The sequence below is a fragment of the Ipomoea triloba genome, chromosome 6 (assembly GCF_003576645.1).
Source record: "Ipomoea triloba cultivar NCNSP0323 chromosome 6, ASM357664v1".
In the NCBI taxonomy this organism is placed as follows: Eukaryota; Viridiplantae; Streptophyta; class Magnoliopsida; order Solanales; family Convolvulaceae; genus Ipomoea; species Ipomoea triloba.
The window spans coordinates 13,862,418-13,934,506 of NC_044921.1; the positions used below are offsets into that span (position 1 = coordinate 13,862,418).

General features: G+C 37.4%; 5 protein-coding genes and 1 non-coding gene across 6 annotated transcripts; 2 read left to right on the forward strand and 4 right to left on the reverse strand.

Moving 5' to 3' along the window:
- Positions 1 to 9,631: 9,631 nt before the first annotated feature.
- LOC116023506 (delta(7)-sterol-C5(6)-desaturase-like) lies at positions 9,632 to 10,968 on the forward strand. Its single transcript, XM_031264509.1, has 2 exons — positions 9,632 to 9,950; positions 10,676 to 10,968. Exons 1-2 carry the CDS (start codon positions 9,632 to 9,634, stop codon positions 10,966 to 10,968), a joined length of 612 nt encoding a protein of 203 aa, XP_031120369.1.
- Positions 10,969 to 14,850: 3,882 nt separating this feature from the next.
- LOC116022100 (pentatricopeptide repeat-containing protein At4g21065-like) lies at positions 14,851 to 16,829 on the forward strand. Its single transcript, XM_031262662.1, has one exon. The coding sequence runs from the start codon at positions 14,881 to 14,883 to the stop codon at positions 16,672 to 16,674; it is 1,794 nt and encodes a 597-aa protein (XP_031118522.1). The 5' UTR covers positions 14,851 to 14,880; the 3' UTR covers positions 16,675 to 16,829.
- Positions 16,830 to 20,837: 4,008 nt separating this feature from the next.
- Positions 20,838 to 26,522, reverse strand: LOC116022542 (DEAD-box ATP-dependent RNA helicase 56). The gene is made up of 12 exons (XM_031263286.1): positions 26,362 to 26,522; positions 26,084 to 26,210; positions 25,588 to 25,688; positions 24,503 to 24,675; positions 24,167 to 24,398; positions 23,959 to 24,077; positions 23,328 to 23,384; positions 23,059 to 23,243; positions 22,655 to 22,799; positions 22,488 to 22,571; positions 22,341 to 22,404; positions 20,838 to 21,428 (listed from the first exon to the last, which is right to left on the reverse strand). Exons 2-12 carry the CDS (start codon positions 26,197 to 26,199, stop codon positions 21,418 to 21,420), a joined length of 1,287 nt encoding a protein of 428 aa, XP_031119146.1. The 5' UTR covers positions 26,200 to 26,210; positions 26,362 to 26,522; the 3' UTR covers positions 20,838 to 21,417.
- Positions 26,523 to 51,348: 24,826 nt separating this feature from the next.
- LOC116023507 lies at positions 51,349 to 53,259 on the reverse strand. Its single transcript, XM_031264513.1, has one exon. It carries the CDS (start codon positions 53,257 to 53,259, stop codon positions 51,349 to 51,351), a length of 1,911 nt encoding a protein of 636 aa, XP_031120373.1.
- Positions 53,260 to 61,007: 7,748 nt separating this feature from the next.
- TRNAR-CCU lies at positions 61,008 to 61,080 on the reverse strand. The gene has a single exon. It is a non-coding gene; the product is annotated as a tRNA-Arg (tRNA).
- A 1,322-nt stretch (positions 61,081 to 62,402) lies between these two features.
- LOC116021634 (SPX domain-containing protein 1-like) lies at positions 62,403 to 65,199 on the reverse strand. The gene is made up of 3 exons (XM_031262088.1): positions 64,715 to 65,199; positions 63,547 to 63,673; positions 62,403 to 63,049 (listed from the first exon to the last, which is right to left on the reverse strand). The coding sequence occupies exons 1-3, from the start codon at positions 65,012 to 65,014 to the stop codon at positions 62,664 to 62,666; spliced, it is 813 nt and encodes a 270-aa protein (XP_031117948.1). The 5' UTR covers positions 65,015 to 65,199; the 3' UTR covers positions 62,403 to 62,663.
- Positions 65,200 to 72,089: the final 6,890 nt, after the last annotated feature.

Below are 72,089 nucleotides of genomic sequence, written 5' to 3' on the forward strand. Positions count from 1 at the left end.
GGGGGGATTGACTTCTCACGGTTCTTATTCCCCGGTTATGCATCTGATGCAGTTCCATGGGCCGACAGTATTTTGACAATGTTAGTAGCCGCACCACCAATCTCCTCCGGTTGTGCCACCACCCTAGTTGATGGTCCTGTTGCATTCGCAGCAACAGAAGAAACGATTCTAGTGGCGCAATTAGCTTCACTATACTCTCCGGATAATGGGTTGTGTTTGCCGGGAGGAATCTCCAGCCGCCAGAGGCTGATCAACATTCTGAGTAGTACCAGGGGTCCCGACAACGAAACGTGACCATCGCCAGCGTCACAACATCGATTAGAAACCTGGAGCACCGACAATTTCCCCTGTTGCGATAACGGGGATACTTCCGTCGAATTCAATTTTGGTCTCGAACACTGTTGCTTTGACGATCGGTCATGGAAAAGTTGATCTTGAGATGGTTGGGAAGGGTGAAGACATTGCCCGCGGTCTAAGCTTGAAGCAGTTTCGACGATTGCTTTTGGAATTCTCACTTTCGCTTTTAGCTCTCGCATTCGCATTCCGTTAAAGTTTCATACTGAATGCATGAAGAATGACTTATTTATTTATTTATTTATTTATTTTCCTCATTTTTTATTCCGTTGTTCATAAATAGAGGAGAAGAATAGGTAATGAGTTTTTTGTATTAAAAACAAAAAGGTAATGAGTTTTTTTTTTCTTTTTTAAAATAAGGTAATGTGTTTTATGATTACTAAATGATTTGAATTCAGTAGTAGGATATTTAAAGTAGGCAAATAAATATGGTAATGAGTGTCAAATTGATAGTTTAATACAAAAGTCTCTAACCAGACATAATCTTATTATTGATTTATTTATTATTTTTAATGATTTAATATTATATTTACATATTTAATTTAATTTAGACAATTTATATTAAAGATTTATTTGTATGTGATTATTATATTTAGGAGTGGAAATAGGCTAGGCTGAGCCGAGCTTTAGAAATTTAGGCCTGGGCCAACTATGAAAATCTAAAACTTGAGCCTGGGCCTGGGCCTATATGTAGGCTTTTTTTTAGGCTCAAGCCTGAGCCTACAGTTGACCTAGCGTGACCTAAAGCCTTTTTAAAAGTCTATTTAAAGAATAGGCTTTTAAAAAGGCTTCAAAATATATCATAAATAGGTTTTGAGCCTATTTAGATAGGTTTTGAGCCTATTTAAGACCTCCATTTTTAAGCCTTTTAAAGTATACCTGTAAAAGATTTATAAAAAATACCTAAGTTCAATTGTATTATTATTTGTTATCTTATATAATATCACAAATAATAAACAATCAACTCACATAATTAAGTTGTGATATTTCATTATATATATATATATATATATATATATATATATATATATATATATATATATATGCCAGGCATGTAGTATAGGCCTGAGAGCTTAGTATATATAGGCCTGACCTGTTTAGTTAAATAGGTTCATTATTGCATGAACTATGGTCCACACAGCTGTGTGGACCAAAAATAAAAAGGACATTATTTTTGTACTGAAGGTACATTATTTTTGTACTGTAAGTACATTATTTGACAGTAATATCATGTACATTCAGTACAAAAATAATGTACCCTAAAATAATGTATCTATAGTACAAAAACAATGTACCTTCAGTTCAAAAATAATGTACTTTTTATTTTTGGTCCACACAGCTGTGTGGACCATAGTTCATGCAATAATGATTGCTACTAAACGAGCTAACCTAACCAGGCTTTAATTAGGCCTGGCCTAATATGATAAAAAATAATTTTTAAATCCAATAAAAAAATGCAACACTGTAATTTACTATTAAAGGACAATTTTTTTTTATGGTTATTAAAGGACAATTTAATTCAACCTAATAGTAATAAATTAAAATCAATTTAGGTTTGTTTTTCTTGATTTTTTCTTACAGTGTACGTCTGTACCTAGTCCTTCAGTCCTTGCCAGCTGCCACTTGCGAATCTAATCTACCTTCGACGGACCGGGACTCCACCGATAGCCTTAGTCTTCGCGGCTTCACGACATTCAGCCGGGAGTCGGAGACCTCCAGACGGCAGACCACCGGCGCCTTCGTGGTGGCTGGAAAACCTTCGCTGCATCGCAAATCTGAGGCGGATGCAGGTGAGTTTTGGCAAGAATTTTTTTTTTTTTTTTTTTAAATTTTCGAATCATCGAAGGTGCATTGATAATTTGATATGTATATATTATGTTTTCTCTGGATTTACCTATTTTCGAATCATCGAATGGGTTCTGATATTTTGTTTTCAGTTTTTTTTTTTTTTGCTGGATTTTTTGTGGTTTTGACCTACTCTTATTTTTTCTCGATTACGTTAATTATTATTATTTATTATTATTTCTTCTGACTGTTCAAGATTTCTGGTGGATGGTAAAGTTTTGCCGTTTGTCCACATTACAGCGTCATACTCTAGAAATCAGTGTTATGTGTATAGATTTCGCTAACTGGGTCTGCTTCTTCATCTCCATTTGCATTTCCCAAAGATTTATGTATTCACAGATATACAATTAAATTGCCCATTTTATTTTTCCTTTTACACATGCAACTGTTGTTCAGTCATACAAATGCAAATTGTATGCTTGCTTTTTTCCTTTTAATTATTATGCATTTGATTTTTAAACATATGGATGTTTGGAACTTGGGAAGTTATTGGGGCAATCGTGTTTCTGAAGCAGAATTTTGGGTTTTCATAAGAATATTTAATGGAATACAGTGTAGTGTATTGTGTGTGTGTGTGTGTTATATAGTTTTGATTCATTCATTGATAAATCACATCATAGAATGTTAGATGAAATGTGTTTCTGGATTCACCCAAGAAAAAGAAAAAACAAGAAAGAAACAGAATAGGAAAATTATTAATATTTGAACGTTGTGGATGGTAAGGTTTTACCCTTTGTCCTCAGCTTCAAACTCTAGAAATCAGTGGGTTGCAATTTGCACATTTTGTTTTTGTTTTTTTTTTGTTGTTGTTTATATTTAATTTTGGTAAATTTAGTTCAATTACCAGTATTCTAATTTTGGTTCTTTATTTAGGGTAAATAGAAAATTCTGTTCTTTAAGCTTTCTGTACCTTAATTCCTTAAGCTGTTCTTTAAGGAAAATCTTATGCTGTTTTAAGTGAAAAATATGTTCTTTAAGATTTCTGCTAATAGTTCCCCATTCCTTTTATTCTTCTGCTAAAACTATTGAAAGGGGACCTTGAGCTAAATTATTTCACTCAATTATATGAACAAATGCAGTTCTATCATCCTTGACTCTACAGTAGATTAATTGATGAATATCTGTTGCTAGTTTAATTGATTAATGTTGTTTCCAATTTAATACTTCACAAATTATTATTGTTTGTTTTAGTTTTAATTTGTTTTTTATTTGAACTATTTTGTATTTTAACTATTTTCTACATCTGCCATTGGTGTGCCAGTGGTCCAGGCTGTGAAACCAATCAGAAAATCACAGTACGTCACTGCTAGTGCTGGTTAAAGTACAATATTCTAAACAACCTCATTGCTACTCGATCATTTCTCGTAGCCTCTGAAAGGGTCTTCCTGCCACTTGTTCTCTTTTGTCTACGGTTGCCAGAATCTCATAAAACCCTGTCCTATCTTCACCGCAGTCCGATGGATGTGGAATACTTGAAACTGTTTGTGGAGGAGACATCGTGGTACAACCACTTGGTGCTGGGAGCCTTGTTGCCGGAAAAACTGTGGGGTCCTCTGTCACACTTCTTCCAAAGTTGGCTCCGCAACTACATTGGCGGAACCTTACTCTATTTTGTGTCTGGTTTTCTTTGGTGCTTCTACATCTACTACTTGAAACGTGGCCGTTATGTCCCTAAAGGTATTTCCTTTTATTTTTATATATTTTATTTTCCTCCATCTGATAATCTCAAGGGTTTAAATTCCATAGATAACTGTGTATGTATGTATAGATTGTTGATTTATTCAATTTGATTTCTAGTTTTATTTGGTTCCTTTGATCTTTGTAGAGAGCTTAGTGGAACCTGATTTTCTGGATTCATATTTGTATTATTTGGTATGTTTGATTAAGTGTTGATTGGAATAATTAACAATGTTCAATTGTGAACCTCAATTACTAGCTATCTGAATTTATCCAGCCTTAACTTTTCACCTTTTTGCAACTTTGCAAGACATCTAATTTATGAATTCTTTTATGGGACATTTGGTTGAGATTTGAATAATTATTGTTTGTTTGTGAATTATAATGCTGTCTTTGCTTTTGCGTTTGAACTGAAATACATTCATATAGATGAATTAATATGGCTGATTCATCTGACTCTTAGACAATTATAATGGATATGAAATGCGATCCAGTGTTGAAATTAATTGGCAGTTTAAACAAAGTAATCCAACCAACATCGGTAAGGTTGAAGTTATTAACAATTAATTACCAATTTGCATTTGATATCTTCTATCAACAATCTCACAAGATGTTCTAGATTGTTGAGGTTGCTTTTCTGACAAGCTCAAAACACACTTGATGTTCTGGTTGACATTTGTGAAATCAGAAAAATCTGTGTTTCTTACTTGCATTTTCTACAATGGCATGCTGCCATATATATACATGTTGGAAACCTCTACACTATTGATGTCATTTCATCTTTCTATGCTACACTATTGAAGACATTTCATCTTTCTATACTACTGATGCCATTTCATCTTTCTATGCTACACTATTGAAGCCATTTCATCTTTCAAGGCATAATATAATAATTCTCAACATCCCCCCTCAAGCTGGAGGGTGAATATCAAAAGCTCCAAGCTTGTTACACAAATATTCAACTCTAGGACCTCTTAAAGCTTTGGTGAAGATGTCAGCCAACTGATCATTTGTACCTACAAATGAGGTAACAATTTCCCCGGATGCAATCTTTTCACGAACAAAATGACAATCAATCTCAATGTGTTTTGTTCTCTCATGAAAGACAGGATTAGATGCAATATGCAAAGCTGCTTGATTGTCACACATCAGTTTAATCGGCCCTTTCATGTAGAATTTTAATTCAGATAGGAGATGCTTTAACCAGATTAGTTCACATGTTCCCAAGGCTATTGACCGATATTCTGCCTCTGCACTAGATCGAGCCACCACATTTTGCTTCTTACTTTTCCAAGATATTAGGTTGCCTCCAAGAAAAACACAGTATCCTGATGTTGATTTTCTATCCCAAGGGCATCCAGCCCAATCTGCATCAGTATAACCAATAATCTCTGTATTTCCATGATCCTTGTATAACACTCCGGTCCCGGGAGACTTCTTGATGTATTGTAGAATCCTTATGACAGCATCCCAATGGCTGTCACATGGGGAGGCCAAAAACTGACTCACAATACTCACTGCAAAAGAAATGTCAGGACGGGTGACGGTTAAGTACAACAGTTTTCCAACCAACCTTCGATATCTTCCTGGATCTGAAAAGAGTTTCCCTTGTTCTGGTACAAGCTTAATATTAGGATCCATGGGAGTATCAATTGGTCTACAATCAAGCATACCTGTTTCCTCTAATATGTCTAAAGCATATTTTCGTTGAGATATACAAATCCCTTGCTTTGACTGGGCAACTTCTATCCCTAAGAAGTATTTTAATTTTCCAAGATCTTTTGTTTCAAAGTGTTTGAAAAGATGTTGCTTTAACTGGACCATTCCTTCCGCATCATTTCCTGTGATAACAATATCATCAACATAAACAACAAGATAAATACTTTTACCTTGTTGATGCCGATAGAACACAGAATGATCCACTTTGCTCCGAATTAACCCAAAATCTTGTAGAACTGTGCTAAAGCGTCCAAACCAGGCACGTGGAGACTGTTTCAATCCATAAAGAGAGCGTTTTAGTTTGCAAACCAGGTTAGTCTCCCCCCCTTGAGCAACAAATCCAGGAGGTTGCTCCATATACACTTCCTCTTTGAGATCCCCATGTAAGAATGCATTCTTGATGTCTAACTGGTATAGAGGCCAATGATGTATAGCAGCAATAGAGAGAAAGATCCTGATGGAAGAGATCTTGGCCACAGGTGAGAATGTATCGGTGTAATCAACGCCAAATACTTGAGTGTACCCCTTGGCTACGAGTCGAGCCTTGAGTCTGTCTACCTATCCATCTGGTCCAACTTTGACGTTATAGACCCATCGACAACCAACAACTGTTTTGCCAGGAGGTAATGGAACCAAGTCCCAAGTTCCCGAGGAATGTAAAGCAGCCATTTCATCTACCATAGCTTGTTGCCAACCAGGATGAGAAAGAGCCTCTTTAACCGATTTAGGAACATAAACAGATGATAAACTAGAGATGAAGGCATTATAAACAGGGGAAAAACGGTGATAAGAGACAAAATTATATATAGGATAGGGATTGCGAGTAGACCTGTTACCTACCCGACTAGCAATGGGAGGACTGGAAACTGGAGCAGGAACCGCATCCAAGGGAAGAGACAGCTCAGGAGATGAATCAGCAGGTTCAATGTTTGCAGCAGTAGTGGTTGGTGGCAATGTTGACCGACGATGATAGGTGAACTGGAATGGAGAAATAGTGTGTGTTTGTGATGGATTGGGAGGTAGGACACTAGGAGGTAGTGGCATTTCTATCCCGCCTTCAAACGAGGGAACTGGTAGGACATCAGGAAAAGGATCCACAACCCCTGTAGAGTCAGATGAAAAGAATGGAGTGTTTTCAAAGAAGGTAACATTTGGTGATACATAGAACCGCCGTGTGTCAGGGCAATAACATCTGAAACCTTTTTGAACCCTAGAGTACCCCACAAAAATACATTTCAAAGACTTGGGTGCGATCTTATCACGACCAGGAGTAATATCATGAACAAAACAAGTACAACCAAAAACCTTAAGTGGAAGTTTGTGTAATGGCTCTTGAGGAAACAGTAGGTTGTAAGGTATTTTGCCGTGTAAAACAGATGATGGCATACGGTTAATAAGATAACATGAATGAAGGATAGCATCACCCCAGAAACAAGAAGGGACCTTATAGTGAAGAAGCATAGTCCTAGCAGTTTCCACTAGATGTCTATTCTTCCGTTCAGACACACCATTTTGTTGTGGGGTGTTCGGACAAGAAGACTCATGGAGAATACCCTCCGATTCAAGAAGGGTAGTCAAAGGAGTATTGAAATATTCCTTGGCATTATCACTCCGAAGAATTTTAATAGACACTCCAAACTGATTTTTAATTTCATTATGAAACTTTTGAAAGATGTGAAACAGTTCAGAACGTCGTTGCATTAGGAAAACCCAAGTACAACGAGAAAAGTCATCAATAAAAGTAACAAAATACCTAAAACCTAACACAGATGCGACACGACTAGGACCCCAAATATCACTGTGAACTAAAGAGAAAGGAGATGAAGATACTTTATTGACCCGTTCAGGAAATGAGGTTCTGGAATGTTTTCCATACTGACAAGATTCACACTCTAGTGAAGACAACTTTGAGAGATTTGGTTCAAGTTGTTGCAGTTTCTTCAAACTTGGATGACCTAGACGACAATGAGTAAGGGAAGGAGAAATAGTAGCACTACAGACAGCGGAAGCAGGAGTAGATAAGCGGTATAGTCCTTTTGATTCATACCCCGAGCCAATCGTCTTCCCCGAACGACGGTCCTGTATAATAACAGAATCAGAAGAAAATGTAACTAGGCAATCCAGAGAGTGAGTAAGTTGACGAATGGAAATCAAGTTAAAAGGACATGTAGGTATGTACAGAACTGATGATAAAGGTAAATTAGGAAGAGGCCTTGCTTTACCAACACCATGAGCAGTACATATGGATCCATTACCAAATACAATTGATGGAAGAGACTTAGAATCTGTGAAGTGAGTCAATAAAGAAGAATTACCACAGATATGTTCAGAAGCACTTGAATCAAGGACCCATGATCCAAGAGAGCCAGATTGAGAAACCAAGGCAGTGTGAGTCTCTTTGGTGTGAGCTACAGGAGTGACAACAGCAGCTTGGGCACTAGCTTTAAATCGGGCAAACTCTTCATATTCTGTAAGAGAGATAGTTTTAGAACCTGAATCCTGTTTGAGCTCAGCCACATTTGTAGGGGCAAGCACCGGTCTCCCATGCAGCTTCCAGCATCGATCCCGTGTGTGTCCAGATCGATTGCAGTAATCGCAATATCTAGTGTTTTTCTGCCCACTACGGTCTTTATTTCGGTTGCCCAAATGGTTACCTCGACCTCCTTGGATCACAAGAGCAGATTGGTCTGTGGTGGGTGCAGAAGTCTCACCAGGAAAGGAAGTCACTTGAAGAAGGCGTTTGAACAATTATTGGATCCCTGGTACAACATTATCTCCAAGAATCTGGTTTCGAGTATTCTCAAACTTAGGGCCTAATTTAGATAAAACAAAAACAACAAAAAAATTTTCACGTTGGGCAATCTGTTCCGCAGGTGTCCCTCCAGTTGGTAATAGCTTATTAAACTCAGTTAATAAACTTTGAGTTTTCCCAAGAAAGGCTTCCATACTCATACAATCCTTCTTTAAGTTAACCAAATTATTAACAACTGTGTAACATTGAGAAACATCATTAGTGTATAAGGACTTGGCTTGATTCCATACCTCAACACATGATTTAAAAACTCTGAACAGTTGAATTAACTCAGGTGAAAGGGATTGCCACAAGAGACTACAAAGTTGGGCATCCACTCTTTTCCAAATTGCCTTCTCATTTTCTGGAACCTTTTCTTCCCCCTTTTCCAAATGGTCACTAACACCTTGGCCCATAAACCACATTTCAACAGCATCGGACCACGAATGGTAGTTTTGTGACCCACATAATTTTTCAGAGGTAATAATTGGATTTCCAGATAAATTTGGCAAAAACACTGAGCTAGAAATAACATTCTCAACACTGTCAGAAGTTTCCTTAATACCAGTTGAAGACATGGTTGACAAAAAGGAATATTAGCAGGTGAGTGAGAGAGTACCGTTGACCGGAATATTTTGCCGGAACAGTGCCTTTGACCGGAACAGTACCGTTGACCAGTGTTGACCGGCGTTGACCGGCGACGGCGAAGGATCTGGAAAAACACTGCTAGATACGTCTCCTCGAAACGAACCCAATGGAGAAAACGGAACCTTGATCGGAGATCGGAGGAGAAAGATATGACCGGAAAACAGTCGCTGTTTTTACGCCACTGCCGGAAAATATTTGGAAAAAGAAAAACCAGAAGAAAAACAGCCTAGGAAAGAGGCTCTGATACCATGTGAAATCAGAAAAATCTGTGTTTCTTACTTGCATTTTCTACAATGGCATGCTGCCATATATATACATGTTGGAAACCTCTACACTATTGATGTCATTTCATCTTTCTATGCTACACTATTGAAGACATTTCATCTTTCTATACTACTGATGCCATTTCATCTTTCTATGCTACACTATTGAAGCCATTTCATCTTTCAAGGCATAATATAATAATTCTCAACAACATTGATCAATGGACTTCCTTTCTAACTGTATAAAACATTTCTTTTGATGCTTCGTTTGTTATTTTGGTAGTTGAAATTTCAATGAACTATAAATGCTTGCTTGTTTCTCATTGCACTGGACATGTTTGTTGTAGATGCGATCCCTTCAAATAAAGCTATGCTCTTGCAAATAGGAGTTGCAATGAAGGCTATGCCGTGGTACTCTGCTCTCCCCAGTGTGTCCGAACACATGATCGAAAGCGGATGGACTAGATGTTTTTCAAGTATAAGTGATGTAGGATGGCTTCTCTATGTTGTCTATCTAATTGTTTATCTTGTTATTGTGGAGTTTGGAATCTATTGGATGCACCGAGAGTTGCATGACATAAAACCACTTTACAAGTATCTTCATGCTACACACCATATCTACAACAAGCAAAATACACTTTCTCCCTTTGCCGGTATGTTCCACCATCTACTCATTTAAATTCTTTATTTATTTGTTGGCAGTACCTACTTAGTAGTTACTCCAATGTGTGCTTTGCTCATATCGTTTTATTCCTCTCTTTTTTAAATATATATGTTTTGGCTTGAATTAATACTCAATTTAGTCCTCGACTATAATGGTTTTTCTCGATTTAGTCCTAAATATTTTCTTGTGCTTAATTGGGTCTTGGACTTTGATGGTTTTACCTAATTGAGTCCTCTGTTAAGATAGCTTGGTAATTTCCCCTCCATCAATACCCATTTTAGTCCCCGATTAGGTATATAGTATATAGTCCTCAACTATATAGAGGTTTTTCTTGATTTAATCCTTGATTCTAACAGTTGAAGACTCAATTAGGTAAAACCATCAAAGTCCAAAACCTAATTAAGCACAAAAAGATGTTTAGGACTAAATCGAGAAAAATCACTATAGTCGATGACTAAATTAGGTATTAACTCGTTTTGGCTTTAATGGAATTCCAGTCACTAGAAATGGTGTTTTTGACATAGATTCCAAGAATTTGCTTGGGTGGTGTTGAGTTCTCTGAATTCCTAATAATTTTGCAAATGAATGAAATTTAGTTTAGATAGTCTCTTAACTTCAGTTTTGTTATTTGAATTTGCACGACTTCTTGCATCTCCAACACTCATTTAATTTGAGACTTGTTAATGTAGTGATTTCTCTTGCTACTTGTTCTAGGTTTGGCATTCCACCCGTTGGATGGGATACTGCAAGCAGTGCCACACGTAATCGCTCTTTTCCTGGTACCAATACACTTCAGGACACATATAGCCCTATTGTTCATGGAAGCCGTATGGACTGCAAATATTCATGACTGCATAGACGGTAAAATATGGCCCGTCATGGGGGCTGCCTTTCACACCATTCATCATACCACTTATCGTCATAATTATGGCCACTACACAATATGGATGGACTGGATGTTCGGAACCCTTCGTGATCCCAAGGAAGATGAGCTCAAGAAGATGTAGTGTGCATGGCTGCAATTATGGCTGGTTTAGTCTCTCGTGTGTGTTCTATATGATTGATTTATATTTGTTGCTGCGCTAGAACAAATTTTTTTTTTTAACTCTTTTTGCCATTGGACTTGAAAATTAACAAAAATTTGCTCATTATCATAACTGTCACTATGTTGTTATAGCTAAGTTGTTCATGCTCTGTTTGTTATTAACAGTGTTTTTAAATAAAATTGTTATTGATGTTGTTGCTGCTGTTGTTATTCTTGGTGCTAAATGCTACTTAAAGTTGGCAAATGAATATATTTGAATAGAATAACTAAGTTAATGTTATGTTTGATAGAACTTATTTTAAAGTTATATCTTATTTCAGCTTACAAATAAGTTGGTAAAACTTATTTTAAAATTTATAGTTTATTTTAGTTTACAAATAAGTTATAAGTTCTCTTTGGTAAAACATTAAAACATAAGAAGTTTAAAATAATAGTTTATTTTAAAATGCTATTTTTAAATAATGCTTTAAAATAAGCTAATATTTACTAAACAATATTTACTAAATTTTAAAGGTCGGCCAAACATAGTTCAAGTATATGTATATTATCTTAGGCTACCTTTATCTATGTAAGTGTATTTCACTTTCAAAAGTAGGGCTCATATCCACATCATCAAATTTAAAATTACTTCACTATTTTTTTCTGCATCTATGCAATACTTTCTCACTTTAAAAAAATGGCCTAAACGCAATGGAGTAGTTCAAGTGACAAGTGAGCTCTCTTTGTGGGGAAGAATTTTGGGAGAACTTTAAAAAAATGGCCTAAACGCAATGGAGTAGTTCAAGTGACAAGTGAGCTCTCTTTGTGGGGAAGAATTTTGGGAGAACCTGGGTTAAATTCCCACTGATTTACCAAAAAAAAAACTTTAAAAAATACTCTCACCTTCACATCACAATTATATATTCATATATTTCCTAATAAATAAATATATATATATTCCAATAAAATATTTAAAAAGCTGTTTTATTTAGCAAGCTTTCAACCTACCGTGGCAATAAACAAAACAAAAAGATACGAAGTAATTTTTTTGTTGCTACCTCACCTAGCAAGTGATAAACTTGTTGGCTTGAGGTTAGACTTATCGAAATAAAATTCAGGTCATTTTCTAGTTTGATGATGGTAACTTAAGTACAATCAATGATGCATATATCATGTCAAGTCTTTGGTACAATGCAACAACTTCAAACCTGGTGACCTGCATCCATAAAAGTGGAGTTCTTTTACGGTTTTTGAGAAGTTTTTGTAAATGTGATTAGGAAAGAGAAAATGAGAGGAGTGGAAAAAAAAAATCTTATTTTTAAAAAAAATAATTAAAGGCTTTGTCAGGCGCGCCTGACGCACCCAGCAGACGCGTGCAATACACGCGCCCGCTGGGCGCACAGGTGATTGCCACGCATGCGCGGCGCGAATATCTTTGGATTCCGCGCGTATATATTACTGTTCCAATAACCATCTTACAGATGATCCCAATTCTTCTCTCTCTTGCCTTCTCTAACCTCCAACCTCACATTTCACTATTCCAAAAACCTTAAAAAAACTCATATAGTAGATGTTGTGCAATCAATGATGCATATATCATGTCAAGTGTTTAGTACAATGCAATAACTCTAAACCTCGTGACTTAAGTGCAATCAATGATGCATATATCATGTCAAGTCTTTGGTACAAAACCTAGTAGGAATGATTTTGGCTCAACATGTATATACAAATAAATATAGGTCTTACACATTTATTCAATTTAGCACATGTAGTTTCCAATATAATATGGAGTACTAACTATTACCCCCCTAGCCTTTTGGTTCACTGGAAAATATTTGAAAGAAATGGAATTCAAATTCTATGGAAAAAAATTTACCAGGAAAACAGATTTCACTGTTTGGTGGGTGGAAAAGAAATTACTGGGAATATGAATTTCATTGTTTGGTTGGGTTTGGAATGGTAAGGAATTATGAATAAAGACCAATATGCCCTTTGTAATAATGATTTGGCCATATATTTTTTTGAAAACATATATTTGGCTATATATAGTTATATACATGTGTAATTAATAAATTTTTGAGGATAAAATAGTCCAAAAATACTTTCTTCCCACCTTCCTTGGAAAACAAAATACCTAACTCTACTTAGGAATTTGTTTTCCTTCTTCTTTGAGAAGTCAAATTCCATGGAAACCATTTTCCATCCAACCAAACAACATAATCTTTCATTTTCCTCAACTTTTTGGAAACCATTTTCCATGGAATTGATTTTCAATCCAACAAAACATGCCATTATTGGTTTTTTTTTTTTTTAAACAATTGTAATGTGTTTCTTAAGGTTATTTATTTGAATCCATTTGATTTTTAAAATGTTGTATACATTTTGACCTTGTTAAACAACTTATTTTATGTCGAAAAATTTTTACAACTACTACTAAGAATGTGCTCATTCATGTGACGATGGCACAAGTTGTGAAACCAATTGGAAAATCATAGAACACTATTAGTGCTTGTGGGCTTGTTTGGTGATCAGCGGTTAGCGTTAGCGGTTATCGAATAGCGGATTATATTTCTGAGTTTGACTAGCGGAATGTATTAGCGGTTTGTAAAAAAATGTCTGGTAAAATTATCTGTTTAAAGCGGTTAACATATAAAATCACCAAAATGATATACATATAATAATACTCCGTAGTAGTAGTAGTAGTAGTAGTAGTAGTAGTAGTAATAATAATAATAATAATAATAATAATAATAATAAAACAAAAAAAATAAAAAATAAAAACTAAAAAGACATCGTAAGTTGTTAAAAAAAGGGACCTTGAGCTCCTTTATAAAAGGGAAGGGAGCTCAACGCCCCTTATTCTCCTCTTGCCCATCCCACATCGGATGGGCAAGAGAAGAGAAGCCTCAGGCTTTTAAATAACATAATTTTTATTTTAATAAAAGGGAGGGTGTTTTGGGGAAGAATTATTCTTCCCCAAAACCCAAACGCTATTATATATTAGCAACGTTTGGGATTTCAGCGGTTTGGAGTAAGCCGCTGCTCCAAACCACTGTCGGTCAAACCGTTAAAGATAGTCAAATTAGTCAAAATTTAGAGGATCTACAGTTAATGATTAACACACCCGGTATGTTCTTATACTCAGACGATAGATAAAAATTATAAACTAATATGAGCCCGTCAATACTTAAATATTGAGAAAAATATAATGATATCAGTAAATATTATAAATCTTTAAACGCTGCAAATGTACCAAACATAACGACAAATGTGTTAAATAATGGTAAAAAATTTAAGTACATTTTTAGAAATTTAGGCAATATGCATTAGTAATATTTATAGAAAAAATATATTTTCATTTTTTTTATGTGTGACTGCAATCTAATCTATACATAATATTTGCTCAACATTATTATGCCAACATTCTTGATTAGGATAAGAGTTAAGACTCAAAAAATAACACTTCTTTCCCCTTGTTCTCGCCATAAAATATTGTGATAAATGAGTTGGTAATAACTTCACAACAAAATTTTCTTTAAAAAAAAAAAAAAAAACAAGTCTCTTACTGATTTTGAGATCATATGCAATTTGTTAAGAGTCCGAACATATGAGTTTATAAAACCATAGTTAGACTAGTTAATTGGTTAAATTTAATTTTTTAGTATGATTTGATTAATGTGTATTATAGTCCGGTTGAGTGACCTGGTTCACTTTAGATTCACTATATTAAAAATTTTTAATAATCAAGGATGAAATGTGATTTATGTAATTTTTAATAATCAAGGATGAAATGTGATTTATGTATAATAATGAGCAAAAGTGAAATTTATTCTTGCAGCTAATACCAAATGAAATTTCTTGAATTGCCATGAAATTCTGTTCGTAATTTCTCTCCATGCTTTTCTCAGCGGCAACACCACTGAGAGCTACTACTAGCAAGAGCCGAGCAGCGGAACAGAGCTGCTTAGCTATCCTCCAACTCTGCAATTCTCTCCCCAAACTCTCTCAAGTGCAAACCCAGATTCTCAAGTTAGGCCTGGAATCCAACCCTCTTGTCCTCACCAAGTTCGCTTCAGTTTCCTCTGAGCTCGGCGCCATAAACTACGCTTCAGCCTTCATTTTCGGCCCAGCCACGGAACCTCGCGTCTTTGACGCTTTCCTTTTCAACACCGTGATCAGAGGTTTCGCTCAAACCCGTGATTCTAAGCGCAATGCGGTGTTTCACTACCAGAAAATGTGCAATCTTGGTGTTTTGCCTAATAAGTTTACCTACCCTTTTGTTCTTAAGGCATGTGCTGGGATTGGAGACTTGAGGCTAGGCGAAACGGTGCATGGATTAGTGGTGAAGTTGGGGTTCGGTGATGATAGGAATGTTTTGAACACTCTGGTTCACATGTACTGTTGCTGTAGCGGTGGGGTTGAGTATGGGAGGAAGGTGTTCGATGAAATGCCTAAGTGGGACTCGGTTGGGTGGAGTGTGATGATAGGTGGGTATGCACGGTGGGGTATGTCCACAGAGGCTGTTGGGTTATTTAGGAAGATGCAAATGGCAGGGGTGAGGCCTGATGAGATCACAATGGTCTCTGTCTTATCTGCCTGCAGGGAGCTGGGAGCTCTTGAGCTTGGTAAGTGGCTCGAGGGGTATATCGAGAGGGAAAAAGTTCAGAAAAGTTTGGAGCTTTGCAACGCTCTCGTTGACATGTTTGCAAAGTGTGGGGATGTTGATAAGGCACTGAGTTTGTTTTCCAGTATGGAAGAGAGGAATATCGTTTCCTGGACTTGTGTTATCGATGGTTTAGCAATGCATGGCCGGGGCTTGGAGGCAGTTTCGCTGTTTGAGAAAATGAGAAGAGCTGGAGAAATGCCTGATGAAGTTGCCTTCATTGGTTTGCTCACTGCTTGTAGCCATTCAGGTTTAGTCGAAGAAGGTAGGAAGTATTTTACTTCAATGACAAAGGAATTCGGAATTGTACCCAAAATCGAGCACTATGGATGCATGGTTGATCTCTTCTGTAGGGGTGGACTTGTTAAAGAAGCACTGAGATTTGTGCACAGAATGCCCATTGAGCCAAACGCTGTCATTTGGCGAACCCTAGTCACTGCTTGTCGTGCTCATGGAGAGCTAAAACTCGGAGAAAAGATAACGAAAGAGTTAATAAAAGATGAGCCAATGCACGACTCAAATTACGTGCTTCTTTCCAATATTTACGCGAAAATGTTGAACTGGGAGAAGAAAACCATGGTCCGGGAGGTCATGGTGAAGAAGGGAATGCGAAAGACTCCAGGAAGCACTATGGTCGAGCTCGATAACGAAATTTACGAATTCGTGGCAGGAGATAAAAGTCATGGTCAGTACAAAGAGATATACGAGATGATGGACGAAATGGCAAAACAGATCAAAAAGGCTGGATATGTAGCCACAACATCAGAAGTGTTACTTGATATTGATGAAGAAGATAAGGAGGACACTTTGAATAGGCATAGCGAAAAACTGGCAATCGCTTTTGCACTTATGAACACACCGCCTCATACTTGTATACGCATTGTGAAGAACTTGCGCGTTTGTGAGGATTGCCATTCTGCAACTAAGTTCATCTCTAAGGTTTATAAGCGCGAAATTTTGGTAAGGGACCGGAACCGTTTCCACCATTTCAAAGATGGCATATGTTCCTGCAAAGACTTCTGGTAATACAAGTTTGTAAAATGTAATGTCCTTTAGAATATATAGTAACTTTATTTTGCTTTCTGGTGCTTAAACTTGGGTGGTTTGCATTGTTTACAGATGAAAGACAAATTTTTGACACTAATTTGCAGTCTTCTTTACTTGGTTTAGTGTTCATGGTACCATTGGACTGTTGGTTTCCAAATACACCCTATGTTAAAATATCTTTCCCATTCACATATTCTTTGGATACAAAAGGTAAATTATTATGTAGACCATAAAAAAATTACATTATTTATATAATGAATGTACATTATACAATATAATATACTTTAGTACTCAAATAATGTATTTTCTCTAAATACAAGGTAAATCTTTAATATATCAAAAGTATGTGAATTTATAAATATCAGCATGTTGGCTCAATGTTGATAAATTAATTCTGCGAGTTTTTTGCATTTTTGAAAGGAGAATTTTTTTTCCCGCGAAAAATTGCCGTAAAATCCGCCGGTTTTTGTTTTCCGGCACCGGAAGGACCATTTTTGCAACAAAAACAATAGTCATGGACCAAAATTGCAAAGTTTGAAAGTTATGGACCAATCCTACAAGTGTCATTATAGTCGTGGGACTAAAAATGCAAAAAACTCTTAATTCTGCAGCACATTTGGTAGCTTCACTGATACATACATGAATTACAAAGATTGAGATTGGTTTATGAAGATTGGTCCAGTGTAGTAATTCATGATATGGATACATGAATTGTAAAGATTAGTTACATGAATTATGAAGATTAGTCCACTGCATGAATATTGGACTTGCACTTTTATTCAAGATAATGGGCATGAAATATTCACATATTCGTCCATGATTTTAGCACAAAGTTGATTGGCAGATGTTTGGCTATTTTGTTTCCGCATAAAGGGCATGCAGTACGTGAAGGAATTTTACATGTCTTTATGCTCCTCATTTCCGGGGTTGATTTCCTATAAATTGACACTTTGTAATAGTAATCAAAATGAAGTTTTCGGACAACACAAATAGAGAAATATTCATTCATATCTAGAAGAGAATTTCAAGAAGCTGAACGGAGACAAATTCGAAGTGATACGATTTCAATGATTGAAAATCGAAAATCAGGTTGGTTACGATTTGTGTAATTCGTAGAATTAGCTCAAATTGTAATTCTTTATTTTTCAGGAAGTTACTTACAAGATTAGTGTTTCAAATAGGTGTCAGTCTTAGTTTGTGTAATTTATTGAATCTTGTCAAGTGTAAAAACTTGAGTTGTACTTGACTGAAAAATATTTTGGGCGTAGCCCTGTAGAATAGAAGGAAGTCTTCAACTACGTTATCAAAAGACCTGTGTTCATAATTACTTGTCTCTTATTTTGAAATATTTTCCAAATTTGTTTTTGAGATTGCTTCCTGTGATAAATTAAATCGTTAGTGAACGTACATCCTTGCATTATAAACTAACAATTGGTATTAGAGCAGTGTCGCTCAAAGAAGAACAGAGGATCAAACACAAAAAGTAAAGGGTCTGGGAACAATAAAAAAGCAAATAATGCTGGCACCGACTACAAACAAAAAGGAAATCAATGTTATGAGTGTGGAGGCTACGGGCACATGCAAGCAGATTGTGCTAACAACATAAGAAAGAAGTCATTTACTCTCACTTGGAGTGATATAGATGACTCTAATAAAGATGAACAAGAGGAGCAACAAACTAGCAACTTTGTGGCATTTCACGACAATATATGTAATCTAGATGATATAGAAGCATAATGAGCTAACTTTGAAAAATTCTTCAAGTGTGCAGATAAAGAAGGTGAGCTCAAGGAAGCGTCGGGTCATGATGACGATTCTCAATCAAAAGAAGGATGATCTAGTAAAAGCTTTGTTTTTCTTTTTATTCAAATAACACATTTGACCAAGTTATACAAATCATAAACACTGATATATAAAATTCAAAAATTTTAGCACTAGATGCTTACATCTACACATTAGCTATTAATTCAACATTTATTTGGTCGAATTCAAGCAAGGATAATATCACAAAAACATAATTGATCCAAACCATCTTTTCAATTGCACTATATAATATTTGATGTTGTAATTTATATAATTATATTATCGATCCAAATATTATTAAAATATTATAGTAAATTCAATCTGTGCATCGCACGGGTGAAAATACTAGTTTCTATAAGAAAGGTCATAGGTTCAAACCCCATCCCAATCAAAGTTGGCATATTGTTAAACATATACTACGAATATGTTAGAGACTTAGAGTACATTATTCAAAAGTAAGTACCCCACTTTATTTCTCTTATTAAATTAAATAAATTAGTAGTTACACAAAAAAAATACATATGCATTTCTTTAATTTATAATTCAATGTCTACAATGCATTTATTCTAAAAAAAATATTAATTATCAAAAAAATTAAAAAGAGATACAATTTCAGTAGTTATATTATCTATATTTTCTACAATGCAAAGATTCATTACTTTCAAATTTATTAATTAATTATATTCACTACATTATTCATTGTTTCCTTTTACACTATCTTGTAATTAAGTATCAAAGTTATACTACAAAATAATGTTATATATTTATTTACCAAGTATTATGTTAATAACATGAAAAAAAAAAACAGTTTGAAGTCAATCATATTAACTACTTAGGAGGATTTGTTGACAAAGAAAACATTCAATTAACCCAAAAAATTGATTTAAAACTCATTATTAAAAATGTTAATGTAGGGCGATAGAATATTGTGACACACTTGATGCATTGAAAAGATGTTGAGACTACAACATTGCTGGAATCAATCTTTCAAATTCAAAAAATGAACATATGCATGAACATCTCCTATATAATCTTGCATTAATATACTTTGAAATACTTATTTAAAAATAAACATTGGGCATTATCTCATTCGCGCAATTCGCGTGAAAAACTAGTTTGAATAATAAATATAAAATTTTAATTGTTTTAATATAATGTATAAAAATTCAAAAAGTTTCAAACTAAACTCTCTAAAAAGACATTTTATATAAAGTGTTGCAAAAATCTCGTCTAGACATCGATTAATCAACGCCTAGATGCTAGGCGCCGGCCGGCCGCCTAGCGTATCACTAAAATTGGTGGTCTAGGCGGTCGCCTAAGTGGCGCCTAAGCACCGCCTAGGCCGCCTAATCGGCCGATTAGCAATTGTTCTTTTTTTAAATGGGTTATTTCACTCAAAACTATGTCATTTTGAGCGAAATAACTTTAAATTGTTCAAACTCTATATATTTGTTAGGTTAATATTAAATATTTTAATATTAACTATTAAAGTATTAAATATTTTATAATTATTTGTCTTAAAAATTAAACAAATTTTTAAGAATAAAAATTAAAATAAAAGAATTACACGGACACCTAGGCGCCGATTAATCGCCGCCTAGGCGCCCTAAAATATAATGGATATAATGGGTCTTTGTTATAAAATTGAACCTGCAACACTTAAATATGATTGAATTAATGTTTAATAAAAATTATCTTTACTCCTGGGATAAATTTGAGTCGAATATTCTAAGATTGACATATAATATAATACAGAGTATCAAAATTTTGATAAGTTGCTCTAAAATGAGTGAAAAAAACATTATTCTACTATCTAAAGGTCACAAGTTTAATTTTTGCTAACACCCTTTTAGTCGAGTTTTTAGTATAAGGTTTTTCTAATACAATTTATCTTGACATTCCAATAATTTGTTTCCAATGTTAAAAATGTAATTTTTAACACTAGTGTAATTTTTAATATTATAGAGTGCATTTCTAGACAAGCCATAAAACCTCCAAAAACAAAATCTTAAACCGTAAAACAGTAAACCAAGAAAAAGAAAACTCTAAAAAGTGAGTTCTAAATGTGTCGCACTATCGAACTAGCCAAATGTACGGTATAATGTTGTAAATGTAGCATATAGTATTACAAAATATTACTTGAATAGATCAATTCTTTAACCTGATTAATCAAAAGATCCGACATCTTACCCTTCAAACATTCTCACAAAAATTTTTACCTACTAAGATTTATTTTTACAATAAATGTTTTCATGTGTAAAGAGGGAGAGATTTGATCAAATAAGAATACACCCCCAAGAAAAAATAAAACTAAAAATAAAAAATCACAATCTAACATATCCAAAAACTGGACGGATCCGTCCTAAATTTATAAATGACATTGTACTTTTAATCCTTTCAAAAACCACTCAAAATCTTGCAAAAGCTTCAAATTAGACTCTTATAAAACTAATCCAAAATCTTCCCATATAACAACCCTCATCCTACTGAATGTGTCTGCCATTCGATTACAACAGAAGCTCATGCAAAAGGCAAATATAGAGATCTCAGCAACACCAGTAGTCCAACATCCTGCCTAAATTTAAAAAGCTCTAAGACTCAGTTAGGTCGTTCACTTTGAACCATACATATTACATCACCAATAATCTATTTGGTACTGACCTCGAAAAATTCTATTACCCAAAACATTTAGCTGACATCTAGAAAACTGATAAATATAATGTCAGGTAAAGCTAATCAGGAATATAAACCTAAATCTATGCGATGATGTTGTAGTAGGAAGGTAAATATTACGTCTTCATAAATGGTACAAAACATTCGATAGCATAGATGAAAACACGAGAGCCAGCAACTTCTTCTCTCCTTGCAAACCATTTGCTAGTCACTCGCAATTCTTGAAGGTGACTGCGCCCCTTTTCATTACGATGGCACTGCAAAAATCAGTTTAAAATGAACTTAGAACCACAAAGAAAAAGATTACAATCAGACTAGTGAACTCACTGACAATATAAGGAATTCAAACAGAATCAAGGTACTCAATTGTTTTAACATTCTAGTACCACAAAGAACCAATTGTGAATGACACTATAATGAACTTGTATCTTGATGAAACAAAAAAGGAGCAGGAGGATTTCAACACAATAAATAAGAAAAGTGTTTTGATTTTATTTTTTACATAGGGGTTGGAATCAAACTTATGGCCTCCAACCTAAAGTAGTCTCAGCTTATTATATTCAACCATCTTTGACATACAAATAGTGAAGCACAAAGGTACAGTAGTAAAGCACATATTGCAGAGTATCAGATTCTTTCACAATTGCATCTTGAGGGGTTGGGATCAAACTTATACATTATGACCTCCCACCTAATGCTTATCATGTTTGCCCATCGTTGATATATCAAAGAGTGGAGCGCAAAGTTACAAGGACACACAACTAACAAATACTCACTTTGACCCATTTTACCTGTCATGTTTACTATTCATGGACAAAACCAATTATTTCTTCTTTGCTTATTTTCATTAGTATTTTTAATTATATCTTTTAGTTCAATTTTTTGTGTTCAATAGTAATTTCAATGTAATTTCTAAATATAGAAACTTTATATATTAATACTAAACATTATGAAAAATTAAATTAAAAATAACTTCAGTCAAGCCCCCGTAAATCCGTTAACCGAACCAGACACAAAGCATGCTTATGTGTGTTGAATCCCTGAAATTTAGGCTATATTTTTGTTCATAACTTGTTTTAAATGACAGAAACAAAGCATGAGATATAGTGTTGTTTATAGGGACACAAGAAATTTAGGTAGCCTAAAAAGTGAAGTGTAGGAGAACATACTATAAGTAGAAGTATCAATCTGCTCAGGTAGCTCTTTGATATCAACTTCAAACCTTTCCTGAACCTACACAATCAGTAAGCAGCCATGTATTTCAGAATATTGAAACGTATGGACAGCCTGCATTTAGTAAACTTCAGTCTACAAACCTGATTGAGCACATCTGAATCTGATGATGATGAAACAAAAGTTATAGCAAGACCCTTAGTGCCAAACCTACCAGCTCTACCCACCTACCATGTTATGAAGGTGGTTAGGAAGACCTAGATGCAGAGTAAATAAAAATTCATAACAGCTTTTAGAAGATATGATATACCCTGTGAAGGTAAGTGTCAGCAGAGTCGGGCATGTCATAGTTAATGACAATGTTAACCCGTTCAATATCAATGCCCCTGCCAACCAAATCAGTAGCCACAAGAATTCTCTTGTGCCCTTCCTTGAAACCCTTGTAACGTGTCAGTCTTCAAGAAAAATACAAATTAGTTAATATTTAATAACATGAAATAAACAACTATCCCTCATTCCCTCCCGTCCCCAAATAAAACAAATAAAATTTTGTTTCAACTCTTCTTGGATCATATAGTATCCAAGAAACTTTTTGGGGTTAATTCACAAGTAGTCAAATTACATGAATACGATACAAATGTTAGAAAGTATACATGTATATAGCAGAAGAGATGGTAATATAATGTTAAAAGAGGCTGATGAAGTTTTACTAACCTCTCTTCCTGAGACATGCCAGAGTGGATGCATATTGATGGAAAATTACATTCAACAAGTAACTTGTTTAGCTCAGCAGCCCTATTCACACTTTTGACAAAGATAACAACTTGATTGAAGTCCAGAGCATCAAGCAAGTCATTCAGTTTCCGATTTTTCTCCATTTCAGTCAATTTGATGTAGTGCTGAAAAATACAAGGGTGTCAAGAAAAGCACAACATTAAATCTTTGGGGGAAAAGAAAGTATACAGGATGCAACAGATAAATACCTGAACAAGTCCATGAAGAGTTAATTTGGCCTCATCATCCACATAAATTTCCATTGGCTGAAAAGAATAAACGTCATAGTAAAGCATATTAGGAGCTTCATGAAGCAAATGCAATGAGCAGGAAATGATTGATTGTAACATCCCATGAACAAGGTCCAATCCAACAGTGGGACTACGCCTGGCAGAGACCTTATTATAAGGCCAACTATTTCCATTGTAGCTCATAGTTACCACACAGCTGACAAAGACCCCAGGAATGACGTTCAACATCAAATATCATATTCCACCTAGTGCCACAATTACCCTCACCCAAGCCTCTCCCACAAGCCTCCACACTCATACTCTTACAATCTCCTTTGTTCCATAAAATGAAAAGTGAAAATAAGACTTATGGAGTTATGGGGAAAAAGACAAAGGGCATACAGCTACTGAACAAGTTTAGCAGCAGATACTAACTATTCCAGCTAAGAAGTTAACAGAGCTTTTTTTCTCAAACCACTAAAACCAATCCATGTGGGACAGTGTTGAAGTAAGATTGATAAAATTGACCCAATATAGCCTGCACAAAGCTGAAATTATGGAAAAAATAGTAGACTTCTGAATTCAAGTAGAATTTGCCACAGGACATTACATCTTGCATAAACTTCTTGCAAACAGGACGGATCTCCTTGCTGAGAGTTGCAGAGAACATCATAACCTGCTTGTCGTGAGGAGTCATCTTGAAAATTTCCTGGACATCTCTCCTCATGTCTGAAATAACATGTTACAAAGTTATAACACATCCTTTTAGAAGAATTCTAACACGAAATGAAAGAACAGAAACCAATCTAATGACATACCAAGTGATTCAAGCATCTTATCACATTCATCCAGTATAAAATGCCTCACATTTCTCAAAGAAAGACTATTTTCTCTTGCTAATGCAAGTATCCTTCCAGGTGTTCCAACAACAATGTGAGGGCATTCATTCTTCAGTAGATCCTTGTGAATTTTGATATTGACACCACCATAGAAAACAGCCACCTTAATATCTGGCAAATATGTGCTGAACCTCTCAAATTCATGACAGATCTGGAAAAGAAGCATATAAAATGACAGTTATTTTATTTAGCATTAAATAAAAAAACAAATCTTAACCTTAAGAAGACAATGAAATTAAAACTACAGATACTTGCCTGGTAAGCCAATTCCCTTGTATGACAAAGAACAAGAGCAGCAACTTGACCAGTAACAGGTTCAATCTGTTGCAAGGTTGAGAGGACAAAAACTGCAGTTTTGCCCATTCCAGATTTTGCTTGGCAAATTACATCCATACCGAGAATAGCTTGCGGGATACATTCATGTTGAACTAGTGAACCATATACATTGGAGCCAAGGAGGAAGGGTATCTCAGTTTCAGTTAAAAAAGTTTACCATTGTAGTTCTCCAAAATAGTACTGATAATAACTATTTACCTGAAAAAAAAAAAAAAAGAATTGTGGTAAAGAAGAATTCAATAACTAAAGTACATAAAAGTATTTAAGCAATATGAAATACTCCATAAGTCAATATCAAACATAACCAAACTACAAAAACAATCAAGAAAAGTATATGGAAAGAAAAGAATTTGCAGACCAACATAAGGATAAAACTCACTAAGATATCAGGTAATAATGCATACACAAAAAATTTACTGGAAAATGATCAACAATGTTCCAAATCACAAGTGATTTCTCTCTACCAAACCAAGAACATATCAATAAGAACAAAAATAAAAAAATAAAAACAAAGCAAAGAAAAGGCAGGAGTAGTTCATTGACATTGCCATTTTAAACACCTAGATTTAAAAAAGGGTAAGTGGAATTAAGAACCTTATTTCCCATGGTAACACCTTAAAAACAATTTCCTGATAGATTCACCAATTTAGAAGCATCAAATATGGTATTTTTCAGGACTTTAATAATAATATATTCCAATTAATTTATTGTTTACCAGTGACTTTAAAGAAGCTCTACAGTTTTCATTGCTCAACCACAGAAACTACAACTCTGTGGTAGACTGTACACTATAAGTTGCATATTGAAACTAGAAAGAGAAGGGAACAATTTATGCTGAATAAGACACTCAACACAAGGAAACAGAGGTTACTAACTAAAGGAGGCCAACAAAGAACATTCTGCTTTTAAAATACAACAGTAGGACAATATTATTCTACAATTAACTAATATATAACATAATTCCAAACCAAACACTGAAAATCCTAGATGTTAGTTGGACTTGCCTTCGGAGGGATGCTCAAACCCTGAATCCACAATAGCTCGCAGTAGCTCTGGCTTGAGAAGAAAGTCTCTGAAACCCGAACTGTGAATTCCAACATAACCCCTGGTAATTAAGAAGAAAAGCAAAAGAATAGAGTCAGTACTGTTTTAGTCGGAGCTAAACAACATTAAAAATTTCTTTTATTTCCAAAAAGTAATTGTAGCAGGAACAATTTAACATGACAAGTAAGAAGTTATAGTTTAAAAATCAATTGCATAAAAATTCCAACATTCAAACATCTTCAGTATAAAAATGTTAGAAAGCAAACACACTTTTCCAAGAAGCATGTAAAACCCCAAATAGTATATTGACAGGAAGTAAGAAAAATAGGAATTTTATATAAGTATATAAAGTATTAAAATTACAACCAAAACAAAAAAAACAAAAACAAAAAAAGACTTTATTCAATACAAAAGAACGGCATAAGATAAACAAAGAGATGTTAGAGTGAAGCTCACTTCTTAACGGACTCGCCGTTGACTTTAGCTCCGACGGAATCGGGGGCTTTTTCGTCCTCTTCCTCGTAGTCGAGAAGCTCCTCCTCGTAAGCATCATTCTCCTTGTTTTCTCCCATTACTACTTCTTCTGTACACCCAAAACACAGATCGAAGCAGAATAATAATTAGACGTAAAACGACTGAAACGAACCTTATTCAAGTCATTATCTTAATCCAAGAACACAATTTTGAACACAAATATGGTCTCAAACCAAAAGTCTTGACTTTCATCCGCTTACCTTGTAGAATCTATATGAGAGAGTAGGATTTTGGAAGGGATTCGTGTTAGCGGTTAGGGTTTGAGTTCTGCAGAGAAAACGTTAGGCTAATCGAAAAAAACGAAAATTTAGAGAGAGGAGAGAGATGGGGGAGATAGCGATAGGGTTTTGCCAATCAGAGACGCGGATTAAAAAGGGAAGACGAAAGAACTAGTTTGACGATTTTGTCCCGGGAAGAGTCTGAAGCTCATGTGAAGATACTCACCGCCTCTTTTAATTTAAATCATTTATGGCCTATTGGATGTAGTTTGGAGAAATTGCAATTCAGTGAATTTTCAAACTACAGTGTTTGGTTGGAGAGAATTGCAATTTCGCAGAATTGTAATTTCGCAGAATTGCAATTCCTTCCAAATGATGAATTGCAATTCGGTGGAAAGGAGGGGTAATTTGTTGGTGTAAAGACAATTTTGCCCCTCCTCCCATACTCTCTGTCTTTTTTTAAAAAAAAATTGAAATAATAATAATAATAATATTATTATTATTATTATTATTATTATTATTACTACTACTACTATTACTACTATCACAACATAAGGGTATTTTAGTCATTTTTTTACTTCTTACCTTTCAATTTCCTGTACTCCTATTTCTGCATACCAAACACTGTAATTTCAATTCCTACTTTATTCATCGAATTACAATTCCACCGAATTACAATTCTTTTCCACCCGAATTCCCTCCTCCCAACCAAACGCCATGTTAATCATTTTAATCTCACCTTTAATTTTTTTATTTTATAATTTTATAAAGAGGAAATCACCGATTTGGTCCCTCGATTATTGTCAAACTGTCAATGTTGTCCTTTAATTTCTTTTTCATCGATTTAGTCCCTGGAAATAAATGTTTTTGGTCACATAACTCCATCCGGCCACATTCCGGCGAAAGCTCCGTTTTGACAGGGGTAAATATGTTTTTTCCTTTTCTTAAATACTTCTCCTTCTTCGTATAACACCAAAGAGCATAGTTGACTTTGTATGATGTGAGGTTAGACCGACTGCGACCAAAATCCACTCTCCATTTCTATAGGATCTGTTAGTTCAAATTCGAATTCGACGAAATTGAAGAATCAACGGAGCAACATCAATGACGAGTCGGAGGATTAATGGGTTTGCAGTGACTCCAAATTGTAAATTTTTGAAGTTAGGGTTTTTCGAAGTTAGGATTATGGTTTTTGATTGTTTAGCTTTTTCGTATACTGAGTGCATAGACAACTAGGATTGTTGCCAATTTAATACTGGTTGATGTTGTTGGTGTGAACTTTTTTTTCATTTCTTTAGCTTTTTGTCAGTATAATAGTATCTTTCGAATGGCCTTTACTGTTGTTAGGTCCACTAGTGGTGTTAGACTGTTAGTATAATGTTGTTTATTTATGATTGTTGTTTTGGGGGGGGACCATATGTGCTTTGAGTGTTGTGTACTCTATATATTAATATTTTGGGGGTGGGGACCATATGGTTGTTCTTTTCCAGCAATGTCTTTAAGGATGGGGACCATATGCTTGTTCTTTTGTTTTTTATTGTCTGTGTCTGCATTTTTTGTTAACTGTTGGTGTACATTGTATTTTTATTTTTGCTAGATGATGGGGAGGAAGATTCTATTTTTACCATAAAACTGCATATTGGTGGTGATATGATCTTCAAACATATGTTTAGTTATAAAAATGGATTAGTAGAGTATTTTGACCATTTTAACTGTGATGAAGGTAGTATTCTATATTTGAAGAGAATGGTCAAAATGCTTAGGTTTTGTGACAAAAAAGTTCAATTTTGGTATGAGTATGAGAACACAAGAATACCTAAACTTATGAAACTAAGTAGTGATGCTGATATCATAGGGTTGATAACTGATATTCCAGTGAACAAGGAGTTGGACATATATGCAGAACATTTGTATGATGACCAATGGGACTATGATGTAGAAATCTCTAGGGAACTAGGAGATGATATCCTATTGCATGATGGTGTTTTGAGTGAAGATGAAAGTTGTGATAATGATTATGGGAACCAAGCTGATGTTGAAGGACTTGCTAAATAAACAATCTTAGGGACATTGCTACTAGTTCAAAACCTAAGGGAGGTTTAGGAGAACAGATTGAAGATTTTGTTGAGATTGAGTGCAATATGTCATAACAGGTTTTAAGAAGCTTATGTGATTCAGATTCAAATAGAGCAATTCATAGGCCAATCAATGTGTTTGAAGAGAGAAACTTAAAAAAGGAAGGGTTTACGTTTGTGATTGGAATTGTGTTTAGTTCTTCCAAAAAATTCAAGTGGGCAGTCCAGTATCATGAAGCAATGAAACAAAAAGATGTAATGTTCAAGAAGAATGAGGCTAGAAGAGTTAGGGTAATATGTAGACACAATAAAATCTGCCAATGGAGTATTTTTGGTTATAGAAGCAATACAGGTTCTCCTTTTACTGTCAAAACATACAACAATGTGCACACATGTGGGAATCAAGATGAGAACAAGGTTGTGACCTCAAGTTTTCTTGCAAAAGTCTTCAAGGATGATTTTAGGGTGAATAAGGAATGGGGTAGAGGAGCATTTCAGGAGCATGTGAAATCAAAGTTTCACTGTCAGTTGACTAGAAATCAGGCCTATTTGGCAAAAAAGAAAGCTTTAAAACAAATATATGGTCTTGACAGTGAACACTTCAAGGAACTCATTGATTACTGTGAAGAGCTAAGAAGAAGTAATCCTGGAACAACTGTGAAAAATGAAGCTAGACAGTGAGTTCATTGTTCATGGAAGGCCTAGGTTTGAAAGGTTATACATTTGCTTTGGAGCATGCAATGAAGGGTTTGTAAAAGGATATAGACCTATTATTGGGCTTGATGGCTGCCACCTAAAGGGTAATCAAAAAGGAGGTCAACTCCTGAGTGCTATAGGTTTAGATGCTGATAATAGCATGTTTCCAGTGGCCTTTGCTGTTGATGAAATTAATAGAGGAAGGCAAAGATAAGTGTGCTAGATTCACTGCTTATAAATCAGTTGATGAAATTTACCAAGTTGATGATGAAAACTTCAAGCCTTTCAAAGTAGATTTGAGTAGTAGGCAGTGTAGTTGCAGGAGATGGGACCTTAGTGGCATCCTATGTACACATACCATTGCAGCTATAAGGAAAAAGGGTGAAATGCAAGAACACCATGTGCATGCCTGTTATTCAGTGTAGCACTATCTCAGATCATATGGCCCTGTAATCTTGCTAATTAGAGCTCTAGAATTATGGCACAAAACTGCAATGCCACCTCCATTGCCACCAAAGTATAAGCCACAACCTGGAAGGCCAAAAAAGAAGAGGAAAATTGATCCAGTTGTAGAGAAGCCAGATCAGAAAAAGGGTACCGAAAAAGGTGAAGTTAAAAAGTGTAAACTTTGTAGCATGAGAGGTCATAATAGGACAACTTGCAAGGGAAAAAGCCAACAGGTAACCAGATTGCTATATAACTTAGTGACATTTGTTTATATCTTACATTCTGCTATACTTACTCCATGTAGGTACATGAACCAGATTGCCAGGGTGTACCAAAACCAGACTTCCATGTGGCTGAATATAATGATCTTCAAGACCAATTCCAAGATGTGGTAGTTGAGACAAAAGTTCCAGATTTTGTGTTAAACGAAATGGTAAGAGCAATTGCACTTCAATCCTTAATATTATAATTTTGTTCTTGTGCTCATATGACAATTATTTTCAGGAAGCAATGCCATCCTAACCATCTAAACCTAAAAGCAATGTCATTCCAACAGTATCAAACTTCAAATCATCTACAATAGCTAATGAACCTACACCTACAAGGAAGAAATTCATCACTGTTAGAGGCCTAAAATATACTTGTACTGCAATGCTATTGAAAAAGGGTTGACTGGTTTGCAATTGTTTCAATGAAAACTGTATTTTGGTGTTATAAACTCAATGTAGATTGAAAACTGTATTTTGGTGTTATAAGCTCAATGTAGATTTTTGGAAATTTCAAAACTCATCATCCAATGTAAAGTCTTGGTGATTTTTGTACCTATGTTGAAATGCCATCTACAATTATTTTGTTGTTTTGTAAGTTGGCTTTGTTACTAGCAATGTAAACAATGCATTTGAATGGTTAAAATGATATATTTTTGCTCAGTATGGTTTTGACATTATTGTATAGTTTTGGCTTAGCATGGTTTTGGCTCAGTATTGTATAGTTTTGGCTTAGCTTAGTATGATTTTAGCTATGCTTTTGGCCAGTATGGTATGGTTTTGAGCAGTATGGCTTAGCTAAGTATGGTTTTGCCTAGTCAGGTTTTGGCCAATATGGTTTTGACCATTATGGTTTTGCCCAAACCTGGAAACTCTTGCTTTCATTGTTGAACATAATTAACCATTCACTGGATAGTCTCTGGGAAAATAAAATTACAATTTAATGCTGGAAAAAATTAAACTAACAGTATCAAAATCACTGGATAATCACTGAGAAATTAAACCATGAATAATCAAATCACACTTGTTCATTACAACTTCAATTGCCAATGCATTCAAAAAATTACAACACTTAGCCACGGCTAGTTTAACTAATGGAATTATTTTTCTTTGCATTAGAGAAAATAAAGACAATATAACTAATAAAATTATTTTTCTTATTTAATTTATTGATAATGAATTTTTTTTTTAAATAAAGGCATAAGATTTTACAATTGCACCTTTTTTTTAATTTAAAGTCTTAGTTACATGCCTTGAATCTAGAGCTGTCGAAACGGGCTGGCGGGCCCCGCGGCCCGCCCCGCCAAAGCCCGCTAAAGCTCGCCATATGGCGGGAGCGGAAGCCCGCCAAAATACGGGCCTAATGTTGGTTAGCCCGCCCCGCCTTAAGCCCGCGCGCCTTGGCGGAGCCCGCCAAATTTTAAAACTTTTAAATTTAAATAAAAATTAATATAACATAGATAGTTTAAATATATAATAATACATTTGTAATTTTGTAAACACAATAATAACTAATAAATAATCAAATACATAAACAAATCATTTCATTTATACAATTTAATAGTTTTTTTATGAACTTTTATATATATATATATCTCAATATATGGTAATTGGTTTATAGTTTACTGTAAACCGTAAACCAAAATACCAAAATTAAAATAGAATTCAATTTTGGAATTTTGGTTTACAGTTTACAGTAAACTGTAAACCAAAATTCCAAAATTCAATATATATATATATATATATATATATATATATATATAATTATTATTTAATGTTATAAATTTATTATTTTAGTATTTATTTACTTTAATAATTATTTTATTATACATTTGGCGGGCCCCGCCGACCCGCCAAGCCCGCGGGTTAGGCGGGGGACGGGCTAAAAAGCCCGCCAAAATACGGGCTCAAAATATCAAAGCCAGCCCCACCTTTTTCGTGGGGCGGAGCGGGCTTACCCGGCGGGCTAAGCCCGTTTTGACAGCTCTACTTGAATCCATTTCCCTCGTGAACATTTCTCCCCGTTCATTTTTTCGCTTCAAGACTTCTGTCACGATTGAGCCTTGAATCCCTTTCCCTCGTGAACGGGCGGAGCGGGCTTACCCGGCGGGCTAAGCCCGTTTTGACAGCTCTACTTGAATCCCTTTCCCTCGTGAACATTTCTCCCCGTTCATTTTTTCGCTTCAAGACTTCTGTCATGATTGAACATGGAGAACGAAATTGAACAACTCGGGGATCCTTACGCCGTAACCCAACAACCAGTTCAGGTTCCACCTCCACAAGGAGTGGTCGGCGGGGAAATTCCGGTGGGCAATCCCTACGCCGCTGAACCTCCCCAAGAGCCGGGGAATGAAATTCAAGATCAAGAAGCGGTTCACATCTCACCTCCCTAAGGAGTGGTCGGCGGGGAAATTCCGGTGGGCAATCCCTACGCCGCCGAACCTCCCCAAGAGCCGGGGAATGAAATTCAAGATCATGAAGCGGTTCACATCCCACCTCCCTAAGGAGTGGTCAACGGGGAAATTCCGGTGGGCAATCCCTACGCCGCCGCACCTCCCCAAGAGCCGGGGAATGAACTTCCACATCAAGTAGCTGCGGGGTTCACATCCCACCTCCCTAAGGAGTGGTCGGCGGGGAAATTCCGGTGGGCAATCCCTACGCCGCCGCACCTCCCCAAGAGCCGGGGAATGAACTTCCACATCAAGTAGTTGCGAACGCCGCACCACCCCAGGCAATTCCACAAGTCGCTCCAGTTCTCAACGTTCCTGTACATCCCCCCCTTTGATTAGATTTTCTCAGCCCAGGGTCATTATGTCGAGATCTAATTCCAATTATACTCATGTGCTCCATCTCAACTAAAAGCCTCCCCTTTGATTAGATTTTCTCAGCCCACGATATAATTTGTCATTGAAACCTAACATGATTAAAATATCAATGCTATTTAAACTAATATATATTTGAGAATGTAAATTATTATTATTATTATTATTATTATTATTATTATTATTATTATTATTTGTGAGAAGCAACACGTATGAGCTGCATTTACCAAAGAAATATATTACTTTTGGGAACCTAAAGCAACAAATATAGCATGTATTTACTAATATTATATTTAGTGCAATATTTAGTATATGCATATTCAATACCTTTAGGCGCCAAATATATTGTATATTGTATTGACTACATTTAATTAAAATTTGAGAAAAGAGTCAAATACACCCTTTAACTATTGATGAAAAAGCAATTAGGCCCTCAAACATTAAAAAGATTTAATTACACAAAAATTACGCTAGTGGTAGGGCATGGACGCGTAATGTAGTAGCGCCATACCACTATCGACAATGTGCCTGTGTCGCCGTTCAATCGAACCATTGTGCTCTGGAGTGTGAGGAGGTGTAGTAAAATGGGAAATTCCTAAATCATTAAAGACAGGAATTAACTTAACATATTCTCCCCCATTATCAGAAAAAATAGAAACAATTTTATAGTCTAGATAAGTCTCGACCATACGTTTAAATTGAAGAAAGACCGAGTGAACTTCAGACTTAAATTTTAGGGGAAACAACCAAACATATTTAGTGTAGTGGTCTACTAAATTTATGTAGTATTTGACGCCACCTACAGAAACCGTGGCGGAACTCCACACATCTGTGTAAACCAACTGTAGTGGCCGAGTACTAGACATAGAACTAAAGGAGAATGGGAGTTTGTGACTTTTATTGACATGGCAAGAGTTACATGCAAACATTCGAAGCTCTTCAAGTTTAAATTTTACACCATTATTTTTAAGCAGACATGCTAAAAGTTGAGAATTCGGATGACCAAACTTATGATGCCAATTTGACAACGATGACTTGGTGGTGAAATTGACCTAAGACCGCTGGACAGGAAGGCTGTAGATATCACTCACGACCGGTCCCCGCACGAGAGGAGTGCCCTACTGTCGATCCTTAACAATAAAATGTGTGTCAAAGAATTCAACAGAGACAGAGTTAGTCTTACAAAGTTTAGAAACTAAAATTAGATTTTGTTGCAGACTTGGAACACATAATACATCAGACAGAATAAGAGACCAGCTATTTGAAGGTACAGAAACTGACCCTGTGTGCGAGATAGGAAGTGACTTACCATCCCCCAGCATTATCTCGTCAGGTCTTGTGTAGTCAATTAGTGAGTGAAGGGCCATGGCATCGTTCACAGTATGATGCGAAGCCCTAGAGTCCATGAGCCACGGGGCTTTTACATTTAGGATCATGGGGCTTTTATTTTCATGATCATGATCTCTAATTCTCTAAATAATAAACTTCAAAGTTATTTCTATGATTTTTCCTATGATGAATACATAGAAATAAAATGTCCTACTTATAGTTGTAGGATAAAGAGTTTTGATTGGTTCAAACTCTTTTGATATTATCTAATTAACAAATTAGATAATATCAATATTATCCAAATACATTTAAATATACTAATATTAAAAAAATAACAATATTTAGCAAATTTTCAGTGTCAACAAATGCCCCCTCGAGATTTGCTTTGCACCACTTGAGAGCATATACCACTCGAGAGTATGTAGTGCAAGTAAGTCTCGACACTACAGTTAAGATATAATAAGGTCGTTTTAACTCGTGCCAAGGAGTATGGATATGCTTGTGCCAAGGAGTATCATTTACCTTCCTCCATTTCAAATTTCATATGGGGTTTGCCCCCATATCGATGCCTATGAAGAGATGAGAGGCTGAGCTGTCCCACTAGGCGTGCCAATTTGTGAACAAAAAATTTTGAATATATATATCGAATTCAAAATTCTGGTTACACGTGTATCAATGTAGGGTGTGGATACAAGTTCTGAATATACGGTCCTCTGATTCTTCAGTTGATGTCTTGAACGCTCCATTGAAGGGCCTCCGAATTTCAAGTGGCTTGATCTTCAGAAAAGAACTTATATGCTTGTTCTTCTGAAGGGCCTTCGGATTTCAAATGGCTTGATCTTCAGGAGGTTTGGATCAACATGATAGGCATGATTTTCAAGGAGGAACTTTTACATTTAGGATCATTGGGCTTTTATTTTCATGATTATGGTCTCTAATTCTCTAACCAAGCTTCAAAGCTATTTCTATGATTTTTCTTAGGATGAATACATAGAAATAAAAGGTCCTATTTATAGCTGTAGGATTAAGAGTTTTGATAGGTTCAAACTCTTTTGATATTATATAATTAACAAATTAGATAATATCAATATTATCCAAATATATATTCAAATATTCTAATATTATAAAATAATAAAAATTATCAAATTTTAAGTGTCAACAGTTGTGGACCCAGGTCCACCTCAAGGTGGACCTGAGTCCAAAACTACGTCGTTTTGTCTTTCTTTTTTTTTTTTTAAAAAAAAACAATAGTAAACATATTGCTGAATATAGAGTTGTCTAAAAATGTGTGAATGTAGAGGTTTCAAAGTGTGAATGTAGAGTATAGAAATCGTGAATGTAGAGTTGCCCAGAAATGTGTGAATGTGGAGGTTTCAAATTGTGAATATAGAGTATAGAAATCATGAATGTAGTTATGCATGTGTGAATCTGTAATAGAGTTAAGAAGTTCTAGCAACTTGTAGCCCTGTAATGTGTGAATGTGGAGTTCTCAAGTTGTGAATATGGAGTATATGACCTGTAAATATAGAGTTTTGAATGTGTGAATGCATAACAGTGGTAATATAATTACTAAACATATAATCCTGTAATGTGCGAATGTGGAGTTTACAAATTGTGAATGTAGAGTATAGTGTATGTGAATGTAGAGTTTGTGTTCCACATTTCAGGCCAATATGTTTAGTAAAAAAAAACAAAACAAAAAAAAACGGCGTCGTTTTTGGACCCATGTCCACCTTGCAAGGTGGACCCACTGGGTCCACGGCACAATTGTTATGCCGTGGACCCAGGTCCACCTTGCAAGATGGACCTGGGTCTACATTCACATAGACTATACTTTACATTCACACTTTGTAAACTCCACATTCACATACACTATACTCTACATTCACACTTTGTAAACTTCACATTCACACATTACAGGATGGATTAATATTTGATGCACCGCGGGTGTATAAATGCTATACACCGACGGTGAAGGAGAGGATGCCATATCATTAAAAAACAAAGTCAATATTAATCGGGTCCTTTTTTTGCAAAATATCTAAGATTTGTATTTTATTAGGAAACTCTTTTATTTCTAAGCATCAAAATATATTACTTTCCTAAATATATTTATTACTTAATTATTATATATTTAATTTCCTACACATTCTTAATTGTTCCCAATTATATATTTAATTTCCTACACATTTCCAATCTCATTTTTCACTACCTTTTAATGTGGAAATTTTTATTTGTAATATAAATTCATAAGTGAGAACATTATGTTGTGATTCATCATATCAACACTGCTGAAATGGTTGTGTTTTCAATAATAATATTGTGTTGTTTTTCTTGTTGTTGGAGAATAGTTATGGATTTGTGCGATTAGTACGTGCTGAGAAGATGCATATTGCTTTGAAGTTTAAAGCTATCTGCAAGTATAGAAGATGAAGATTGCACTAGAGAAGATGAATATTGCTTAAAAGGATTTGTGAGATCAATGTTGAGGTGATGAAGATTGTTTTGAAGTTCAATGCCATCTGCAAATGGAGAAGATGAAGATTGCACTGGAGAAGATGAATACTGCTTAGAAGGATTTGCGTGATCAGTGTTGGGCCATCTACAAATGGAGAAGATGAAGATTGCAATGTAAAATAAAAATATTGCTTAGAAGGTGATTCATGAGAAATTAGAAAGGAGGAATTAAGATCCTAAACGTAATTACATAGGTGTATTTATAGGTGTAAATACATGAAAATTGACATTTTTGTCCAATGGTATAATATTAGAAAAATAACCCTAAGTTTTGAGGGGAAAACTTTGCTAGACACTTCTATTATTATATCTAATAAAACATAATAAGTGTGAATAAAGGTTATACCCTTCATTTATGTCCGTTTTTCCGTTACGTTTTTCTAATACATTATGCTATAAAAGTTTTACTATACTATATTTTGGACAAACATACCCCTACCATTATAACTTCCGTTATCTTTTCCATTATGTTACCATGCACATGTATCCACTATATATTTTCTTATCTTATTATTATTCTTCTTCTTCATCAATAATAATAATAATCTATACTATATATAAAAACAATATCCTCCTCCCAAATTTTTCCACCCAAACTTAGTGTCATTTTAGTAAAATCATTTATTTTATTCATTTATTGTTTTATTAATTATCTATATATATTTATTATTCATAAAATCAGTCAATTACTAAGAACATACCAATTTCATACCAATTTCCTACCAATTTCATTCACCTATAATTGATTAATTATCCATATATATATTTATGGTAATATGGTAATATTATTAATATTATTGCATTATCTACCATTCATACGTATTGATTATCATTTAGAAATTAGGAAAAATATATTCTAATCTATATGTATAAAATATATTATTTTANTCATAAAATCAGTCAATTACTAAGAACATACCAATTTCATACCAATTTCCTACCAATTTCATTCACCTATAATTGATTAATTATCCATATATATATTTATGGTAATATGGTAATATTATTAATATTATTGCATTATCTACCATTCATACGTATTGATTATCATTTAGAAATTAGGAAAAATATATTCTAATCTATATGTATAAAATATATTATTTTATATTACTATATTATAATTATAATTATAATATTATAATATTATTTTGTAACATCCATAATATTATTTTGTAACCTTCATAATATTATAATATTCTAATATATTTTCATATATTTTATAAGTATAGATTAGAATATATTTTGAAATGGTAGTTTTGTATTATTATGGTAGAATAATATTATTTTGAAATGTAATAGCATAACATTTTGTTATTTAAATAGAGAATATTTTGTAACATCCATACTATTATTTTGTAACCTCCATAATTATTTTGTAACATCCATACTATTATTTTGTAACCTCCATAATATTATAATATTCTAATAACTATTATTTTGTAACCTCCATAATATTATAATATTCTAATATATTTTCATATATTTTATAAGTATAGATTAGAATATATTTTGAAATGGTAATTTTTTATTATTATGGTAGAATAATATTATTTTGAAATGTAATAGCATAACATTTTGTTATTTAAATAGAGAATTTTGCTACAACTAAAGTTGTAAGCTTCCAACGTATTATCTCAAATTATTTATCATTTAAAAGTTAAGAAAAATATATTCTAATGTATACGTATATGGAGGTTACAAAATAATACGGAGTAGTATGGAGATTAATAATTTAGAATGCACGGAGGATTACAAATCTCATTTAGAATTAATCATTAAAAATGTTAAGTAATTAATTATACTTTCCTTTTGAAAAATTAACAAAATTATAATTCTCACCATTTTTACCTATAAATACAATGGATTGTTGATTTTGAAAATCATAATTCTTCAATTTGCACTGACTGTCTCTTCTTCCCATTCTCTGTGAAATCATATCTTGGAGGCTCTCTTATTTTCTTCTCCACCTCCCTGTAAATATAATGGATTGGTGTTGCATCCTGATAGCGTAAACTGTCCCGGGATTACGGTTACGCTACGAATACGTATGTTGCAAGTGGATGGAGGAAAAGGGGCGCTCGGCGAGTCAGTCGGTCGGTCGGTCTACGGGCGACGACTGAGCGGTCCGAGGCTACGAGTTGCAATGGCGAATGGTAATATGTTGAATGGATTGCAATATTAAGTGGATCACGCGAGGCGATCGTTACAGGTGTTCTAACTATTACAAACGACTGGTAGTGTTGTGGAGTGCTTGTGAGTAGTGAATGTAGAACTCAATTTGAGATGGATCCCCAGTGAAGGAGGGAGACCCCCTATTTATACTAGTTGAAGGCGGTCTTGAGCATTTAATGAGCTGCTGCAGGTGGCTTGACGTGGCGCCTTCCCACTGGCTCGGTCAGACGGTCGATCTACAGCTACATGTAGACCAGCTGCTCGAGGTATCAGCACCGCCATCTCTGCAAGTTGTCAGGCACCGCACTGCGGATCAAGTGGGTTCTGATGTTACTTGTAGTGTAAGTCAAGATTTCGGCTTGCAGGTTGCGTCACTTTGTTGACCGACCGGTAATCCTTCGGTAGATCGGTCGAGTGTGTTTCTGTCGGGGCGACTCCAAGGGCGATCCGAGAGCATTTTGTCACGAGGCCTATCGGTACAAGCAAACCGGTTAATCACAAGTGATTTATCCCAGTCGGGTTGATGATTATGACGGACCAGCCAGTTGGCGATTGTCGGATCGAGTGATACTTGGCGGACCGGCTCAACGGGTAATCTTTGTACGTATTTATCCATCACGAGTCCCCCACTTCTTGAATCCGCGAGAGTCGTCGGGTTCGAGAAGTGAATTTTGTTCTTGCAATTTCTTCCAATCGTCTTGTTGCGGGTTGCGCTTCGTTCGGTCGGTTTTCAAGCATCCAGGCACCTTTTGGTAACTTCCCAATTTTTGCAAGTCGCTGGAGATTCTGATCGGATGGCTAGCATGCAAAGTGGGACAGGTGGCGCGAATCTGGGCCTCCACGTGAACGGGCCGTCCCTTCAACTTCTAGGCCCATCTCTTCTCCTATAAATATCCTTTGGTGAAAGTTCATTTTTACTCTTCTCCCTTTGGCCAACCTGCAACCTCTGGGCTTTGCTGATCACTTTGCAAGGTAAAATTTCTTTCCTTTCCCCTCTCCCTTTTTTTTTTTGCTTTCCTTTTTTTCTTTGACCGACCGAAACCCTAGCCCTGAAGAAAAAAAGTCTGTTCATCTTCTTTGCCGCTCTACGTGTCCGACGATCTGCTGCTACACTTACACCATGTACGTCCATTTGTTTTTCTCTATTGCTTTCTTTCCTCACTACTGTAAGTAATATACATTATATATATATATATATATATATATATATATATATATATATGTATATTATTTTTCTTCTCTTTTTTTTTTATTATATGGCCGATCGGCCAGAATTAATTTTGGCCGGTCGGCCAAAATCAATATATATAATAAATTTTTTTAATTTTTTTTTTGCGAACGATCATGCATAACCTATATATGTTTTGTTGTTGTGTTGCCGACCAATTGATGTTGTAGTTGTCTGTTTGTTGTGCTCGGTCGACCGGTCAGATGGTCAGATCAACTGGTCAGTCGTATTGCCTTCTTTGCTTGTTGTTCGCTATATGGCTATTGGGCACTTGATCCATTGTAACTGCTCCGCCCTCTTTCTTCTTTTTTTTTCTTTCTTTTTTTTTTTAGCTTCGGTCGACCGGTCGCCGAGGCCGATCAGTCATTCGGCCTTGCACTATGCTCCGCTTAATCTTGTCATGTTCTTGCTTCCTAATAGTGCTTTGTTGTAGTATATTGGGTCTGTTGAGTGTGATTGTAGTCTTTGCCATAATGATTCTGACTAGCCTTTGATTCCATTTGTTAACTTCTTGCATGTTCTTTGCGTGTGCAGCATGCCTTCAGATGATAGTCAGAATTTATCATGTCGCGACTACGACGATCAAGGTGATGAGGAAACACTTAGTGCGTCTGGAGAGTCGTCACCAGGTCGCTCCGATGAGGTTTTTGTAGTTCAACCGGTTGAAGGGAGGCTAGCCAAAGAACCTCTGGCCGTCCGTACTAAATCTGCTCCGACTAGAGTCCCGTCGAAAAAAAAGAGTCATCGGGATCAAGGGATATCAGCTAGACCTGTAGGGCCATCGGTTAGCAAACCGAACCTTACGAGTGGCAAGTTTCTCTACTTGGATCCGTGTGGCGCCTATGGAACTCTAGTCGACGTGTCAGTCAAGGAGGAAGAACAGGTAGAAGACATACTCGGAGGAACGGTCAGGTATAAGGTTGATCGTGAAATGGACAACATCATTGACTGTCACTCCGACAAGTGGATAGGTGTTCATGTGGACTCTTTGAAGGGTGGGCTGCGATTTCCACTCGACCCATTTCTTGTCAAGTTTGTGAATTACTACGGCGTAGTCCCCGGTCAGATAGCACCTAATGGCCACCGGATCTTGGCATGCTTCCCACAGATCTATCAGCGTCATCACGTCCCATGCACAGTGGAGCTCTTCAATTTCCTGCATCTGGTGAAGCCAATGGGAAAAAATTATGGGAGCGGCTTTATCATGATCTAGAGCCGCGAGGTGATTGGTAAAATCTCTAATATTCCGGACAATCATCGCAGATGGAGAAACAAGTTCCTTCGGGTACGTCTGGATGATGGGTCACCCTTCACGAATGTCTGGTCAGAACAAATGCGTAAGTGCGTGTCACCGCGCAAGACTTCGCTGATCAAGACGGCTGTGCAAAAGATATCGTTAGAGAGCTACACTTGGGAAATTTTTCATTCTCCTGACGCACTGAAATCGGCTCGGCTCCCCCCTCTATCTTACGAGGCAACTGATCAAAACATCACAGGTGGTCGGTCGGTCGGCGAGATTGTGCAATTCATCTTGACTCTTTTCCTAACGCCTTGTGTTTTTTCCCTTGCGCAGGTCAACAGGAGATGGAGCTAGGCAGCGATTTGGAGGAGATTCTCGGGACGACTGGAAAGAGCTTGCATGGGGGGAAAACGTCAAAGAGCTTGAAGGTCGTTTTTAAGAAGAAGACCACCGCGTCATCCGGGGAGCAGCACGCGGGTGACCAACCACCAGTTTCCTCTCGTCCGTCCGGTTTGTCCGTCGCCCCTGTCCAGACCAGGTCAAGCGAGAAGCGCCCGATGGGAGAAACTGAAATTGAGACGCCAGTACTTGCACCTGCAACGGACCCCAAGAGACCCCGGGTGACCGGTGAGGAGGCTCCCTTTGTCGACATACTGAATCGTGGCTTAGTCAGCATTTCCGAGATGTTTAATGTGATGTTCTAGTACGTTCCTCCTCCTGTGAACTTGTTCAGCCAGACGACTAACTATGTGGGAGAGCATCTTGTCCGCGATCTATCTCAGGTACCCGCTCCGACTTGTTGATTGTAATTTTACTCTCTCCCCCCTCATCCGTTTTCTGGTGTGACTGACTAAGCCATTTTCCAGGTTGCCCACTCGAGTGTCGAGCACTTCATTCGGTCTCGGTCTGCTGACGTAGAGCGGGAGGAGGAGTTGAAGATGTTAAGAGAGAAAGTGAGGAAGCATGAGGCCGCCTTGAGGTCTTGGGAGCAATATCCAGGCTCTGCTCAGTTCCATAAGGATGCGGTCGCTTACTTTGCTAATCGACCGGCCGCCCTCCCTGACTTAGTCGCATCTGCTTGCCAGTCCGAGGAAGCTGCTCTCCCCTTGTTTCAGACATTGCAACGGGACCCGGTGGGGCTCAAGATGCTCCGTAGAGAGGCTGCTTGGGGCTATTCTCGGGGAAAGGAAGCTATGCAGGTGCTGCTGCAACGGGCCTTGGAGGAGGCCGTGCAACCTGAAACCTGGGAGGAGTTACGCGCCATGCTGCCTGAAGATGTGGCGCCGCCTGGCCCGGAGCCCTTTACCGATCCTGCTACTGGTCCGACTGATCCCTCCACTGCTGCTTCTAGGAACCAAGACCCTAAGTAGATGGTTGATCTGTAGGTTGAATATTTTCACGGGAGACCGGCCCCGTCTTTGTGCCGGTCAGACTTTGATCATCGTTTTCATATTTTTTGAATAGAAGTTGCTTATTTACTCATTGTCTGTGACCTTGACATGTTTTTGTTTTCTTCGTGTCCGACCGACCAGTCACCATGCGACTTTCAACCTGCAAAAATACGACAACTAGGTTGCAGTCCGTTAAAACATCGCAACTGACCCTCGGCTCATGCAAAGCGCCAAGCATGTGGCTGCTCGTGGGGTCACTTGCTTTCGGCGCCCTTCAATATTGAAGGTGATTGGCTAATGACTACAACCAATTGATCAACCGGACAAGACCAGTTGGTCGGTCCGGGAGATATATACTTGGACAAAACCTTCAGTGGTAAGTCCATAAGAAGTGTACTCAGTCGCACATTCTACCGGATTAAACCATGTGGGTTGGGCTGTGATAACTCAACCGATCAACGACCTCTAACGATGGTTCCGGAAGATAATAAGCGCACTTAATCACATACTCGACCGGTCGAAATCGTGCGGGTTAGGTCGGGATAACTCGACCGATCAAAACCTCAAACGATAGCTCCGGGAGATAACAAGTGAACTTAATCACACACTCGACCGGTCGAGATCGTGCGGGTTAGGTCGGGATGACTCAACCGATCAAAACCTCAAACGATAGCTCCGGGAGATAACAAGTAAACTTAATCACACACTCGACCGGTCGAAATCGTGCAGGTTAGGTCGGGATAATTCAACCGATCAAAACCTCAAACGATAGCTCCAGGATTTCAAGTGAACTTAATCACACACTCGACCGGTCGAAATCGTGCGGGTTAGGTCGGGATAACTCAACCGATCAANTTTTCCTAACGCCTTGTGTTTTTTCCCTTGCGCAGGTCAACAGGAGATGGAGCTAGGCAGCGATTTGGAGGAGATTCTCGGGACGACTGGAAAGAGCTTGCATGGGGGGAAAACGTCAAAGAGCTTGAAGGTCGTTTTTAAGAAGAAGACCACCGCGTCATCCGGGGAGCAGCACGCGGGTGACCAACCACCAGTTTCCTCTCGTCCGTCCGGTTTGTCCGTCGCCCCTGTCCAGACCAGGTCAAGCGAGAAGCGCCCGATGGGAGAAACTGAAATTGAGACGCCAGTACTTGCACCTGCAACGGACCCCAAGAGACCCCGGGTGACCGGTGAGGAGGCTCCCTTTGTCGACATACTGAATCGTGGCTTAGTCAGCATTTCCGAGATGTTTAATGTGATGTTCTAGTACGTTCCTCCTCCTGTGAACTTGTTCAGCCAGACGACTAACTATGTGGGAGAGCATCTTGTCCGCGATCTATCTCAGGTACCCGCTCCGACTTGTTGATTGTAATTTTACTCTCTCCCCCCTCATCCGTTTTCTGGTGTGACTGACTAAGCCATTTTCCAGGTTGCCCACTCGAGTGTCGAGCACTTCATTCGGTCTCGGTCTGCTGACGTAGAGCGGGAGGAGGAGTTGAAGATGTTAAGAGAGAAAGTGAGGAAGCATGAGGCCGCCTTGAGGTCTTGGGAGCAATATCCAGGCTCTGCTCAGTTCCATAAGGATGCGGTCGCTTACTTTGCTAATCGACCGGCCGCCCTCCCTGACTTAGTCGCATCTGCTTGCCAGTCCGAGGAAGCTGCTCTCCCCTTGTTTCAGACATTGCAACGGGACCCGGTGGGGCTCAAGATGCTCCGTAGAGAGGCTGCTTGGGGCTATTCTCGGGGAAAGGAAGCTATGCAGGTGCTGCTGCACCGGGCCTTGGAGGAGGCCGTGCAACCTGAAACCTGGGAGGAGTTACGCGCCATGCTGCCTGAAGATGTGGCGCCTCCTGGCCCGGAGCCCTTTACCAATCCTGCTACTGGTCCGACTGATCCCTCCACTGCTGCTTCTAGGAACCAAGACCCTAAGTAGATGGTTGATCTGTACGTTGAATATTTTTTGAATAGAAGTTGCTTATTTACTCATTGTCTGTGACCTTGACATGTTTTTGTTTTCTTCGTGTCCGACCTACCAGTCACCATGCGACTTTCAACCTGCAAAAATACAACAACTAGGTTGCAGTCCGTTAAAACATCGCAACTGACCCTCGGCTCATGCAAAGCGCCAAGCATGTGGCTACTCGTGGGGTCACTTGCTTTCGGCGCCCTTCAATATTGAAGGTGATTGGCTAATGACTACAACCAATTGATCAACCGGACAAGACCAGTTGGTCGGTCCGGGAGATATATACTTGGACAAAACCTTCAGTGGTAAGTCCATAAGAAGTGTACTCAGTCGCACATTCTACCGGATTAAACCATGTGGGTTGGGCTGTGATAACTCAACCGATCAACGACCTCTAACGATGGTTCCGGAAGATAATAAGCGCACTTAATCACATACTCGACCGGTCGAAATCGTGCGGGTTAGGTCGGGATAACTCGACCGATCAAAACCTCAAACGATAGCTCCGGGAGATAACAAGTGAACTTAATCACACACTCGACCGGTCGAGATCGTGCGGGTTAGGTCGGGATGACTCAACCGATCAAAACCTCAAACGATAGCTCCGGGAGATAACAAGTAAACTTAATCACACACTCGACCGGTCGAAATCGTGCAGGTTAGGTCGGGATAATTCAACCGATCAAAACCTCAAACGATAGCTCCAGGATTTCAAGTGAACTTAATCACACACTCGACCGGTCGAAATCGTGCGGGTTAGGTCGGGATAACTCAACCGATCAAAAAACCTCAAACGATAGGACCAGGATTTTTTTTTTGACTCGTCCATACAATGAGATGTCAAGAACCAAAATCTTCATTCCGTCATTTCAGTTACAATCATCACACTAGTGACCCTACATTACTTATAGAATTTCACGAGGTGCTCGGAATTCCACACCCGATCGACCAGTCGTCCAGATGGAGTTTCCAATNTGACGTAGAGCGGGAGGAGGAGTTGAAGATGTTAAGAGAGAAAGTGAGGAAGCATGAGGCCGCCTTGAGGTCTTGGGAGCAATATCCAGGCTCTGCTCAGTTCCATAAGGATGCGGTCGCTTACTTTGCTAATCGACCGGCCGCCCTCCCTGACTTAGTCGCATCTGCTTGCCAGTCCGAGGAAGCTGCTCTCCCCTTGTTTTAGACATTGCAACGGGACCCGGTGGGGCTCAAGATGCTCCGTAGAGAGGCTGCTTGGGGCTATTCTCGGGGAAAGGAAGCTATGCAGGTGCTGCTGCACCGGGCCTTGGAGGAGGCCGTGCAACCTGAAACCTGGGAGGAGTTACGCGCCATGCTGCCTGAAGATGTGGCGCCTCCTGGCCCGGAGCCCTTTACCAATCCTGCTACTGGTCCGACTGATCCCTCCACTGCTGCTTCTAGGAACCAAGACCCTAAGTAGATGGTTGATCTGTACGTTGAATATTTTTTGAATAGAAGTTGCTTATTTACTCATTGTCTGTGACCTTGACATGTTTTTGTTTTCTTCGTGTCCGACCTACCAGTCACCATGCGACTTTCAACCTGCAAAAATACAACAACTAGGTTGCAGTCCGTTAAAACATCGCAACTGACCCTCGGCTCATGCAAAGCGCCAAGCATGTGGCTACTCGTGGGGTCACTTGCTTTCGGCGCCCTTCAATATTGAAGGTGATTGGCTAATGACTACAACCAATTGATCAACCGGACAAGACCAGTTGGTCGGTCCGGGAGATATATACTTGGACAAAACCTTCAGTGGTAAGTCCATAAGAAGTGTACTCAGTCGCACATTCTACCGGATTAAACCATGTGGGTTGGGCTGTGATAACTCAACCGATCAACGACCTCTAACGATGGTTCCGGAAGATAATAAGCGCACTTAATCACATACTCGACCGGTCGAAATCGTGCGGGTTAGGTCGGGATAACTCGACCGATCAAAACCTCAAACGATAGCTCCGGGAGATAACAAGTGAACTTAATCACACACTCGACCGGTCGAGATCGTGCGGGTTAGGTCGGGATGACTCAACCGATCAAAACCTCAAACGATAGCTCCGGGAGATAACAAGTAAACTTAATCACACACTCGACCGGTCGAAATCGTGCAGGTTAGGTCGGGATAATTCAACCGATCAAAACCTCAAACGATAGCTCCAGGATTTCAAGTGAACTTAATCACACACTCGACCGGTCGAAATCGTGCGGGTTAGGTCGGGATAACTCAACCGATCAAAAAACCTCAAACGATAGGACCAGGATTTTTTTTTTGACTCGTCCATACAATGAGATGTCAAGAACCAAAATCTTCATTCCGTCATTTCAGTTACAATCATCACACTAGTGACCCTACATTACTTATAGAATTTCACGAGGTGCTCGGAATTCCACACCCGATCGACCAGTCGTCCAGATGGAGTTTCCAATTTGTAAGTGCCGGGTTGGACGACTGCAGAAACTTTGTAGGGACCTTCCCACTTCCTGGCAAACTTCCCGTGGTCGGTCGGTCTGCTAGCTTCTCTTCGTCGGAGCACCAAGTCGCCTACTTGGAAGTAGCGAGGCTTCACTCGACCGTCATGGTAAGTCTTGGCGGCCTTTTGATATTCGATAATTCTCCGAGCTGCCATGTCTCTCTTCTCCTCTACAAAGTTGAGTTCTACTCCTTGCATTTCATCATTATCCTCTGGTCGGTAATTCCTCTCCCGAGCGGTAGGTAACCATGCTTCAATTGGTACTCTCGCTTCAAATCCGTAGGCCAGTGAGAAAGGTGTTTCGTTGGTTGCTCGTCTTGGAGTGGTCCGATAGGTCCACAGGACGTATGGAAGTTCTTCTACCCATCCCCGGCCAGCACTTTGCAGCTTCTTCTTCAGCCCGTCTAGAATCGTTCGGTTAGCATTCTCCACTTGTCCATTGGCTTGTGGATATGCTACGGCCGCCCGGGTGTGTCTGATGCCCAAGTGAGCCATGAAGTTTCTGAACTGTCGACTGTCAAATTATGTCCCATTGTCTGTGGTTAGATGGACGGGTACGCCAAAGCGAGTGATCACATTGTGCCATAAGAACTTCTGACACTGTTGGGAGGTAATGGTCGCTAACACTTCGGCTTCGACCCACTTGGTGAAGTAATCAACGGCCACTATCACGTACTTTTTTCAACCGGCCGTCATTGGGAATGCACCAATCAAGTCTACTCCCAATCTTGCGAATGGAATTACCTCGCTGACCAGCTGGTAGTAGGTCGCTGGTCGACCGGGCAACTTGTGGAATTNTGGCTAATGACTACAACCAATTGATCAACCGGACAAGACCAGTTGGTCGGTCCGGGAGATATATACTTGGACAAAACCTTCAGTGGTAAGTCCATAAGCAGTGTACTCAGTCGCACATTCTACCGGATTAAACCATGTGGGTTGGGCTGTGATAACTCAACCGATCAATCGTCCTCTAACGATGGTTCCGGAGGATAATAAGCGCACTTAATCACATACTCGGTCGGTCGAAATCGTGAGGGTTAGGTCGGGATAACTCAAGCGATCAAAACCTCAAACGATAGCTCCGGGAGATTACAAGTGAACTTAATCACACACTCGACCGGTCGAGATCGTGCGGGTTAGGTCGGGATAACTCAACCGATCAAAACCTCAAACGATAGCTCTGAGAGATAACAAGTGAACTTAATCACACACTCGACCGGTCGAGATCGTGCGGGTTAGGTCGGGATAACTCAACCGATCAAAACCTCAAACGATAGCTCCGGGAGATAACAAGTGAACTTAATCACACACTCGACCGGTCGAGATCGTGCGGGTTAGGTCGGGATAACTCAACCGATCAAAAAACCTCAAACGATAGGACCAGGATTTTTTTTTTGACTCGTCCATACAATGAGATGTCAAGAACCAAAATCTTCATTCCGTCATTTCAGTTACAATCATCACACTAGTGACCCTACATTACTTATAGAATTTCACGAGGTGCTCGGAGTTCCACACCCGATCGACCAGTCGTCCAGATGGAGTTTCCAATTTGTAAGTGCCGGGTTGGACGACTGCAGAAACTTTGTAGGGACCTTCCCACTTCCTGGCAAACTTCCCGTGGTCGGTCGGTCTGCTAGCTTCTCTCCGCCGGAGCACCAAGTCGCCTACTTGGAAGTAGCAGGGCTTCACTCGACCGTCATGGTAAGTCTTGGCGGCCTTTTGATATTCGATCATTCTCCGAGCTGCCATGTCTCTCTTCTCCTCTACAAAGTTGAGTTCTACTCCTTGCATTTCATCATTATCCTCCGGTCGGAAATTCCTTTCCCGAGCGGTAGGTAACCATGCTTCAATTGGTACTCTCGCTTCAAATCCGTAGGCCAGTGAGAAAGGTGTTTCGTTGGTTGCTCGTCTTGGAGTGGTCCGATAGGTCCACAGGACGTATGGAAGTTCTTCTACCCATCCCCGGCCAGCACTTTGCAGCTTCTTCTTCAGCCCGTCTAGAATCGTTCGGTTAGCATTCTCCACTTGTCCATTGGCTTGTGGATATGCTACGGCCGCCCGGGTGTGTCTGATGCCCAAGTGAGCCATGAAGTTTCTGAACTGTCGACTGTCAAATTATGTCCCATTGTCTGTGGTTAGATGGACGGGTACGCCAAAGCGAGTGATCACATTGTGCCATAAGAACTTCTGACACTGTTGGGAGGTAATGGTCGCTAACACTTCGGCTTCGACCCACTTGGTGAAGTAATCAACGGCCACTATCACGTACTTTTTTCAACCGGCCGTCATTGGGAATGCACCAATCAAGTCTACTCCCAATCTTGCGAATGGAATTACCTCGCTGACCAGCTGGTAGTAGGTCGCTGGTCGACCGGGCAACTTGTGGAATTCTTGGCATGTAGCGCATCGCCGCACGTACTGCTCACAATCCAAATTCATAGAGGGCCAGTAGTAACCTAACAAGACAATCTTTTGCGCTAGCGTCCTTGGTCCTTGGTGGGCCGAGCAGATTCCGTCATGGACTTCTTCAATCACAATCTTAGCCTCATTGCTAGTCAAACACCTCAGGAGTGGTCCGCCATACGATCGTTTGTAGAGCCTACCGTCGATCAACTGGAATCGGGGTGCCCTCAATCTGACTTTCTTTGCTCGTGCAGGATCGTCCGGTAGGGTGCCATCGGTTATGTATCCTTTCAGATCGTACATCCAGTCTGGCTCGCTTATCTCGACCGGTCGAACCTCAATGATGTCGATGCTAGGCGTTACAATTTCTTCGACCCGAGCAATCTTTGACACGTATTCGGGAGCTTCCTGGGTCAATTTGGATAGCATGTCGGCATCTGTGTTTTCCGCCCTTGGTACTTGAATCAGCTCATATTTGTCAAACTGCTGCAACCACTCAAGTGCGATGTCTTTGTATCGTATCATCCGGTCCTCCTTTGCTTCGATCGTATTAGAGAGCTGTCCAATTATCAATCGGGAGTCTGACCGTAATCGCAGTCGGTCGGCCTTCATCTGCTTGGCCAGCCGTAGACCGCCTATGAGTGCCTCGTATTCCGCTTCGTTATTGGTGGGTCGGAATTTGAAGATTAGAGCTTGATACACTTTGAAGCCTTCAGGAGATGTAAGCACGATTCCTCCCCCATACTCTTTCTTGCTGGACGATCCGTCAGTGGAGGCTTCCCACCAGGGTTCTTCTAGGGCGGTTGGTTGGTCAGGCTCCGGGTCCCTTGTAGTGCATTCGACGATGAAGTCGACTAATGCTTGTCCCTTGATGGTCAGGCGTGGCTTGTACTCAATGGCAAATTGGGTTAACATCATGACCCATTTGATCAGTCGCCCCGAGGATGTTGGGTTTCTGAGGATCGTCCCGAGTGGTTGGTCGGTCAAAACTACAACTGGATGAGCTTGAAAATATGCCGCAAGCTTCCGAGTAGTCACCCAGAGTGCAAATGCGGTCTTCTCGAATTTTGTGTAGCGCAATTCCGGTCATTGCAAGGCTTTGCTGACGTAGTAGATCGGTTTTTGGACCCCTTTCGCTTCCTCCCGAACAAGCACCGAATTGACCGCTCGGTCCGACACGGCTAAGTAAACGTACAAGGTTTCCTCCTTCTCTGGTTTGGAAAGGACTAGTGAGGAGCTCAGGTAAGATTTCAATTCTTCAAAGGCTGATTGACATGCAGATGTCCATTCAAAACCATTGGAGTTCTTCAATATTTGAAAGAATGGTAGGGACTTTTCAGCCGATTTAGACAAGAAACGACTGAGTGCTGCGAGTCGACCGGTCAGTCGCTGGACGTCTTTGACTGACTGGGGGGCTGCATCTCCATGATTGCTCTGACCTTCTCAGGGTTCGGTTCGATTCCCCGACCCGTCATCATAAATCCCAAGAACTTCCCTGTTTGGATAGCGAAGGCACACTTACTCGGATTTAAACGCAGGTTGAATGTTTCCATCACTTTGAATGCTTTGGCCAGGTCGGTTGGGTGTGTTTCCTTCGAGCGACTTTTGACCAGCATGTCGTCGACGTATGCTTCCATTGTCGACCCAAGCAGGCCTTTGAACAGCTTGTTCACCATCCGTTGATATGTGGCTCCAGAGTTCCGTAAACCGAATGCCATCACCATGTAGCAAAACACCCCATCAGGGGTGATGAAGGCGGTCTTCTCTTCGTCTTCTTTGCACATGAAAATTTGATGGTATCTTTTGAATGCATCCATAAAGCTCAGCAGCTCACACCCGGCAGTCTCAATAACCATCTGGTCGGGATTTGGCAATGGGTAAGGGTCCTTTGGGCAGGCTTTGTTTAGATCGGTGTAATCTACACACATCCTCTATGTGGGTGGTTTTGGCGCAAGGACCACGTTTGCCAACCACTCCGGGTACAGGACCTCCCGGATGTGACCTACCGCTAGGAGGGTGGCGGTCTCCTTCTTCACAAACTTTCGCCTCTCGCTTGACAGGTGCCTTTTCTTTTGCTTGACCGGCTTGAATCCCGGTTGAATGGATAGGCGGTGGCATATGACAGACCGATCGATCTCGGGCATGTCCTCTGGTCCCCAGGCGAAGATGCTCCTGAACTTATGCAGAACACTGATGATTTCTTCTCGTAGACCGACCGGGAGACCCCGACCGATCCTAACCGTTCGCTCTAGTTGATTGGGGTCCAGTACGATCTCTTCCATTTCTGAAGCTGGTTGCAGCTTCTCCTTGAGTTCTCCATAATCTACCTGCTGCGATATGGTGTGGATTCTAGCGTCCTCACGATTCGATTGCTTGACTGCTTGTGCGTAACACTGTCGTGCAACTCGCTGGTCTCCCCGAAGCACCCCGATCCCATTGGGTGTGTGGAATTTCACGCACAAGTGGTTCATCGATATGACGACGGCCGCTTGGGTGATGCCAGGTCGATCGAGTATCGCATTGTGTACGCATTTCAGCTTGACCACCACAAAGTCCATGGTAGTCTTTAGAACATTCGGGTGGGTGCCCATCTCGATGTTTAAACTGATGATTCCTTCCGCTTCTATGGAATCGCCGGTGAAGCCAAACAATGGGGTCCGCAGGGGGGCCAACTTGTCGGCCGATAGACTTAAACGTGTGAACACGTCGAAGTATAAGATGTCTATCGAGCTCCCCGTGTCAACTAGCACCCGTTGCACATCCGTCCCATTGATGTCCATCGTGATGACGAGCGAGTCGCTCTGGGTTTCTCCATGGATGGGAAGATCATCATCAGTGAAGAATATTGGCTTCGTGCGCTTCTTCTTCTCTCGCGGTTCTGACTGCACTGATCCTATGTACAGGTTCCTTGCCCATTGTTTCCTCTGGCGGGAAGAGTCTCCTCCCTCCGGTCCTCCGTAGATGACATGAATCACCGGCTTTTTTCCAGTCGCCTTATCATCGTGGGACTCGGGTGGGCTGGGTGCCTTCGATTGTTCCTTCTGATTTCTTCTCCAGACGTTTTTCTTGGCCTTACCCTTATCTTGGCCGTCTTTCCTCATGAACTGCTCCAACTCTCCACTCTGAATGAGTTGCTCAATGATCGGTCGCAAGGCTATGCATTCCGTCGTATCATGCCCTCTGACCTTGTGGAAGGCACAATACTTGCTTCTATCTGCCCCTTCGGGTACCGGCTCGGGTGGGTGCACTAGATTACACTGCTCGGTGAATTGCAAAACTTCTACCAGTGGCTTGTTCAGTGGAGTGAATCGCGGTCCATCCCTCGTCCGGCCACGCTGCCTAAATCGTGGTCGATCTCTTCTTTGGTCGTGACCTTTGTCCCGACCGACCGGTTGCTCCTCTCGTCTCTTCGTTGTGTTGGCCTCGGTGGCGTCTGCATGGTGTCTGGCCCGAGTGATCGCCTCTTCATATGTCTTCGGGGGCTTGACAATGAGGTCATAGTAAAGTGCCCCGGATCGGAGCGACGAGAGGAATGCATGAACCGCTACCTGATCTTCCATTGGTTCAACCTGGTCTACTTCTCGCTCCCATCTGGACAGGTAAGCTGACAAGGCTTCCCCTACGTCCTGTTTTACCTTGTTCAGATAGGTGTAAGGCTTCTTCCTTGACTTGCTGGCTGCAAAACGTCTTACGAACTTGTCAGCTAGTTGGCTGAAATTCGCGATCGAACGAGGCTCCAAACTTCTGAACCACTCGGCTGCTCTACCTACCAGGGTGGCGAAGAAAGCTCTGCATATGACGGCATCGCATACTCCTAACATCAGCATGCTGCCATAATACATGTTGATGTGATCCTGTGGGTCAGATCGTCCATTGTAAGTTCGGACCAGTGGGATCCTCAAGTCCTGTGGGTAATGTGTACTTATGACATCGTCAGTGAAGGGGGTGTCAATCAACGAACTGGATGGCTCTCCCTCTTTGTTCTTCTCACGTAGCTCACGTTGCAACTAGTCCATTTTCTCCTGCATCCTGGCGAACTGACGGTAAGGACTATCTTCCCTGCTTGGACGTCGTTCTCTCCTGTCCGGTCGGTCACCCACCCGACCGGCTAGTCGTCCTGTCCTGCCTTCCCCTCTGGACTGCGACGCACTCCCAGTGCTGCTTCTCTCCGTTTCTAGGGTCCTCCGTGGTCTTTGCCTCGGTCGGTCATGGTTATCCGGAGCCCCCAATCGAGATCTAGCACTCTTCCGAATGCGATCGAAGGCACTCCTACGTTGAGCAACGTCAGGTTGACTATGATCTCGACATTCTTCCCGGTCGGGTCTCCTTGACCGATCTGCTGATTAAATCTCCTCTGGGTCACGCTCTCGGGATTGCGGATGTGATTGCCTTTGGGAAGGTTGAGCTACCGGTTGCTGTTGTTCTACAACAGGAATTTGAGGGGTTACCATCACTTGGGGGGTTGGCGCCACGACATAATACCCCGGAGTCCCAGGCCACGGTTGATACATGTGAGCAAATCCTTGCGGTGGCGTTCCCTGAACGGGGTTACCTCCAAGTGCTCCTGGTGTTGGGGGCGGCATCTGACCTGTTGGGGGTAGCATAGCGTATGCCATCGGCATATGAAGATTTGAGGTGGTTGTGTCATTCATTGGTAGTGAAATGACGGGGTGGAAATTTGCGTGTCCATTCATTGGTAGTGAAATGACGGGGTGGAAATTTGCGTGTCCAGCTTGCTGGTCGGGATTCTGACTGACTGGTTGGGTGGTTCCAGCTTGCTGGTCGGGATTCTGACTGACTGGTTGGGTGGTTTGTGTATCATGTCTTGCGTGGTTGGAGGTGAGCTCGTTCATCAAGCCCCTCGACAGGTCCAACTGTCGACGTAGATCATCCTCGGGGAGTGTTTCGGCCACATTGTCGGGGTGGTGTCCAACCTGACGGGTCGAGCCTTCCCTCTACATGTAGCCCTGACTCCGACTCCTCTTGTTGGTTGCCATCTCAAACAAGCAAGGTGAAAAAGTTAACGGGACAGACAGAGTGTCTCGCTTCGGTCCCTACAGACGGCGCCAATGATAGCGTAAACTGTCTTGGGATTACGGTTACGCTACGAATACGTATGTTGCAAGTGGATGGAAGAAAAGGGGCGCTCGGCGAGTCAGTCGGTCGGTCGGTCTACGGGCGACGACTGAGCGGTCCGAGGCTACGAGTTGCAATGGCGAATGGTAATCTGTTGAATGGATTGCAATACTAAGTGGATCACGCGAGGCGATCGTTACAGGTGTTCTAACTATTACAAACGACTGATAGTGTTGTGGAGTGCTTGTGAGTAGTGAATGTAGAACTCAATCTGAGATGGATCCCCAGTGAAGGAGGGAGACCCCCTATTTATACTAGTTGAAGGCGGTCTTGAGCATTTAATGAGCTGCTGCAGGTGGCTTGACGTGGCGCCTTCCCACTGGCTCGGTTAGACGGTCGATCTACAGCTACGTGTAGACCAGCTGCTCGAGGTATCAGCACCGCCATCTCTGCAAGTTGTCAGGCACCACACTACGGATCAAGTGGGTTCTGATGTTACTTGTAGTGTAAGTCAAGATTTCGGCTTGCAAGTTGCGTCACTTTGTTGACCGACCGGTCATCCTTCGGTAGATCGGTCGGGTGTGTTTCTGTCGGGGCGACTCCAAGGGCGATCCGAGAGCATTTTGTCACGAGGCCTATCGGTACAAGCAAACCGGTTAATCACAAGTGATTTTTCCCAGTCGGGTTGATAACTATGACGGACCAGCCAGTTGGCGATTGTCGGATCGAGTGATACTTGGCGGACCGGCTCAACGGGTAATCTTTGTACGTATTTATCCATCACATCCATTATAATATCGATTACAATATCAATTTTTTGATAAATATTATTTGTTGTAGCACAATATTGTTTTTGTTTTAATACTTTGACATTAGTCTCAATGTTTATACTTCGATTTATGTATGTGTATGAAATATTTTTCGCAGTATGAACACATGGTGTTGCTGGAGTTGCTAAACAAGGGCTATCTAAAGCCGGAGGAGAAGATATGCAAAGGAGTCGATGACTTTCAGAAGAAATAAGGGGTTTGACCAGTGATATTTTATTGAAATCAATAAAAGAATATCACACTTTTTAATTGTAAAATCCAATGTTTACTTAGAACATATATGTATTTGATTTTGAGGTAATTATTAAATTTTATATCAATTTACCTTACGATATTGTATGACAAATATATATATATATATATATATATATATATATATATATATATATATACACACATACATACGTATACATATACGTACATATATGCTTTCCTACTCATTTTCTTCTTCTTCTTCTTAACTTTTTTATCCCTTTTATTAATACCTAATAATAATTACCATAAATACTTATTAATAAATGTAAATTTATATTAGATAATTATATTAATTATTATTATTTATTAAATAAAATATAATTTATGTGTACTATCTTAATTATAAAAATTCTACCTAATAATTTTAATATTACAAGGGACACAATAAATATCATCATAAATAATGTTTAATAATTGTCAATTTGTATTAGGCAATAAAAACTAATACTTAATTATTAAGTCAATTATAAAATCTTTTGTACAATAGACACATTATTTTTAATTATTTCGGTTTAATAATATTATTTCTTATTTATAAAAATTTAAAGTAATACTTTAAGTATTATGAATGCGACTAAGGATTATCTTAATCATTAAGGATATGTATTTAGCTTAGTAATAAAAAACTTAAAATATATGAATTATAGTAGCATGGTAATCAATTAGTAAGACAATTATATTAGGCAATCTAATTAACAATTTACTTTTTAAATTATATCATCTTTTTAATTATAAATATTTTCCTAAAGCATATACACAAATCATACTAATAAATATAGAGTTAAAAGTGTGTGTGTGTGTGTGTATAACCATAAAAGTATCATAATAATTAAATGGAAGAATGAGAATATAATTTATTTTGTAATAATAATATTATACCTTAAATATAAAATAAGTATATTATGCAATTTTGTTAATAGATAATTAATATTTAGGTACATTAATTTCGGCAATTATTAGAAATTAATTTATATGTAATATATATATATATATATATATATATATATATATATATATTTATTTATTTATTTATTTATTTATTTATTTATACTTATGTTATAATACTTATAAGAACGTACAAAATAAATTATTATTTCTATTTTTCTATGTAATTACTATGGTAATTTTATTTTACTCCCTCTCTCTATATTTTTTATATTAAAGAATAAAAATATAATTACACAATATTTTTTACAAACATAATTACACAAAATTAGTTTAATTGACTAATATTTTTTATGGTAAGTATATTAATAATTACCATAATAATAGTATAATTAGAAATATATATATATATATATATATTATACTTAAAGTATAAAATTATAATTGTAAAATATTAGTATAATTACCTAATAATTATTATGATAACTAAAAAATTAATTATACATATATTAGTATAATTGACTAATAATTGTTATAATAATCTATACTATTAATAAAAACAATATCCTCAGTTTTAACTTCCTGCCCAAAACAGACCTATAATATTATGGTTTGCGTAATATTATAAAATATGGTAATACAATTCCTATCTCTAATACAATTGTAAATTAAAATAGAATTCCTAATAAAATATATTCTTCCCTACGTTCCTATTCGTAATACAATTCTAGACTAGAATTACTAATGGTAGTAATTCAGTATATATATTTCTCTGCAATGCAATCTATACTATTAATAAAAACAATATCCTCAGTTTTAACTTCCTGCCCAAAACAGACCTATAATATTATGGTTTGCGTAATATTATAAAATATGGTAATACAATTCCTATCTCTAATACAATTGTAATAAAATATGGTAATACAATTCCTATCTCTAATACAATTGTAAATTAAAATAGTAATACAATTCCTATCTCTAATACAATTGTAAATTAAAATAGTAATACAATTCCTATCTCTAATACAATTGTAAATTAAAATAGAAATACAATTCCTATCTCTAATACAATTGTAAATTAAAATAGAATTCCTAATAAAATATATTCTTCCCTACGTTCCTATTCGTAATACAATTCTAGACAAGAATTACTAATGGTAATAATTCAGTATATATATTTCTCTGCAATGCAATCTATACTAATTAATAAAAACAATATCCTCAGTTTTAACTTCCCGCCCAAAACAGACCTATAATATTATGGTTTGCGTAATATTGTAACAAATTCATTCCGTGCAACGCACGGGTGAAAATACTAGTTAAGCTAATAATTATACAAATATTAATATAATTATATTTAAACATGGGTTGTTTGATTTTTATTTTATAAGTATATATATATATATATATATATACTATATACTATAATATATTACTATATATAATATAATATAAAAATTAAGAAATTAATTGAACATATATTAGTATATAATTGACCAAATCATTATATAGTAATTAAGCTAATAATTATATAGATATTACTATAATTATAATTAACATGGGGTGTGGATTTTATTTTATAATTACAATTAATTTTTTGATTTTATATGTGTGTGTGAGTAGGGATGTCAACGGCAGGGCGGACCCGGGGAATGGGGTCCCTGTCCCCGTCCCCGAAATCCCTCCCCATTCCCCGTCCCCGCCCGTTCCCCGGCGGGGATTTTCGGGACGGGAATCCCCGGGGAACTTTTTTAAGTTATGTCAATTTTTTTTTAAACTAATATTATGAAAAATAAATAAGTCTTGAATCCTTAAACAAAGTTCAAATTCAATCTACATAGATTAATAAAATTAAAATATCCAAACTCTAAGATTACTACAAATATCCAAAGTTTCAAATTTTCAAACAAAAATACATAATCATATATAAAATGTCCAAACACTTTAAATTATTTCGAACTCTTTCAAAGTCCAAAGTCCAAATATAAGTACATAACAAAACAAATGAACTTCTAGGGTTTTAACTTTTAATTTCTCATATACTTAATCTTCATATATGTTATTCTGACCATATTGTCTATGTTGCATGTTTCGAAATAAAATGGAATCAAATATGGTTGCTCAATTCAATGCATCAATTTTTGTATATATAATGATGATTGAATCAAATGGAATCACTGTGTGCATATATACTGTTACATACGGAGTGCATATATACTGTTCCATACGGAGTACATCCTAAAGCTATGAACATTCTGTGACGTACGTACTGTTAAATATATATAATTTATATTACATGATTTATATAGTATATGGTTTGTCACTTTTAATATATAAAAAATATAATATAATAATATACGGGGAATCGGGGACGGGGCGGGGATCGGGGTCGGGGCGGGGAATACCCTCCCCGTCCCTGTCCCCGTCCCCGGCGGGGATGAGGAATTTTTCCCCATTCCTGCCCCCGTTCCCCGAAATAATTCCCCGAACCCGCCCCCGTCGGGGCGGGGATCGGGTTTCCCCATCGGGGGCGGGTTGAATTGCCATCCCTAAGAGAGAGAGAGAGAGAGAGAGAGAGTTAGAGAGAGAGAATAAAATAAACAATCATTTAATATTCTGTGTAATTGCTATGGTAATATTTCTATATATATTTTTATACTTAAGGTATAAAAGTATAATTGTACAATATTAATTTAATTATTTGATAATTATTATGGTGATTAAGGAATTAATTGCATATATGTTTGTATAATTGGCTAATAATTATTATGCTAATTAAGTTAATAAATGCATGAATGTTAGTATAATTATAATTTAACATGGATCATTGAATTTATTTTTATAATAATTAAAATTAATTCATTTAGACATGGAGGATGGGTAAAAAAGTAAAGGCGATATGGTGAAAAGAAATATACTTACGGTATAAAAGTATAATTACCTAATAATAATTGCTTAATAATTATTATAGTAATTAAGCTGAACATGAGTTGTTTTATTTAGTTTTATAATAATTACAATTAAATTATTTCTATTTTTAACCATATTTATTTTAGTAATAATATAATTACACATAAAACTTTTCAAGATAATTTCAGACAAACGAGTCATATATTGTTCAATTAATTGAATGATACCTTTGCATTAATCTTATAATTAGATAAATGTATACTTTCAAATATTAAAATTGTTTATAATTTCATTTTTTATTTTATTATCTAATTATATAATAAAAAAAATTTATTCGTGCATCGCACCGGTAAATTGAGAGGAGCGAAATTGATTTTTCATATTGAGTGAGAAGGGGAACGGCCGTGGTAGATGTGGGTAAATTATGCTATATATGTACCCGGGTTGATGTTCATAATTTTAGAACTCTATGTTTACAATTTTAAAAACAAATTAAATGTATTTTTTTAAAATGTTAATAAATGAATTAGCTTATCCAATGCAGATTTTTTTTATTCCAAGCTATACATTTTTCATCTGATTACCATATTATTTGCAAACATAATTATTTTACTCAGTCTAACTATAACACATTAAAAAAAATAAACCAAATTAATTACACAGATAAAATCCTAAGGATAAATAAAGTATAACCTAAAGAGCCAAAATTTGACATGTTTAGGTAGAATTATAGCTCTTAACACATTATACAACCCAACTGTTAGGCAAAAATACACAACAAATCAAACATGCCCACAAATCAAACATTCATGAAATAAGGTTAATCTATACACTTAAAAAAACAGAGTTAATCTATACATACCTGCTTTAGAAATATCTTATAATCCATGAAGTACTAAGGTTCTGGATATTTAAAAAAAAAAGGCTCTGGATATTTTACTCCAGTAATTCTGAAATAAAGCACTAAAAAACTATAATTCTAGATAATTTACTTTATTAGTGATGTAAAATAAGTATAAAAATTTACAATAACAATATATAATATACTACCAATGTCGTATACAAAAAGGTTTTCAATAAATTCAAAACAATTACATTGATATACTATTATGTTTTCTTTTTATACAAAGATGACAAAATTGCTATATATTTACATAGAAAATATATCATCTGCATAAATAATTTTTATAAATGAGTTGTTGGGCAACGAGATAATTAGCCCAATTAATACAAATCATAAATATTGATATATAAAATGTCTAAAGTTTTAGCACCAGATGCATATAATTACACATTGACTATTAATTGGGCAATTATTTACTCAAATTCAAGCAATGATAACATCAGAAAACATAACCGATCAAACCCAATTATTCAATTGCACTATATAATATTCGATATTATAATTTACATAATTGTATATCGATCTAAATATGCTTAACATATTATAGCAAATCCATTCCGTGCAACGCACGGGCGAAAATACTAGTAATAATAATAATATATAAATTATATATTATATATGTTAGGTATTTCCTAAAATATAAATATCAAATTTATAAAAGTGTTTAACATTATTATTAAGTATAACGTTTCTGCAATATGAAGAGGTTCACCAGAAACGCGCCCGCGCCCGCGCCAGGTAGGGGTCGAACCTACGACTTTCTGCTTAGGAAACAGACGCTCTATCCACTGAGCTACAGGCGCTACTTGTTGAAATTGTGCACGTTTTGTGTACTTGTATCTTATATATTTCTTATACGAATGTTCCCCCGAGTACCGCAAATATTATGAACCCTGGCAATGGGGCTGGAGTGGGGAATAGGGTCTCCATTCCCATTCCCCGTCCTGCGTAGATTTTTCGGATACAAGGATTGCCCGTCAGGACTTTTTGTTCCATATAATATTATTTTTTTATGTAAATTTTTATTTAGTTTTTAGAGTAAAGTAGCTTGATGTCTTCAATTTGTTAGATACCTTCAAAATTGTTAAGTGGAAGTTTACTGAACATATTCCTTCGGGCAATCATATTTCTATGGATCAATTTCAACATATAGTATTTTTTATTATCTAGTGCATTGTTCTATTTGATGTTGTTATTTACATAATGTCTCGAGAGCATTTTAAATTAGAGCTAAATATTATTTTCTCTCCTTGTTGAATGTTTTCAAGAATTTGAAGTTCAAAGGAAAAAAGAAATTTGTCAAATATCTAGATTTTAATGTGATAATTAGTTTTAATGAGTTCGATGTAGGTGTTGAGTGTTGACAACCGAAAAGTATCAAGGGATTAGTGATATATCACTAAGGAAAACAAAAATAGAGAACAGTAATGTGATATATCACCTAGCGATGAAGGAATTGTGGCCTGTTGGGGAGTCGGATGTTAGCAGTTGAGACACAATGACAAGTCGATTGCATGTAGTCGATGACGGTGACAAAGAAATAACGAAGAAGACTTAAATACAGAGTCTGTAGAGAAATAGCATAACTCCCTTTCTAAGGTCTTTTGACAATTTTTCCTTTCTACTTTATAATTCAATTTACTTTTTATTTTATATGATATATATATATACATATATATAACATTTAGGGAATCGAGGTAACCAACAGGATTAGGGTTCACTGGTTCAGGGCAGGGGATGAGATCCCCGTCCCCCGCAGGGATGGGAAAGCTTTGCCCATCCTTGCCCCCATTCCCCGAAAAAAATTTCTCATTCCGTCAAGATGAGGATCAATTTTTCCCTTCAGGATTGAGTTGAATTACCATTCCTATTATGAACTGATATAATGAATCGAGAGTGGGTTAAGAGTGACTACACCCAACACAACCATATACTTTCTCTCCCACACTATTAGCTCAATCATTCATATTCCAATATGCCTACTAATCACCTTGCAGTCAAATGGCAACAACTCAACTCTTTCAGGTTTGTTTAGTGTTGGTATGTACAAGAACAACCCACCTGAATGGCAGACATACCCACAAATGGGCTTACACATTCACATTCACATTCACATACAGTCAAATTTATCTACTGCAAGACTCCAGCATGGAGACAAGTTTCACAATCAACACAGTTAGAATATCAGGAGTTTGTCAATACAACAGGCTGCTACATTAAAGCTTTATGGTATACATTTCAGTTGTGTGATTTCCACACACAAACAAGCCTGCTATTCATATAATATAATATAATAGTATGCTATATGTATTATCAGCCCGTGGCAATATACTATCTGCAAGTTAATTGTGTGCAAGAAGCATAAGAAACTACAAACAGAACTTTGCTAAGCAGGTCCGGTAACTGAATGGTTCTTCCAGAACTTATCTAAATTATTCCCTTGTAGAGGTGGTAAAGAATACATGCTTTTGGTCGAGCTTACGCTTCTGATCTGCTCTAGCACTTGCAACGCTGAATTCGCCAGTGCCATGTATGTATTTCCCATGATATCAATTTCACTGAGTTCTTGAGGAACTCTGAGAGGCTGCTGCCTCTCTTCACTTTTGGTCATGGTGGTCTTAAGGTTATTGCGCAGCAAAATCTCGCAATCCTTCACTAGTTGTTTCAAAACATCGGTGTTGAAGAATGGTTCTTCTAGCACAGTCTGGATGAAAGGCAAGCGAAGGAGAGCACCGCTACGCTTGTCATATTTTTTCAAAATCTTAACTATTCCTGCACAAATCAATTCGACACATATAACAATCAATCAAAATACGAAACATAGCTGTCATGCTGCTTATAATCAAAGGCAAGGAAGCTATGTACAAGCCCAACTTGAGATTCCCAGCAAATTATTCTGTGGACCCACATCCACCTTGCAAAGTGGACCTGGGTCCAAAATACACAATTTATATACTGAATGTTCACAACTAAATGTTCACAATTTCAATTGTAAACATTCAGTATGTAAATTGTGACGGGTCCATGGTATAACTATTGGAGATTCCCAACCTATAAAGCCTAACCAGAAATAGTTGAAGATGTTAAGCAATTTAAGGACCAAGACAAGCACGCAGATTCAAGTGTACATTGGGTAGGGGTATCATAATCTACACTTCTTAGAGCAACCACATTTGTGGTTTTTTGATGGGTTTTTGCAGAGAAAAGCCATATAGACATATTACCAATATTGAACTTTATCGAGTTAGCAAGAGACGATAGGCAAGTACCTAAGTAGTTAAGAGCACTGTAATTTTCCAACAGCACCATCTGCCCATGAAGATCTACTATCTCGCTTCCAATATTCATCAACTTCACATATGAACCATTAGCCTTTTTTACTCTGCCTTTCAGTAGCTGCACTCAACCAGACGAAAAACATTACTACTACCTCACACCAAGCAAAACAAAAAATAAGTGAAAAAAAGAGACAAAACATAAAATGTAGATTAACATTGAATTGAAAACGCAGTTGAATTAACCGAGGTCCTTCAAATTTCAAGTGTTATTTCAGTCTCAGATGGCTTTAGGCACAATATACTGTACCTTGTGGTCTAGTTTTACCTCTCCCCTTATACTTCAACCCTAACAACAACACAGCCAAGTACAAAGCATGATGCTTAAAGGCTTAAAGCATTCTAGAAGTTCCCAAATTTAATAAAAACCAGGATTAACCATATGATGTAGTTTTCAAAAAAAACCATATGATGTAGTTTTCTTTAATTAAATCATCACAAGATGCAGTCAATAAATAAAAGGAAAATCAAGGAAAAAGATCAGTTTAAGGCCAAAATAAATGAATGATTGAAACCCAATAAAGATGCCTTCAAATTGATGGCTCTGCTTCTTCAATTAATTTGAAACTGATGATTATATAAAACACAAGGGCTAGCAGGTGTCTAAAAACGTGCTTCTCATAATCTCATTTCTTATTTAAAATAGCATTAATTAAAATTGAGAAGAATTTTTTTTTTTAATGCTGCCATTCTGATGTTTTTTTGTTTTTTTTTTTGGTGTAGCCTAGGGTTTCCACCATCGAACACTAATCCCCTCACTGGATTGTAGGGACCTCTATTGGAGGATTTAAGGTTGCTCCATATCCTAAGCCAAGGATAAAGCCCTTGACCTTTGATTAAGAATTGATGAAACCCTTCCACTCAACCACCCCCAGGTTGCCTATAGTTTTTAGTGTGCTCATCTCTTATGAATATTTTAGTTCTCTGTAATTTCCTAACAGATTATCCAAGTACTTTGGGTAAAACCGACCAAAATTAACCACATGATGTAATATTGTTTGATAAATTCATAAAAAAAAGGCAGTCACTACACAGAGATGAAATGAAAAGTCAAGGAAAAAGATCAGTTCAATTCCCAAATAAACAATCGAATAACAGATACCTCCAAATTGATGACATACTCTTCTTCTTGATCCATAAAGAAGGAATTGAGCTTGTGAATCTCCTTCCGCAAGAGGGTCTCAAAATCCGTAACCTCCTTAGCCACCTCCGGCTGATCACCGCCGTCCTCCAATCTCGGCCGCTTGGAGGGCCTGCAGCTACTCTCGCCCTCCTTGGGGTTGGGGAAAATCAATTTGAGCTGCTTCTTCAGATCCTTGTACGACAAGAACATCTCTTCCCATTCTGGAAGCACCTTCGCTATGTGGGCAATCATAGCACTCAAACTCTTCCAGTACTTCATTTTCTCTCTCTCTTTCACTATGGAATATGTGTGTGGATCAAGAATGCAGAGGAAGGAGAATGGGAGTGGAGAGAAGGGTTGTGTAATAAGGGCGAAAATGCGTGAGGCATTTGGAGAGGAATATTCGGCAAGAGGGGAAATGAAGGAATATCCAGAGAGAATATGTGGGAAGATGAGGAATATCCAGGCAAATGTGTGATATGCTCTTCGTTTCGATCAGTACGGTCATATAAGTTTACCCAGTAAATGCTCCAAATTTACTTTGCTCCCCCTACCCAATGCCGGAGTAATATTATATATCTCAAGTAACTGTACATTTCATTATACGTCACTATAATAATATATATGTTTTGGTTCAACCAACATACTGCAGCGCCGGCCATCAACATATCGAACCAAATATATATATATATATATATATATATATAGGGTTGCACTCTCGTGCGAACTACCGCCCAAATAGAAAATGAGAACGCCCCACAGCCGTTCACGTGTCCAGATCAACGAATCAGATGTAATTTTAAAAAAAAAAATGATGAGGTGGCATTTTCGTAAATAACTGAAACTTTGGTGCACCTAGTTTCACTTACGAGTGCACCTAGTTTCACTTACAAGTGCACATATTTTCACTTACAAGTGCACATATTTTCACTTACAAGTGCAAGTAATTTACCTTGTTAATATTCATGCACATATTTTCGCAAATATTTTCACTTACAAATGCAAGTAATTTACCTTGTTAATATTCATACATTTGGTGCAACCTAGGTGCACCTAATTATAACATTAGTTGCACCTAGTTATAACATTAGGTGCACCTAGTTATAACATTAGGTGCACTTAGTATTGACGCTCAGTGTACAATTCACTTGCACCTGTAATACATTTTACTTGCAACTGCAATACATTTTACTTGCACTTGTGCATGTAATTTACTTTGTTAACATTTATGCACATGGGTGCACCTTAGGTGCACTTAGTATTGATGCTCATTGTACAATTTACTTGCACTTGTAATACATTTTACTTGCATGTGTGCACCTATATTCCACTTGCAAGTGCAAGTAATTTGCCTTGTTAACATTTATGCACCTGGGTGCGTCTAGGTGTATCTAATTATAACATTACGTGCACTTAGTTATAACGTTAGGTGCAACTATATTCCAGACATGTGGCGCGCTGCGATTCGTCCGCAGTTCTATCCTGAGCGGCCAGTACGCACCTGAACGCGATCCTATACATATATATATATATATATATATATATATATATATATATATATATATATATATATATTTCACATCTTACGGGCTAATTTAATCACGTAGGAAATTCAAGCTTAATAGTATAGTGCCTACTAATTCATTCCCTAGGACAATCGGGACCGAACACATACTTTAAAAATCCTTACGGTTCGTGACCGGTAGCTTGTTGGAATGAGTGAGGGGTTACAGTCTACCCTCCTAAAGAATAGTTTCGTCCTCGAAACTTCCTTCTTATCATCTAAGGTTCAAGATAGACCACCACTTAATTCCTATCCCCAAAATTAAAATTTAGGCTCTAATACTTTCTTATTTCCAACATCTCATAGCCTAAGCTGCCAAAGGTTAGAGCGTACCAAACTCTATTTCCAAGACCTTATAACCTTAAGCTCTGATACCACCTTGTAAGACCCCGATTTTCACATCTTACGGGCTAATTTAATCACGTAGGAAGTTCAAGCTTAATAGTATAGTGCCTACTAATTCATTCCCTAGGACAATCGGGACCGAACACATACTTTAAAAATCCTTACGGTTCGTGACCGGTACGTAGGTTCGCAACTTCTTGGAATGAGTGAGGGGTTATATATATATATATATATATATATATATATAATCTCAGCTCAAAGCGGTCTCGCTTTAACGTACGAACACACCAATAATATATAAAAAAAATGTACCAATAGTGTTAGAAAAATGTACAATAATGAAATGTATAAAAACGTGTATTTCAAACTAGTGATATTATGTTTTTTTTTTTACAAAAAGCACATTTGCCCAAGTTATACAAATCATAAATACTAATATATAAAATCTCCAAAGTTTCAGCACCGGATGCACACATCTACAACTTAGCTATTAATTCAACAATTATTTGGTCGAATTCAAGCAAGGATAATATCACAAAATATAATTGATCCAAACCATCTTTTCAATTGCACTATATAATATTTGATGTTTTAATTTATATAATTATATATCAATTCAAATATTCTAAATATAATAGCAAATACATTATGTGCATCGCACGTGTGAAAATACTAGTTACTAATATGTCATAATTTTTTTCCAACTTTTCAACCTTGTCCTAATAATCCCAAATAGACGCTTGGGATTAATTCACACTTTTTTTACTAGTAGACAACTAGTATGCCACCCGTGCGACGCAGTATTCAATAATTATATTATTTATAAAATTTATATAATGCAAAATAAATAAATAAATTATAAAAATATTATATGATATTGTAACAACCTCTTATTATAATAAAGTGTGTATGACACGTTGTATCAAACTTTGATTTATAATAAATTAGTTTTGGGATTAAATAAAAAAAAATCACATGCCCATCACTTATCAAGCTTCCAAAATATCATGGTGAAACAAAGAGAGCTTTACCAATATATATATATATATATCACACAAAAATTGAACCCAATTTGTGAGTATTTATAGGCAATGACACCTAAAAGCTGAAATGCAAAGTCACTTTGGTTGACACGAATTTTGAATTTGAAAATTTTAAGGAAAAAGGATCAAATATACCCTTTAACTTTTGATGAAAAAATAATTAGCCTCTCAAACATTAAAAAGGTTCAATTACACACTTGAACTCTTTAAAGTTGTGCAATTATACCTAATTTACAGGTATCAACAGGTTACTGGTAAAAAATTAAAAGAAATATATATAAATTTTATTTGTTTTTATTTGTTTTTGGCCGACCAACGATCGTTGCACCTCCGTCCAATCTGGAAGGATTCTGAACTTTCCTACCTCCAGCCTCCTTCCGATTTGGAAGGAAACGGATGCTGCCTCCTTCCAGTCTGGCTGGAGAGAAGCGATCATTGCCTCCTTCCAGATCGGAAGGAGGTGACGTTGCCTCCTCTTTCCAGATCGGAAGGTGGCGACGAACGCCCGTCGCCGGTCGGCCAATAATAAATATAAATATAAATATAAATATAAATAAATAATATATATTTATTTAATTAATTCTTTTACTTGATAACATGTTGATTACTTGTAAAATAAGTTTAATTGCACCATTTTAAAGAGTTCAAGGGTCTATTGCACAATTTTAAAGAGTGCAAGTGTGTAATTGAATCTTTTTAATGTTTGAGGGCCTAATTGCTTTTTCATCAAAAGTTAAATGGTGTATTTGACTCTTTTCTCAAATTTTAATTAAATGTAGTCAATATAATATACAATATATTTGGCTGCCTAAAGGTATTGAATATGCATATACTAAATATTGCACTAAATATAATATTAGTAAATACATGCTATATTTGTTGCTTTAGGTTCCCAAAAGTAATATATTTCTTTGGTAAATGCAGCTCATGCGTGTTGCTTCTCACAAATAATAATAATAATAATAATTTACATTCTCAAATATATATTAGTTTAAATAGCATTGATATTTTAATCATGCTAGGTTTTAATGACAAATTATATCGTGAACCAATGTCACATTGCATTGTTGGCTCTGGTTCAGAACGACATCATTTTATATTAAATGTCAATTAGCGCATCAAATTTAATAACATTACATATCTTCTAATATATTCGAGGTGCAAAAGATTTTGACATTTATGCAAAAAACTAAGACATGACTTTGATGAGCTACTTTAGTTATGGTTATTTTGTTTGATTTCCATGATGCCAAGTTCCAAACTAATTATGCAAGTATGTATTATCCCCATTGTCCTATATGAGGACAATATATAAAGTTTGTGTCACACAAATGATAAATTCATACATTCTGGAAATTTGACAAAACATATAGCGTCAAGATTCAACTCATGTGAGCTAAGAAGAATCACAAGGTTATTATATAAAATGTCCATTTGAGTGACGATCTAGGAAATTTGTTCACCAAATCACTTTCTACACATTTTTTGAAAGAAGTGTTCATTACATTAGAATTTATGCCAAGGACCTTGTGGTCCAGTGGCATCAAATCCTTCCCTTTATACGGGAGGTGGTGGGTTTGAGCTTCAGTAGAGTCAATACTGACTCTTGTGCTTCAATAGGTTGAGAAAGTAACATTAGAATTCTATAGTAACATTCCCTTGAACCAATCTTGAAGACCAATATTTGTATTCTTTTTGGTTTGGTTGAGTCTTGATACAATTTTATTAATTAAAAGTTTTTTAATGAGGTTGATAATGTAACACATGAATGCACATACATCATGTCACTAGTACAAAGCAAACCAAAAATATAGGACGATTTGCGTCCGAAGTTGTAACTCCGGACGCGTAAAGTGACGCGGTGGTATTTTTGTAATTAAATTGTCCACTTTTTAATTATTTTTTTTTAAATGGACCAGCTGCGTCCGAAGTTTGTACTTCGGACGCAGTTGGTGTAACGCATTACACGTAGCTGCGTCCGAAGTTCCTACTAATATATATATACATCATGTCACTAGTACAAAGCAAACCAAAAATATAAGACGATTTGCGTCCGAAGTTGTAACTTCGGACGCGTAAAGTGACGCGGTGGTATTTTTGTAATTAAATTGTCCACTTTTTAATTTTCTTTTTATTTTAAATGGACCAACTGCGTCCGAAGTTTGTACTTCGGACGCAGTTGGTGTAACACATTACACGTAGCTGCGTCCGAAGTTCCCACTAATATATATATATATATATATATATATATATATATATATATATATATATATATATATATAATATATATATATATATATATGGAAAATTGTAATTTATGCCCCTCCATAATATGCCAATTATCAATGTCACCCCTGAATTGTTAGTGATTTTAATATTGACTATGTTTGGTTATAGGCGGATTCGCCGTTTTCAGCGTTTTGACCAAAGGTCAAAACGCTGAAAACATGTTTCGTTAATGGCGGTTTGGAGAAGCGGATCTGCTCCAAACCGCCAAGATGCAACACGCTGCAATTAGCAGCGTGTTGCATTGGCGTTTTCGGGAGTTCTCCAAAACTCCCCAAAACGCCCTCCACATTTTATTATAAAAAAAATTAAAATAAGGGGCAGGCTCCAATTAAGGAGCCTGCCTCCGTTAAACCATGGAGCCTATAGGAGCCTCAAGGCTCCATTCCCCACTTATCCAATTCCCTTTCCTTTTTATTTTTATTTTTTAATTTAAGAACATTATTATTATTATTAAATTATGGAATAAGGTTCAAATTGGCAACTGAACGTAACTTGAAAGTGCAATTAGGCCACTAAATCAAAAAAAAAAGTTCAATTAGGCCACTGAACATTCCTAATGTATTTAATTTCACCTTATAGCAGGTTACAATGCATGTCATCAGGTTACTTGCTTATGTGGACTATGAGTTGACATTTTAACATAATTTTTAATAATAAACTATTAAAATAAAAATTAAAATAATTTAAAAAATTGAAAAAATAATATAAAAAAAACACCTGCGGCCACCCCCTACCCCTTTTAATAGTACCCTTGCCACCTTGATAGGAAACCTGTGGATGAATCTGTAGACACAGAAAATTTGAAGTCGACAAATGGGCTGATTCATATGTTATGGGCTTCATTTTGATGTAATTGGGCTAGTTATTGATTTATTTGGATGAATTAAATTGTCCAATTAAGTTGGCCCAATGGCCCAAATTGAATATAATTGATGGCTAGTGGACTGGTCCATGTCTGGCCCGGCAAGAGATATTTATATATTTGAATTAATTATTTAATTTAAGTATGTGATAAATATTCATATATTTAAATTAATTATTTAATTTGAATATGTGATAAGATTATGAATTTGGATGCAATGATGGTTAGATACATTCTAGATAAATATTCATATTATCCTAAATAATATAAGGATAATATTGAAGAGTTTGAAACTCATCGAAAGTCTCTCATATTCCCCCCTATAAATAGAGCACTTCATTCATTCCAAAAATCACACACTTGAGGAATTGAAGAACCTGAAGAAGCTCTGAATTGAAGAAATCAAGCCAAGCTAAAGTTGATTGAAGACCGAATATTCAAGTGTCCAAGCTAAGTTAAAGCAAACTGAAGATCAAGCCATTTGAGTCCGGAAGCCCTTCAACGAAGATCAAGCAACAAAGCCCTTCTTTGAAGAACAAAGCCGCATTCCGGAGGCCCTTCAGTTAAAGGTTCAAGTCAAGTCAACTAAGTGAAGAATCAGAGAATTTTCTTGATAGAGGTCTTGTACCCGCGCACTTTGAAATTCAAATATACACTTTCCATATTTTCTTGTTCACAGAATCAAATTTAATTTATTTATTATTATTACTATTATTATATTATTATTATTATTATTATTATTATTATTATTTACGGAAACTCAAGTTTTTTACAAAACAATTTTTGCTTTATTATGGTGTTTTTTTTTAATTATTTTAACTTTTTATTTTAATAGTTTATTGTTAGAAATTATTTTAAAATGTCAATTCACCGTCCACGTAAGCAAGTAACCTGATGAAATGGATGGTAACCTGCTATCAGGTGAAATTGCATACATTTAGAGTGTTCAGTGGCCTAACCGCACTTTTTTTTGGTTCAATGGCCTAATTGCACTTTGAGGTAACGTTTCAGTGGCCAATTTGGACCTTATTCCTTAAATTATTATTATATATATGTATACCCTTTTGGTCATTTTACATGTTAACCGCTAATCTAAATAGCTAAGTTTACCAAACATATTTTTACAAACCGCTAATACATTCCGCTGGTCAAATCCACTAATACAATCCGCTATTTGAAAACCACTAACACAACCCGCTATCGCTGACCGCTAACCGCTAATAACCAAACAAGCCCATTGTCCTTCAATTT

Coding starts and splice junctions, on each gene's coding strand:
- LOC116023506 (XM_031264509.1), top strand. CDS start 9,632: ATGTTTGTTGTAGATGCGATCCCTTCAAATAAAGCTATGCTCTTGCAA. Junction 9,951..10,675: donor TACACTTTCTCCCTTTGCCG/GTATGTTCCACC, acceptor TACTTGTTCTAG/GTTTGGCATTCCACCCGTTG.
- LOC116022100 (XM_031262662.1), top strand. CDS start 14,881: ATGCTTTTCTCAGCGGCAACACCACTGAGAGCTACTACTAGCAAGAGC.
- LOC116022542 (XM_031263286.1), bottom strand. CDS start 26,199: ATGGGAGAAAACAAGGAGAATGATGCTTACGAGGAGGAGCTTCTCGAC. Junction 24,078..24,166: donor TAAGATGCTTGAATCACTTG/GTATGTCATTAG, acceptor ATGTTATTTCAG/ACATGAGGAGAGATGTCCAG. Junction 22,572..22,654: donor CTGACACTTACCTTCACAGG/GTATATCATATC, acceptor ATAACATGGTAG/GTGGGTAGAGCTGGTAGGTT.
- LOC116023507 (XM_031264513.1), bottom strand. CDS start 53,259: ATGTATTATGGCAGCATGCTGATGTTAGGAGTATGCGATGCCGTCATA.
- LOC116021634 (XM_031262088.1), bottom strand. CDS start 65,014: ATGAAGTACTGGAAGAGTTTGAGTGCTATGATTGCCCACATAGCGAAG. Junction 63,674..64,714: donor AGTATGTCATCAATTTGGAG/GTATCTGTTATT, acceptor GGTTGAGTGCAG/CTACTGAAAGGCAGAGTAAA. Junction 63,050..63,546: donor CAGTGCTCTTAACTACTTAG/GTACTTGCCTAT, acceptor TGATTTGTGCAG/GAATAGTTAAGATTTTGAAA.